Raw genomic sequence first — 72,089 nt, 5'->3', positions numbered from 1 at the left:
TTTTCAATAAGTGGTGCTGGGAAAACTGGACAGCTACATGTAAAAGAATGAAATTAGAATACTCCCTAACACCATACACAAAAATAAACGCAAAATGGATGAAAGACCTAAATGTAAGGCCAGACACTGTCAAACTCTTAGACAAAAACATAGGAAGAACACTCCACGACATAAATCACAACATGATCCTTTTCACCCACCTCTAGAGAAATGGAAATAAAAACAAAAATAAACAAATGGGACCTAATGAAACTTGGATGCTTTCGCACAGCAAAGGAAACCATAGACAAGACAAAAGGACAACCATCAGAACAGGAGAAAATATTTGCAAATGAAGCAACTGAAAGAGGGTTAATCTCCAAAATTTACAAGAAGCTCATGCAGCTCAATATCAAAAAAAACAAAGAACCCAATCCAAAAATGGGCAGAAGACCTAAACAGACATTTCTCCATGGAAGATATACAGATTGTCAACAAACACATGAAAAGCTGCTCAATATCACTAATTGTTAGAGAAATGCACATCAAAACTACAATGAGGTAACACCTCACACTAGTTAGAATGGGCATCATCAGAAAATCTACAAACAACAAATGCTGGAGAGGGTGTGGAGAAAAGGGAACCCTCTTGCACTGTTGGTGGGAATGTAAATTGATACAGTCACTATGGAGAACAGTATGGAGGTTCCTTAAAAAACTAAAAATAGAACTACCATATGACCCAGCAATCCCACTACTGGGCATATACCCTGAGAAAACCATAATTCAAAAAGAGACATGTACCACAATGTTCACTGCAGCTCTATTTACAATAGCCAGGACATGGAAGCAACCTAAGTGTCCATTGACAGATGAATGGATAAAGAAGATCTGGCACATATATACAATGGAATATTACTCAGCCATAAAAAGAAATGAAATTGAGTTATTTGTAGTGAGGTGGATGAACCTAGAGTCTCTCATACAAAGTGAAGTAAGTCAGAAAGAGAAAAATACCGTATGCCAGCACATATAATGGAATGAAAAAAAAGTTAGTTATGAAAAACCTAGGGGAAGGACATGAATAATGACGCAGACATAGAGAATGGAGTTGAGGACACAAGGATGGGGAAGGGTAAGCTGGGACGATGTGAGAGAGTGGCATGGACTTACATTTAAAATAGATAGCTAGTGGGAAGCTGCTGCATAGCACAGGGAGATCAGCTGAGTGCTTTGTGACCACCTAGAGAGGTGGGATAGGGAGGGTGGGAGGGAGATGCAAGAGGGAGGAGATATGGGGATATATGTATATGGATAGCTGATTCACTTTTTTATAAAGCAGATACTAACGCACCATTGTAAAGCAATTATACTCCAATAAAGATGTTTTAAAAAAAGAGAGAAACAAAATTGAGTTATTTGTAGTGAGTTGGATGGACCTAGGGACTGTCATACAGAGTGAAGTAAGTCAGAAAGAGGAGAACAAATATCGTATGCTAACACATATATAACGAACCAAAAAAAAAAAAAAAAAGGTCCTGAAGAATGTAGGGGCAGGACAGGAATAAAGACGCAGATGTAGAGAATGGACTTGAGGACTCGGGGATGGGGACGGCTAAGCTGAGATGAAGTCTGAGAGTTGCATGGACATATATACACTACCAAATGTAAATAGATAGCTAGTGGGAAGAAGCCGCATAGCAGAAGGAGATCAGCTCGGTGCTTTGTGTCCACCTAGAGGTGTGGGATAGGGAGGGTGGGAGGGAGACGGAAGAGGGAGGGGATATGGGGATATATGTATATGTATAGCTGATTCACTTCGTTATACAGCAGAAACTAACAGAACAATGTAAAGCAATTTTACTGCAATAAAGATGTTAAAAGAAAAAAGAAAAAGAATTAAAGAAATCCAGAGAGTTCCTTGTGCAGAACACTTTGAAAGAGACTTATACAGAGACAACTTCACAAATTTGCTCATCTCTTGGATTCTGGCTTTAATGGTCTATATGTGTGGTCTCTGTCCTTAAACTACTGTAAAGTTGTTATGTATTTATTTATTTAGGCTCAGCCAGTGCAAAATATTTCCTCCCCTCATTGCATTTACCTAATCTATCTTGATTTGCTTTAATATTTGTTCTCAGCCACAAATTTACCTTACAGTAGTTTATATTTGCTCAGTGTTCGATATACATTGGATTCTACATTTTTTACTATCCTGGTTTCAATTCCTTGAAAAGTCTCTGTGCATTAATTTTATTTATTGATTTGATTTCATATATATGTCTTATAAAACCAATATTATAAACAGTTTTCTCTTTTTAACAGAGTAGAGGAAAAGGGTGGCTTAAGAAATGAGCTAGTACAAATAATAAATATAATAACAATTCATAATATTATTTTTATTGCTGTGTTACTAGGTGATAGTTGAATTGCTTTGTATAAACTATCCTATTTTTAACCCTCATAATAATAAGTACTAATCTTTTATGTATTTTATTGAGGAATAAAATATTATCTCTTGCCACATATACTGTAAAATTGTTATACCATTTTATATTATACATATAAATATATATTATATTATATATACATACTATATATATTTTTTTCTCTTGTACCCTATTAACAGCACTTCAACCTACGTTAAGCTTAAACTAGAACTAAAAAGGTAAACAAATCTTATCTTCAGTTTTATTTAAGACTGGAAAATTTAATGTATTTCTCTCAGTAAGTGATAGAAAAAAGATAAAAATCAGTAAGGATATGGCAGATTTGAAAACTAATATGGAACAAACCTATGTAATTGATATCTATAGAGAATTCCACCCCATAAAAACACAATACAAATTTTTTCAGGGGCACAGATGATAAGTTCAGCCATAAAATAAATCTGAGTACGTTTGAAATTATTGAAATCATATACATTGTGGTCTTTGATCACAATGGAAAAAATCAGAAACAATAAAGATAGATATTAGGAAAATTTCTACATTCTTCTAAATAATCCATGGGTCAAAGAAGGACTTAAAAGGGAAATATGGAAATATTTTGAATTAAATGAAAATAAAAACAAAACCTATCAGATTTATGAGATTCAGCTGAAATCCTGATTGGAGAGAAATACTTAACTTTAAAAGCTCATATTAGAAAAACCAGAAAGGGTAAAATCAATGAACTAATCTTCCATATTTAGAAGGTAGAAAAAGCAGAGCAGTTAAACCAAGGTAAATTTGTTAAAAAAGAAAGTGTTTAGAAATCAAAGAAATACAAATGGATAAGCAATGAAGAAAGGCAGTGAAATCAAAAGCTTGTCTTTAAAACTGTCAATAAAATTAATGAATCTCTAGTTTGATCAAGAGCAAAGACACAAATTACCAATACAAGGAATGAAAGAGGGACTCTCATTACAGAACCTACAGGCATTTGTATGATATTAAGGGAATATTATGAACAACTTGATGCCAACTGATTTACAACAAATGAAAGGGCCAAATTCTGTGAAAGACACAAACTCACTCAAGAACAAACACATCTTGGTATTCATACATGTATGACAGAAATTATAATTAAAAATTTCCCCATAAAGAAAAGTCCAAGACCAGAAGGTTTTACTGACAAATTCTATCAAACATTTAAGAAAAATATGCACCAATCGTATTTAAACTCCTTCAGAAAATAGAGGAAGAGGGAACATTTTTTTATGAGAACAGTAATGCCCTTATCATACCAGACTAGATATTATAAAAGAAAACTACAGTCCAATATCTTTCATTAACAAAGATGTACATTTCCTTGAATAAATATGAGGAAATCAAATTAAGTCATATAAAAAAAAAGAAGATACATCATGACTAAGCGGAAATTATGTTAGGAATGGATAGTTTGGTTTAACTTTTAAAAATCAATTAATATAATTCTTCATATTAACAAAACATTTGAGGAAAAATCATACAATCATTTCAATAGTACAAAAGATCATTTGACAAAATTCAGTATTTCTTTTTTATTGAATTATAATTGGCATACAATACTAGTTTCAAGTATTCAACACATTGATTTGATATTTTTATGCATTATGAAATGATCACAATAAGTCTAGTTACTATGTCACCATACAAATTTATTATAACATATTTAATAGATTCTCTATGCTGTACATTACATCTCCATGACTATTTTATAACTGGAAGTCTGTACCTCTTAATCCTCTTCCTTTGTTTCTCCTGTCGCCTACCCTCCTCCCCTCTAGTGACCACCAGTTTGTTCTCTGTATCTACAAATCTGTTTCTGTTGTTTGGTTTGTTTTTTTGTTTCATTTTTTATTTGTATTATTTGTATTATTTTTCTTTTTTTTTGTGGTACCTGTGGCCTCTCCCGTTGCGGAGCACAGGCTCCGGACGCGCAGGCTCAGCAGCCACGGCTCACGGGCCCAGCCGCTCCGCGGCATGTGGGATCCTCCCGGACCGGGGCACGAACCCGTGTCCCCTGCATCGGCAGGCGGACTCTGAACCACTGCACCACCAGGGAAGCCCCTGTTTCGTTTTTTAGATTTCACATATAAGTGAATTCATGTAGTATTTGTCTGACTTATTTCACTTAGCATAATAACCTTTGGATCCATCCATGTTGCAGCAAATGGCAAGATATCATTTTTTTATGGATTAGTATTCCATTGTATATATATATATGTGTGTGTGTGTGTGTGTGTTTATGTGTGTGTGTGTATATATATGTATATACAAAAAAAGTTCTATATGAATGCACTTTCCTTATTCCTGCACATTTCTGAGAGAAGAAGACTGTTAACTTGACTATAATAAATTCAACACATCAAATATTTCTACAAAAATGTTTTCTCTGATCATGTCTTTTAACAGATTGAATCATGAGATTATATGGAAATTGAAAATAATTGTCTTCTGGTGGCTGTGGGAGTGAGTTATAAGGAGAACTATATGAAGGAATATTTGGTTTTGTGATAGTAGTTCTTGGAATTTTTGGATAATTTGTTGAAAAATATGATGAACAATTTTAAACGTAATTCCAGGGATGTATGGGTTCTCTGGAATCCATTCATGGATCCAATTTCAGTTAAGAATATTTGCTATAGTTTAATTCTGTGTTCTATTTTTTGTCATGCTATTCAATCATAACAATAATTATGCTTCACTGCTCTTACTGGTATTAGAATTTTAATATTTTTAAAATACAGTTAAAAGCCATGCTGAATTAATATTTATTCAAAAAGTCAATAAGCTAAAACTCATTCAAATTAATAAGCCACTCAATAAGCATAGCTTCATGCAATAGATCCAAGAATCACCAGGAAGATTAAGCAACCTGAATTGTGGGGTGATATCAGGGAAATACCTCATTTTAGTCTTCATAAGGTGTTACACAAAGGCAAGGCTGGGATGATATAAAATCTTGTTTTATTAGGAAATGTATTTATGACAAAAATGTCTCATTGGAACCGAATTATCTGAATTCCGTGGGGATTTTTTTGATACATGGATTTTACTACTGCTATCAAGATGGAGTTTAAATCCATTCATTTTATTGAGAATCTGCCATGCAGTTGATGCTGTGTTTAAACTGTGAATATCAAGATTAGTGAAACAAAATTAAAGTCCCTGCTCTCAAAAAAGTTTCCAGTAACAGGAGCAAAATATACCCTGTGCCGAAGAAGAAATTATGCAGCATTAGTGGAAGATAACTGTGGAGCTTTGGGGATAGATTCAGGAAGGATTCCTTCAGGAAGGAATCCCCAAAGTGTGCTATGGAGAAAGAGTAGATTGTCTTTTCCTTGAAGAAAATTTGGGTAAGGCCATCTGAGACTAAAGTAACACATTTGCTGAAAAACAACTGGTAACTGAGTTCCCACCCATCCTTTTAACTGGAAACTGGCACAAAGAAGTTACTGTAATGTCATTATACAGCTTATTGCCATGAATTAATTAATTTGCATTATACAGCCTCCTATGTAACAAAGAAAGCTTGTTGTTCTTAAAGTACATGATGATTAAGTGTAGGCGTTCTGCTCTGGAAGAGAAGTGTTACAAAAAGCCTGAGATGTATAAATTGTTTCATTGTTCCAGTGGGAGTCATTATGTAAAGAAAAGATTGAATCCTTAATGAAAGGCAGATAAGAGTTACAAATCTTTTTGTTTTCTTTTTTTTCCCCCTTTCTGTAATACCTATTCCCCCTGTAAGGAGAGACCCAAATCAAGTCCTGGTGCTTGCAGATATTCTTGAAGCAATTAGGTAATTGACAATAAATCCATGTGACATTCTTGAAGTAGGCTGGTCTGTTGATAAAGACCATCACTCAAGATGCCAAAGGCAATGTTACCTGAAGATACCTTTGTGAATAGTTTAAAGACAGCAAACACTATATTGCAACAAATAAAACCTTGATGTTTCTAAGCCATGAATCAAGGGCTTTGTGTCCTACAGAGACAGCAATGACCTTCACCTTCTAAATGTTTGGCACAAAAAATAAGTCTAAGTAGCATGACTGATGTGGGTCACACAGGATGCTTATAAAATTAAACTATATTCTCTGCCAAATCCCAAAGAAGCACTTTTTAGTGGATTATCGGATCTAAGAAAATCAATGCTTCTCCATCTTGAGTTGAACATTTAAAATGTTTGCAGACATCCAGAGTTATACTTCATACAGTCTCTTCCTTTTATTAAAGAAGGAGGGGGAAATTAAATTGGGGTCAGCTAACCACTGGAAACATTTATATTTTCACTTAGTGAAATACCTGAAGCTGTGTTTCAAGTGGTTGTTTGAAATAAAAATGAAAGCTGTGACAATGTGGAAATGTCTAAAATTAAAATGAGTAACTATCAAGCATCCTTCTCATTTGTAGAATTGCTTATGCCTTGTTTTAATGAGAAGTGATGAGACAAAATCAAGCACAGGGAAATCTAGGCAGAATCTTAGGAGCGATTATAGTAGTGAGATCTGTTACAAAGTGGATGAGTCTCCACGGGGAGCCTCTCCACCTGGGTTATTTAAATCCAAATTGGACAGAGCACACCAAAGTACATGCCACAGATACAATTCTGTACTTCCACTAGACAAATTAGATAACCTAGTAGTTTTTGGGTTTTGTTTTTAAAATATATGAGTTTTGGTCACCAAAATTTCTTTAGGTTTGTAGGATATGTATAATTCCCAAATATGAATTATATGGAGGTGATAAGAACCTTCTCTTTAGGGTACAATAGAGCTTGAGTTAACTGGCCTATTATTGGCCATATATTATGTTATGTGTTTCCCTAATAAACAGATGAATAAATATATTATAGTGATAGAACTATTATTGCAGTATTTCAGATGAGGATGCCTATTATCAGAGAGTTTAAGGCAGATGCATAGCCTAGTAACCAAATGAAGAAACATGATAATGAAGAAATGAATAAATGAGTGCGAACTGGTATTGGATTAAAGCCTCTCTGACACCAATATCATGCTCTTCCCATTGCAGGATGTTATATCATCAACTATCAGTGTAACTGCATTGTGAGTACAAGAATCCCCCTGCTTTCCAAAAGTCTGAATTAACTGAAAGAATTTTGAAGAGGATTTTGGCTTTAAGGAAAAACAAAAAAGCTGTTATACTAATGCTGGTCTTTCTTAAAAGCAAAGTGGTGTAACGTTAACTTTCAGAAAAGGGTGATACTCTGCTTTACCCCATTTCAGCTTATGAAACTTTTCATAGGAACACTCCACTTTCATAAAGGGGGGGGAACCTCTGTTTTCAAATATTGTGAAACATAAATTGATAAGAAGCAACCCTATGGATGACTACCAAATATCACAAGCTGACCAGTGTACTGTGTTCCATAAGTTCCCAAATCACATTTAACTGGTATCAATTTGTCTGTGATGATAACTGATTACAGGATGTCTTCCTCATGAGATAAGATAATGAGGATAGAAAAGTATGAAAAATTAAAGCATCCACAGATTAATGGAAAATCAATATTGCTGTCATATTTTCTCTCATTCAAATACTTTAGACTAATAAACCATCATTTCTAGCCTTTGTAGAGAAGCCATGGTTGCCTCACTATGAGAGGAGGGAAAAGCAAATGGTAATGTAAGAATTCTTACACATATTTGCAGCCAGGCTTCATGTGTTTGACCTTACACCTCACACATTAGGAACAAAATGAGATATAAGTAGAAAACAGTGATGTTTTTTAAAAAATTAAAAGTGAATTTTCTGACAATAATTTTGATAATGCAGTTAAAATGGCAAGGATCAGAGGACAGGTCCTTCCGACATGAATTAGTAAATCATGAAGTAATTAAATCTAGCAATATCAAAAAAAAAGTTTTACCCTCCTGCTTTAAATAAGTAGAAAACTAAAAAGAAAAACAGAAAACAACTATTTTCAGACATTGGCTAGAAGGCTGCACAGGATTGTTATCCTTTACAAAAGGAAAATAAATAAAGCAAGCCCCAGTATAAGGCTTTCTACCTGGGCAGATTCTGGAACTGCAGTGCAAGGAGAACTCAAACAGAGCCTAGCAGTATGGCCATGTTGAAGAGATAGATCAGATGTCAGGGATACCAAAGGGACTAGAATAAACTGGGCAGAATATTGGTAAGGAGCAAGTTGTACAGAGACGTGTTCCAAAATTCTTTATTGCATTTTCGTGATTATCTGTAGACTGTCAATCTGCACATAGAGATTTCTGGATATTTTTCCTTCAGTGCTTTAAAAATGTTATTCCATTGTCTCCTAACTTGCATAGTTTCTGATGATAACTCTGTTATAGTTTTTCTTCATTCCTATGTATATAATGTGTGTTTCTTTTCAGAGGGGGGAGGGTCTGGCTACCTTTATGACTATTTTTATTTTTAATATTCAGCAGTTTAAATATGATGTGTTGAGATGTTTTTGTGTTTTGTGTTTATTTATCTTGCCTAATGTTCTCTGAGCTTTGTGAATATGTGGTTTACTATCTTTCCTTAATTTGGGGAAATTATTGGACAATATCTTTTCAAATCTTTTGCTCCCTTCTTCTTCTGGGATTTTAAATATGCACATGTTAGACATTTTAGTATTGTTCATCTTTCGTTTTTACTCTATTTTTTAAAAAATTTCCCTTTATTCTCTTTGCTTTTTGGCTTTGATAATTTTTATAACCGAACTTTAATTTACTAATTCTTCTGAGCTGTGCTGGATCTACTAATGAGCCTGTCAATCACATATTTTACCTTGGTTACTATGTCTTTCATCTTAGCATTTCCAGTTGATCCTTTCATGTTTCTATCTCTGCAAGAATTCTGTCTGTGCATCTGTATTATCTTTTTAAACAAGAACGTCCCTCTCTCATTTAATCATAGCTATTTTTAAAATTTCTATCTGATAATTTCAACATACAAGTCACCTCCAAGCTAGGTCCATTGATTTCTTTGTTTCTTGATCACGTTTTTTTCTTGCTTTATTTTGGCTCTGATGAATTCTTGTTGAACCTGGACGTATTGTATATATTAGACACTGAGTTAAATAGTCTGTTTCTGGGATTAAGCATGCCTTGATTTTTGCTAGGACTTTAGTTGCTCTTCATCAGTTTAACCAGATGTTGAGCTGGACTTGGGTTTTGTTGTTACTGTAGTTACCTTCATTAGATCACAGGTTTCCCATTCCTCCAGTGCTATCCTGTGATTAGGGTGGGACTCCTCTGCCAGAAAGTTTTTCTTAATATGTTTCATTCTCACCTTAGGTCTTCCCTTTGTGTCTGAAAAGCAGAGAAGGTCTCTATCCATCTTCTTGCCTCTCTCTCTGCAGTAGACTAATGTTGTTATTCAGTGCTTGGCTTGATAATCTGATGGTGAAGCTAAGGGTAGCCTTCTCTTTTTTTCTGGTTCTATCACAGTCGTCAGTTAGTGATGTGTCCCTGGGTCTTGCGAGTGGAGAATTCCCACTGATCCTATCCCTCCCTCAATGGCAGGAAATTTTTAATGATCTGGGCTCATGATGTTTTTCTTCCTCTCTTCCATTGTTAGGGTTTTGTTGTTTTGGTTTATTTGTTTTTAATTTGCTTTCCCTTTCTACAAAGGATTGCTGCTCTTTTCCCAGTGACCTAAGTCTTTTGTTCTGTAAGAGAAATAGAGGCTATGGACATGAGAAGGGCTTTGCACTTTTCTTGCAGTTGTTGCTATTTGCCTCCTGTAGGCTTGCCAGCACCATCCCACTCTTTCTCACGAATGTCTGGTGAGGTCTGTGGAGAAGAATCAGTGAGTTCAAATTCCCCCAACGTCTGTGGCTTCAATGACTTCCATACCGAAGCTGACCTAGTCTCAGCCTTTAGTAATTTATTACTAAGTTTTGAATTTTAGTTGATTTCTTCTTATGAGCTTCTATCAGGTCCAATATCTACCGTAGTTAAGAAGCGCTTGCATTCAGTGTCTCCTTGAAGGTGACTTTTTACTTATGTTTGGGGTTATTTTGGTGCCTTGGGACCTCAGCTCTGTGATGAAAAGCATTGATTCAGGAAAACATTGATTATTCAGATTATGTGCCATTTTCTATTGAGAGGTTGGAGCAACACTCTCTTCATCTAAACTAAGATGAAGCCGGAACACTTCTAAGACACTAAATTTTACGTACGTGATTACTTAACAATTGGTAAATGAAAAAGATACCTGAAACGAGAACACATTTTTATTTTAAGAAAGAAATGCATTTAAGGGCTTCCCTGGTGGCGCAGTGGTTGAGAGTCCGCCTGCCGATGCAGGGGACACGGGTTCGTGCCCCGGTCCGGGAAGATCCCACTTGCCGCGGAGTGCCTGGGCCCGTGAGCCATGGCCTCTGAGCCTGCACATCTGGAGCCTGTGCTCCGCAATGGGAGAGGCCACAACAGTGAGAGGCCTGCGTACCGCAAAAAGAGAAATGCATTTAAGGCTACATATTACCCTCTACCTAAATGTTATAATATCGTATGATTTTAACATTTAACACTGCCATTATTCTTTAGCTCTAATTAATTCATAATTTTTTGTTGCTTATTTTTAATTATGGGTAGTTAGGAACATATAATTTTTGTGAGTGACATTTTTCACAAAATTTGTATCACACCATTATATTATTTTAAATTTTAACTCTTTCACTTATCAATATAACTCGATTATTTTTCTATACCATTCAATGTTTCTCAAAATCATTTTAATCTCATAACATTTTGTCCTAAATGCCATTTTAAAGAAAAATAACAGGAAAAGTATAATTTTTCTAAAAATCTAAAAATATTTAATCTTTTGAATAAGTGGTTTCATTAACTTTACCTTTCTTTGAAATGACTGCCACTTCACTGCTTATTAAAAAAATATATTTACTTGGTTCTGAATCAAAGGTTGTAAATATGTTTCATTTATAATAGCACTGCAAACTTGAATAGATATTTCTCCAAAGTAGATATATAAATTGCCAATAAGCATATGAAAAGATGCTCAATATTACTAACCGTATTAGGAAAACTTAGGGAAACACGAACCAAAACTAAAATTAGGTATCACTTCACATTCATTAGGATGATTATTATAAAAACAACAAACAACAAAAAAGCACTGAAAACAAGCGTTGGTGATGATACGGAAAAACTGGAACTTTTGTTATTGCTGGTGGGAATGTAGAATGGTAAAGCTTCTGTGGGAAACAGGATGGCAGTTCCTCAAAAACTTAAATATTGAATCACCATATGATCGAGCAATTTTACATTTTTTATTGAAGTACAGTTAACAATATTGTGTTAATTTCTGCTGTACAGCAAAGTGATGCAGTTATATATATATATAGTTATAGTTATACTTTTTTATATTCTTTTCATTACGGTTTATCACAGGATACTGAATATAGTTTCCTGTGCTATACAGTAGGACTTTGTTGTTTATCCATTCTCTATATAATAGTTTGCCCCTGCTAATCGCAAACTTCCAATCTTTCCCTCCTCCACCCTCCTTCCCCCTTGGCAACCACAAGGCTGTTCTCTATGTCTGTCAGTCTGTTTCTGTTCCGTAGATAAGTTCATTTGTGTCATGTTTTAGATTCCACATATAGTGATATCATATGTATTTGTCTTTCTCTGACTTACTTCACTTATTATGATAATCTCTAGGTCCATCCATGTTGCTGGAAATGGCATTATTTCCTTCTTTTTTATAGCTGAGTAGTATTCCATTGTATATATGTACCCCATCTTCTTTATTCATTCATCTGTTGACTGACATTTAGGTTGTTTCCATATCTTGGCTATTGTAAATAGTGCTGCTATGAACATTGGGGTGCATGTATCTTTTTGAATTAATAAATATTGTCCAGATATATGCCCAGGAGTGGGATTGCTGTGATCCAGCAATTTTACTTCTGGGTATATACCCAAACAAAGTGAAAGCAGGAACTCAGATATTTGCCTACCAGTGTCCAGTGTTTGTAGCAGGATGATTCACAAGAACCACAAGGCAGAAACAACTCCAATGTCCATTGATGAATGCATGTATAGATATAAAGTGCTATCTAAATACAGTACAATATTACTCAGATTTAAAAAGGAAATTCTGATACATGCTACATAATGGATGTATAATGATGATATTATTGTAAGTGAGAAAAGCCAGATACAAAAGCATAAATTTCATATGATTCCACTTACATGAGATACATAGAGTAGTCAAATTCAGAGAGACAGAAAGTACACTGGAGATTTGCGGGGACTGGAGGGGGTCTAGAACGGATAATTATTGTTCAGTGGTTATAGAGATTCAGTTTGAAAGATGAAAAATTTCTGGAAATGGATGGTGGTAATGGTTGTACAACAATATGAATGTACTTAATGCAAGTGAACTGTATACTTAAAAATGATTAAAATAGTAAGTTTATATTATGTATACTTTACCACGATAGAAAAGTACTTCTGTTCAGGTTTAATTATGAACAAAACTTTATTTGTTGTTACTAATAAATTATCACTAGAACGTCACATAAAAACTATCATCCACTAAATAAGGAAGCTAACCCACAATAACCAACTGTAATAATACTAACTATAATTTTCTTTGAAATACCAATAGTTCTCGTCTATTACCACAGAGAGAAATAGTGACATTTTATTTTATTTATTCTTGCTTTAAAAAGAGATTTTGATTAGATATGTGAGGAAAAAATGGCCTACTAGCATAAAAGCAAATAATTCTTTCTTAAATTTGACATTCAAAATCATAAAGATGAGAGAAAATGCATTAAGTGGCCAGTTAGGAAAAATTTATGATTCTGAGAACTTATGAAAAATCTTAAATATAATTTGAATGTAGCTTTACTATTATGCAATTCCTTATATTCTTAAATGGCTAGGTTGCATATTAAGTCTAATGTATAAATTGTAGGAGCAAACAGAAGTCTGCTAAACACTTTAAACTGTACACAACATTACCTTAATTAATTGTGTATTACACTCTCATGGATTTTTTTTTTCTTCTTGATAAAACCTGTTTGTTTTTTTTTTTGCGGTATGCGGGCCTCTCACTGTTGTGGCCCCTCCCGTTGCGGAGCACAGGCTCCAGACGCGCAGGCTCAGCGGCCATGGCTCACGGGCCCAGCCGCTCCGCGGCACGTGGAATCCTCCCGGACCGGGGCACGAATCCGTGTCCCCTGCATCGGCAGGCGCACTCTCAACCACTGCACCACCAGGGGAGCCCAAAACCTGTTTTTTCATAGGACTTAGTTTAAGAAGATAGGTGTTTCGTTTCCTTTTCAGAGACTATTCTTGGCCTCATATTCAAGTTCCCCACTTCTGTCACTATTTTTCAATATAGATGATATCCTTGAAGAACTGGTTAATTTTATACTTATATAATTAAATTTTACAACTATTACAATTTATAATTATAATGTTTTATAATAATCACTGAGATTTGAAGGGTGGGAAGCCTAGGCAAATGAGAATAAAATTTAATAATGATGGCTCGACCCTAAAACTAATGTCACAAAAATCCTGTAAATGCTAAATATCTTTATTCTCTCTCTAAAGCTCTGCTTGCCTTTTCTGATTCCATCAGTATATTGGTCCATTTAGCAACAGCATTCATTTCCAGAGCATAGTCAAAGTATGCAGCTAACAGTACCCATCAAGCAAATTCTATGCTTGGAATAGCCCCACAATCTATGTTGGCTTAACTTGTTGGGGTAGGGAGTGGTAGTGATATGGAGAAACTGACAGAAGAAGATAAAGGGGATATATCTATAACTATATATCTGCTCTGTTTCTACATTATTCCATTGTACCTCCAATAATATGGAGTTTCTCTTTTTCAACATCATTTTCTTTATGTGCTTAGGGACAGAGAAACAGTGAGTTGATCAGAAATAATTGGGAGTTCCCATCCAGATGACAGGAAAGCAGGTAAAAATCAGAAATCATCTCATCAATCACACAGCCAGAATTCACTGCTAATTGGAGTCATTATCATTCAACAATCAGTTGACAAGATTAGTGATGCAAGAGAAGCTCTGCAAACCTGTTCACATCACCTCTTTTCCCACCATGAATAGGGATGCTCTCACTCTAGCAACTCAGCCATTCATCTCTTTGTCTCCATTACCCTTTCTCTCTACTTTTGTTACTTATCATACTGAACCATCTGCTTCCAAATCTTTCACTTTGCTTTACATTCAGGGCTCTTGGACAGAATAAATGAATGTTAACTCCATCCAAAACGGATCATCCATACTGAATATGAATGTTTCACAGCATAGTCTACCTATCCTGCAGTAAGTGTGCCTGTTTCTGCAACCATCAGTTCATCCTGGATATTAAGAATAATTATGATAATAAAAGCTTTTTATTGATTTTTTATGTGTCAGAGACTCTTTAAGAATTTTAAATATATTACTCAATTTAATCTGTACCATGATGCTCTCAGGTGGTTGTTGTTAATATCTCCAGGCCTCAGAGGCAGAGGGAATCTAAATAAGTGACCCATGGTTATATGCCTAATAAGTGCCAAACCTGGGATTTTAACCCAGTATTTTGGATCCAGAGTTGTAACTTTGAATGGTGATGACATACTGCTTCTCTAGGACTCTTTTTTCCTCGGTAAATAAGGATTCCTTTTAAGACTCAGTTCTGTATATACTCAGTTCTGTATATGTTACTCTTCATATTATACAAAATATTGTAACTTAGGCACTGTGGACCATCTTCTCTGGCTTTACTCTCAGAAGGGCACTGGGTGTATAATAGACCCAACTCCTTTAGAAAAAAAAATATTTTTCTGCATTGTAAAGTCCTTGATGGTAGTAGCTGTATTTTATATAGTTTTCATGCCAAACCTTCCTAGCACAGTGGCTTGTGCATGGAGATAATTCAAGAAAATACTAGAGGAATGAGGGGGAAGACAACTAGCATTTTAAGTGCCTACTATACCCAGGCACAGTCCTGGGTACCAACTAAACCTAAGAAGATGAGTATGCCATGAGTTCCTTGTTAAGAAATGATAACATCACATTATCTGTATTCTACAATGAGAGAGAGAGAAGGAAAAAGTGGCAAAGATGTAAAGTAACTTAACTAGATCACATCATTTGTAAAACAATGTGTTGAATATATTCTTGGAGCCAGTCACTATTCTGAATACATGGACATTACTTAATCTTTTCAGCTTTATGAGGTAGGTGTCACAAACCATGGGTTGTTATTTACCAACGTTGCCTTCTATGCATAAGATACCATTAGCATTGTAGAAGAGAAGCCAAGAACTATATTTTTCCTGGTCTGGAGGGTCCTGCCTTAGAGTTTACCAATAAGAAGAAAGTGAGAGGCTTGGGAAGCAGAATGGAGGAGAGTCTATTATTCTTAGGAGATAGTGGTGGGCAAAGGCAGCCTCTTTTCAGACCTCTTCATAAGCTCTGGCTTATCAACTCACTGCAGGAACTCCTGTTTCTCTGGATCTGCAGCTACAGCCTTCTTATCTAGATCTTTACTACCCCCGCCTTCTCCCATCTTTATATGTCCTAATCCCTCTATTACATTGTTTTATCTCTACAAACATTGTAGTGGCTTTGTTTTTCCCCCACTGGACCCAATTTTTAACCTTCATCTTATAGACAGGGCAACTGTGTCAAAAGCAGTTTAAAAACTTTCTAATGGGCACCAGTTAGGAAATGGTGAACATGAGACTTAAACTCCCAAAAATTCTGTCCCTAGAACCACTGCCATTACACAGTAAGATTTACTGCCACTCTTTTATATTAGAAAACAGGATTCTAAACCAGCTTCAGCTGACTCAAAGATTCTGATCTTTTTATCACACTATTTTTTCTCCAGGCAAGTAACTATTTAATGGAGTTAAAATGAGCTTAATTTTAGGAAAGGATGTGAAAAGTATCTGTTTAATCAGAAACTTAGTGAAACTTGGGTCAACACAGTGGTAGTACTCTTAATATTTGAATCATGAGATTCTTTGGTCCATTTATAGCTTTCATTTTTTAAAATTTTATTTAGTTGAGCATTCCTATACTTTCTGACCCATTAATTTTACTCCCTCTTTATTAACCCCCCCCAAAAAATACTGGTACATATTTACCATGGGATATATGCAAAAAAAGTAAACAACTCAGGATCCCTAAAATAAAGATTGGATTTATTAACTGTAATATATTCATATATACTATAATGAAAATAAAAATGGATGGATTTTTGCAATATGATATTAAAAGAAAAATGTAAGACCTAAAAGACTTTATTACAAATAAACTTATATAGAGGTAAAAATAATTAAGAAAATAATCTTTAAGTATTCTTATAGAATTATAAAACTACATAAAAAGGAAAGCAAGAAAATGTTGGATATGGAATTCAATATAATGGTCATGATCAGTAGGGGGAGTCAAGAAGATAAGGTAGGGAAGCCACAAACTTAGAAATAGGTTATTTTTGGTAGTAGAGTCACCTTATTATAATAAAAATAATCAACTTTTGAAAACTTCCATTTTCAAAACATATTCACTTGCTTATACTTCTTCTCATTCCCTATGCTATATACTTCCTAGCAAAGAAAATTCATTGGGAGTCTTATGCCTGCCAAAATTCCCTAGAGTCACTGAGTTGAAGAGTTTATATAAAAACCACAGCTGTGAAGTGGAGAGGGCAAGAAAACTCTGTTTCTCCAAAATAACTGTCACCTCTCTTGAAATGTACATAACCAGTCTCTTCTAAAATTTTTGCTTAAAGAGATAAACGTTCCTTCTCCTTGATCACCTAAGCAGATTTAAGTGTATTCTTATTGAAATTTTCTTATAAGTACTTCTTCTTTGGGTAATCATTTAGTTACTGCAGTACTAACTGTAAACAGCGCTAAGCCAGATGACCTTTTAGTTATTAAGACATTCTGTTATATAAGTTCAGCACTGCAAGTAAAGTAAGAAAGAAGACAGAAAAAAATTAGTGGGGGAAATATGGAGATTTCAAAGGCAAGCCTGAGATTAGTCGGGTTTTTTTGTTTTTGTCTTTTTAGTCTTACTTTAACAGCTTATACATGTGTTTTTATTGGTCCATGACTATTAGCCCCTTTAAAGTATAGTAATATCACAGTGATGATTTGCCTGAAGATAACCTTTATTAAAAATGTTAATCAATTAGCAGTATCTTTCCTGTGAAGCATGCATTCTCAATTATAGTTTTTACCCATATTTTGATTTGTTTTCTTCCAAGCCTTAATTCCATTCTAATTATTGCTTCTGTAGCATTCAGTGTATACACAAATTTGCAAAAAGTTAAAGAGTTATGGCAGACTCAGAATCAAGTAGCTAATAAATTCCACATCTGCAGAAACACTCCCATATTATTTAAGGATAGCTGGAGAGAGAAGTACCAGGCACATTTTGCTCTTGCTGCAGCTCAGATTATGTCACAGGCATGGGTGGAATGGAACAGTGAGGTAGGCCATGAGAGTAAGGGGAAGATGAGTGGTTTACAAAAGTGGGAAGCCAAAAGTGAGAAAGAGTTCCATGTAGGTTTTTTTTTAAACATCTTTATTAGAGTATAATTGCTTTACGGTGGTGTTAGTTTCTGCTTTATAACAAAGTGAATCAGTTATACATATACGTAATATCCACATATCTCTTCCCTCTTGCATCTCCCTCCCTCCCTATCCCACCCTCCCTATCCCACTTCCCTCTTGCATCTCCCACCCTCCCTATCCCATCCCTCTAGGTGGTCACAAAGCACCAAGCTGATCTCCCTGTGCTATGCAGCTGCTTCCCACTAGCTAGCTATTTAACGTTTGGTAGTGTATATATGTCCATGCCACTCTCTCACTTTGTCCCAGCTTACCCTTCCCCCTCCCCGTATCCTCAAGTCCATTCTCTAGTAGGTCTGAATCTTTATTCCCATCTTGCCCCTATTCCCATCTTCTGACTTTTTCTTTTTTTAGCTTACATATATATGTGTTAGCATACGGTATTTGTTTTTCTCTTTCTGACTTACTTCACTCTGTATAACAGTCTCTAGGTCCATCCCCCTCACTACAAATAACTCAGTTTCGTTCCTTTCTATGGCTGAGTAATATTCCATTGTATATATGTGCCACATCTTCTTTATCCATTCATCTGTTGCTGGACACTTAGGTTGTTTCCATGTCCTGGCTATTGTAAATAGTGCTGCAATGAACATTGTGGTACATGACTCTTTTTGAATTATGGTTTTCTAAGGGTATATGCCCAGTAGTGGGATTGCTGGGTCGTATGGTAGTTCTAGTTTTAGTTTTTTAAGGAACCTCCATACTGTTCTCCATAGTGGCTGTATCAATTTACATTCCCACCAACAGTGCAAGAGGGTTCCCTTTTCTCTACACCCTCTCCAGCATTTACTGTTTGGAGACTTTTTGATGATGGGCATTCTGACCATTGTGAGATGATATCTCACTGTAGTTTTCATTCGCATTTCTCTAATGATTAATGATGTTGAGCATTCTTTCATGTGTTTGTTGGCAATCTGTATAACTTCTTTGGAGAAATGTCTATTTAGGTCTTCTGCCCATTTTTGGATTGGGTTGTTTATTTTTTTGATATTGAGCTGTATGAGTTCTTTGTATGTTTTGGAGATTAATCCTTTGTCAGTTGCTTCATTTGCAAATATTTTCTCCTATTCTAAGGGTTGTCTTTTCGTCTTGTTTATGGTTTCCTTTGCTGGACAAAAAATTTCACAATTTGTATGGAAACACAAAAGACCCCAAATAGCCAAAGCAATCTTGAGAAAGAAAAACGGAGCTGGAGAATCAGGCTCCCTGACTTCAGACTATACTACAAAGCTACAGTAATCCAGACAGTATGGTACTGGCACAAAAACAGAACTATAGATCAATGGAACAGGATAGAAAGGTCACAGATAAACCCACACACATCTGGTCAACTTATCTTTGATAAAGGAGGCAAGAATATACAGTGGAGGAAGGACAGCCCCTTCAATAAGTGGTGCTGGGAAAACTGGACAGCTACATGTAAAAGAATGAAATTAGAACACTCCCTAACACCATACACAAAAATAAACTCAAAATGCATTAAAGACCTAAATGTAAGGCCAGACACCATCAAACTCTTAGAGGAAAACATAGGCAGAACACTCTATGACATAAATCACAGCAAGATCTTTTTTGACCCACCTCCTAGAGAAATGGAAATAAAACCAAAAATAAACAAATGGGACCTAATGAAACTTAAAAGCTTTTGCACAGCAAGGGAAACCATAAACAGGACGAAAAGACAACCCATGTAGTTTTAATACCAGTTGAAAGAGCAATGTGACCATCAACACAACAGGTAGTGGAACAGTTAACTCAATGCGTAGGGAGAAAGGTCATGAAAGGCTTGATGAGGAATCAAGAGGTGATGTTTAAGTTTGACCTTGAATAGGAATTCACCAGAAAGAGAAAGAAAGGTGTGGGGAATATGAGGCACAAGGAGAAGCATAATCAAAAGCAGTGGATGCACTACAGCCACCTATGGTGCAGTTATCACAAGCATGCTATCTGTAGGTGAGACAGAGATACTCCAGGATGAGCCAAAAAGTCTACCAGGGGCATGAACAGCCTCTTATGTTTTCATTCATGGAGTTGCTCCAAGCTGCCATATTTCTAGTAGCTGCTGAGATATGCACCATTACGTTTTCAATTACTGAGTGCTCTGACTTCCGGGACCAGCCCATGATTACATTCATCCTCATCCTTGCTTCCGTCAATCACTGGGTAGAAGTTCAGGCTACCCAGATCATGCATGGAAATAAGAATCAATTCTCATACATTTGTCTGTATATCCTATAGTCAGGTTCCATTTCTCATGTCTATCTGCTTACCAAAATTTCCATTGTGCTTTTAAAACCTCTAGCTCGTCAGCAGCAAGTGCCTGATGAGTCTTCTCTAAAAATTCCCTTCAGCTTTTGCTCCTACCTGGCTGCTTCCATGTTCTCTCACATGACACATGCCTCAAGGCTTTAATAGAAGATATATTTCCTTCTTGTTTCCCAAGCCGCTTCCAGACTGTCTCATTTTCTTCTTTAAAACACCTAGCTCCTTTGACTTCCATGGTGTCAGACTTTACCTTTCTTTATTACCTGTTGTTGCTGTCACTTGTTACCCTTTCAGGAATGTTCCTTCATTAATTGATAACTTCATTACTTCCAGTTTTACTACTGTTATAATTCCCAAGACATCACTTCTCCAAATTTATGTCTTCTATTTGTTTGCCTTTCTTAGGGCCAATATTTTTTTCATCTGCTCTCAACTCAGCCATCCAGTGGTTTCAAATAATTTTCTCCCAAACTGCCATCTCCTTTCAACTGTCTGACTCCATTTCTCCCACTCCAGCCTTTCTCCAGCTTCATGGAGACCAAAATATATTTCAGTATCCATTTCTCTTCTCAGAACCTTTCATACACCCTATAATCCATTATATGTCATTAAAAATACCCACTTGCCGAGACTTTTATGAACTCCCATTACTCTCTGTCATTCTTAGTGGTAAAACTCTATCCTAGGCTAAATTCAACTATGAACTTATCTATACTTTCACAGGAGCAAATTTTTGTGGGAGAAAAATCATACAACTGTTGTTAAGTGATGAGTTTTGGGACAAAATTTCAATGGAACAAACTTCTGGACAAAAACATCAATTCGGCATACAACACTAAAAGATAGTATTGCTAATGAATTTACTTTTCCACTCTTTGGCATTCTCATTTCACACCCTCCCTCTAATCATACACTGCATTCCCCCTCATTCTCAGCTAATGACTACATACTTCTTAGAGAAAACAGAATCAGTAGATAAGAACTATTTTATCTTAAAATACCAACAACTACAGCCTAAGTGTAAATTCTACCAACACACTTTGTTGTCTCTCTGGTTAAACTGAAGTCCCACTTCCCCACTCATTCCTTAGATTTCTTTTTGTGTCATCTTTTCCAGGACTTTCTTCCTATTATTCTGTCCTCTTTCTCCTGTATCATTGGTTTCTCTCTTATTGGTTTCTCTCTTTCTAACCTGATTAAATCCATTGACATACAGATGTTTATTTAACATGCCTACCTTACAAATACTAACTCCACCCCCCCCAATTTTGTGTTTCCTTGATTTACCATCATGCTGTCCTGTTATTCTTCACAATGAAACACTTCAAATGAGTTCTCCATGCCTTATTGTGTTTTGGGTTTTTTTTGTCTGGTTTTATTTTTAGTAGTTTTTCTGTACCATTTAATTGAAATGGCCCTTATAAGATTAACAGCATCCTGAATCATCCACAAAATATATATTTCATTCCTGCCCTCATCTCACTCACTTCTCAGCGGTATTTGACAAAGTGGACCACATCTTCTAATGGAAACATTCTTCAATTCCAACTAGGCTTCCATGAATTTCTTTCTTTCTCATTGACTTTTCTTCTAAGACTTATTTGCTGGCCACTCCAAGGACCTCTAAATGTCAAACATAATGTCCATTTCTCTGTTCTTTTCCATCTGCATTGTCTCCTTAACAGATCTCATCCAGAACCGTGGCTTTAAAATATTGTGGATAAACTGAATTCTCTCAGTAGGACATGCAGAGTATCTGGGGATCAGATCATGTTGATTCTTCGCCTAACTATTTCATTCAGAGTAAAAGCAAGGTCCTCACACCAACTGGGTCTGGTCCCCACCGCCTCTCTGATCTCTTCTATGACTCTCCCCCTTTCCCACTCTGCTGTAAACACACTGGCTGGCCAAGCTCCTGCCTTAGGGCATTTGCACTGACAGGACCCTCCTTTTTTGCATGGCATACTACTCCCACAGTGTCCACATGCTAATTCCAACTACCTTCAAGTTTGGCTCAAATGTTTCCTTGTTAAAATCACATTGCCTTTGGAACTCCTGTTCCCATTTGCCCAGATCATTTTCTTCCATAAAATTTATCTCTTCCTATTATACTATGTAACATATTTATATTTATTTTTCAAATATATATATTTTAATTTTTTGTCTTCCCTCAGTAGATTATAAGCTCCATGAGCCATGGACTTCCTGTATTTTTGTATGTTTCACTGTTTTATGTAATCAAATGCCTTGTATTTTTGTATGTTTCAGTATTTTGTAATCAAATGCCTATAACACTGCCTGCCTGCATATAATAGAGCCTCAGAGTGTATTAAGTGAATAGATAAAAGTTTTCCTAGCCCAGACTTTTGTCTGTGTACATATCTCAGTTTAACACCATTCTTTAAATATGTAGTAGGATCCTTAAAGTAATATGAGTAGAACAAAATGGTTGGTTCTTCTGACCTGATTTTCCTGCTTTTAAGATAAGTAACTGGTATCACCATATACCCAGTTGTTTAGGAAAACAAAACAAACAAAAAAACCCCGAAACAAAGTATTACGTTTGATGCCACTTTGCTCCAATCATCATATCCAGTTCAGTAGTGAAGACTGCTTTCACCTTCAGCCATGTTTCACCATCTTTACTTTTATAATCTTGGTCTCCATCACCATCACCTTTCATCTGAAGCTTAACAAATAGCTTCCGGTCATGTCTCCCTGTTTGGTCTCTTGCCTTCCACAGAGAAGCCAGGGTAATCTTTTAAAGCCTAAACTGTATCACATTACTACCCTCTTTAAAAAATTGCAATGGTTTCTCAATATATTAAGAAAAAAAATTTTTTTTACCATGACCTACCAGGAGCTATACCACTCAGCCACTATGTCTATATATGACCTCATGTCCCTCAAATCTTTTCTTCATTTTATAATCTCCAGGCACACCAGCCTTCTTTTTGTCCCTGAGCACTTCATCTCTTATTCCTGTAGTTGCTAATGCTTTTGCTTGTGAGGCTTTTCTCCCAAATCTATGTTTACATAGCTCTCTCTCATCATTCATGTCCTGATTCAATATTACCTGCTCAGAGCAGGTATCCTGAATAAAAGTAGTATACATCTTCTTTTAGGTTACCCATTCCCATATGATTCCATTTTAATTTCTTTGTAGCAATTACTAGTACCTGATATTATTTACTATTTATTTGTCTACATTGTGTCTTTCTCCTTCACTAGATTATTAGCTTCTTGGGGGCAGCAATTATGATTATCTTATTTTATCTTCAGCACCTAGGACAGGGCATTCAAAACGTAGGTGCTCACATTGCAACAAAAAGAATAAAATACCTAGGAATAAACGTACCTAAGAAGACAAAAGACCTGTATGCAGAAAACTATAAGACACTGAAGAAAGAAATTAAAGATGATGCAAACAGATGGAGAGATATACCATGTTCTTGGATTGGAAGAATCAACATTGTGAAAATGACTGTACTACCCAAAGCAATCTACAGATTCAATGCAATCCCTATCAAACTACCAATGGCAATTTTCACAGAACTAGAACAAAATATTGCACAGTTTGTATGGAAACACAAAAGACCCCAAATAGCCAAAGCAATCTTGAGGAAGAAAAACGGAGCTGGAGGAATCAGGCTCCCAGACTTCAGACTATACTACAAAGCTACAGTAATCAAGACAGTATGGTACTGGCACAAAAACAGAAATATAGATCAAAGGAACAGGACAGGAAGCCCAGAGAGAAACCCACGCACATATGGTCACCTTATCTATGATAAAGAAGGCAAGAATATACAACAGAGAAAAGACAGCCTCTTCAATAAGTGGTGCTGGGAAAACTGGACAGCTACATGTAAAAGAATGAAATTAGAACACTCCCTAACACCATACACAAATATAAACTCAAAATGCATTAAAGACCTAAATGTAAGGCCAGACACTAGAAAACTCTTAGAGGAAAACATAGGCAGAACACTCTATGACATAAATCACACCAAGATCCTTTTTGACCCACCTCCTAGCGAAATGGAAATAAAAACAAAAATAAACAAATGGGAACTAATGAAACTTAAAACCTTTTGCACAGCAAAGGAAACCATAAAAAAGAAGAAAACACAACCCTCAGAATGGGAGAAAATATTTGCAAACGAAGCAACAGACAAAGGATTAATCTCCAGAATATACAAGCAGCTCAATATCAAAAAAACAAACAACCCACTCCAAAAATGGACAGAAAACCTAAATAGACATGTCTCCAAAGAAGATATACAGATTGCCAACAAACACATGAAAGGATGCTCAACAACACTAATCGTTAGAGAAATGCAAATCAAAACTACCATGAGGTATCACCTCACACCGGTCAGAATGGCCATCATCAAAAAATATACTAACAATAAATGCTGGAGAGGGTGTAGAGAAAAGGGAACCCTCTTGCACTGTTGATGGGGATGTAAACTGATACAGCCACTATGGAGAACAGTATGGAGCTTCCTTAAAAAAGTAAAAACAGAACTACCATATGACCCAGAAATCCCACTACTGGGCATACACCCTGACAGAACCATAATTCAAAAAGAGTCATGTACCACAATGTTCATTGCAGCACTATTTACAATAGCCAGGACACGGAAGAAACCTAAGTGTCCATCAACAGATGAATGGATAAAGAAGATGTGGCACATATATACAATGGAGTATTAGCCATAAAAAGAAACAGTTATTTGTAGTGAAGTGGATGGACTTAGAGACTGTCATACAGAGTGAAGTAAGTCAGAAAGAGAAAAACTAATATCGTATCCTAACACATATATATGGAATCTAAAAAAAAAAAAAAAAAGGTTCTGAAGAACCTATGGGCAGGCCAGGAATAAAGATGCAGACATAGAGAATGGACCTGGGGACACGGGGAGGGGAAAGGGTAAGCTGGGACAAAGTGAGAGAGTGGCATGGACATATATACACTACCAAATGTAAGATAGACAGCTAGTGGGAAGCAGCCACATATAAAGTGTCTGTCTCCCTGGCAACCCTAACCCAGTCTTTGGGTGATAATCCCCCCTTCCATTGGGTAGTGTGAACTTCCCACATTAGTTAGGAAGTTCTGGTGGAGGCTGCCAATAATAACACTGCAGTATCTAGGACATGTTTATTGGTCCATTGATGGGCATGGCACCCAAATCAGACATAAAAATACATCCTGAGTATTTTTCTAACTGGAAATTGAAAAGTAGAGAGCAGTTTTTTTTTTGTGGTACGCGGGCCTCTCACTGTTGTGGCCTCTCCTGTTGCGGAGCACAGGCTCCGGAAGCGCAGGCTCAGCGGCCATGGCTCACGGGCCTAGCTGCTCCATGGCATGTGGGATCTTCCCGGACCGGGACATGAACCCGTGTCCCCTGCATCGGCAGGAGGACTCTCAACCACTGCGCCACCAGGGAAGCCCTAGAGGGCAGTTTTGACATTAGTTTGGACATGCCTTATGAGGCTCCAATCTTATGAAGACAGCTGGTCTAAGCAAATGCCACCTACATTCTGAGAAAAAAGGAGACAAGGGAGATGGAACTGTTGACAGCATGAGTCCCTGATTCTCCCCATCTCTAAGGCCACCTCTACTCCTGCACTTCTGGACTTTTAATTATATGAGCCAATAATTTTTTTGTTTTTTTTTGTTTAAACAAAGATTTTCTTGATCTTGTAACCAAAAACCCTCTCTAGTATAAAGCATCCACCAAACTCCTCACTGAAAACAAAAATTGAGTAGGTTTTCTTGTTCCTCATATATATGTCTCTATAAAATCTCACGCATCCTTGTACTATTATTTTCAGACCTTCAGAAAGTGTGATAAAAGGACTTAATGATAAAGTCAGTGATCTCTGTTTAAATAGCATTAAAGAAATTCACAAGTTTTGAAGAATGGAAAGCAGAAAAGAAACTGAAAGTGCCCTTTATGGCTACTTTAAAGAACACCAAAGTGATGTAATAACACTGTAAGTAAAAATAAGAAAGAAAGTTCATCTTATCTTTAAATATTCTTTAATATTTTTGAATATTGTTGTTCTGCTCCAAGCAAGACAAAATATGTTATTTATCTGATGGATCAGAACACTTTCCTCATAAGAGATGGGATTTTAGTAGAAATGCAGGTGTATTCTCAGTCACTAGTGCCAACTTAATAACATCTCTATTGTTCCAAAACTTAGAAAATTATGCATTGAGGGCTTGTGGTCTCAAGATATTCTAGGCAAGAACTTGTCCTCTTCTCTCTTCTTATAAAGAAAGAATTAACAGGTCTGGGAAATATGCCATCCCTATTGAGTAGTCCTTTTTATCCTCTTTTCCTCTAAAATCTCCAAATTATAAGGTTAATATTAAGATTATTTCAGCCATATTTATCCAGTGATAAGATTGGAGTGGCCATAAGTATTCTCCTAATTTTTCCTTCTCTGTTACTTTTTACCTAAATTCATATCTTCTCTTCTTGTCAACCAAGAGTCATTTGGTAACATCTAGAACAGGTTTATTGATTGGCATCATTATTTTTTTTAATTAATTTTTATACAGCAGGTTCTTATTAGTTATCTATTTTATACATATTAGTGTCTGTCAATGCCAATATCCCAAGTCATCCCACTCCCGCCCCCACACTTTCCCCCCTTGGTGTCCATGTTTGTTCTCTACATCTGTGTCTCTATTTCTGCCTTGCAAACTGGTTCATATGTACCGTTTTTCTAGATTCCACATATATGTGTTTCATTATTTTTTCGCTTTAAAATTATTGGGGAATTTATGCTAATACAATAGAAAATACTACTTTTAGACTCAGGTAATGATTATTAGATATGGGAAAAGTGCATTCAAAACTGAATACAGTAGCCATCAATTTTGAAATTGTCAAAGTGCAAAAGTTTACATATGATTGAACATTAGTAAACTGATAGACTGATCTACCAAGTTGACTCATTATTTTCAAAGGATCTATTTTCTACATTACTGATATGCTTCTTCTACCAGTTACTGAGAGATACAAATTGAAGTCTCTCCTATTTTTAAAATTAGTAATTTATTATTTTTTGAGATGTCATTTATTTGTATAGATTCAAAGGAAAGACTTGAAAATTCAACATAATATTCCGTAATATTTTAAGGGATATTTCCTTAAGTAAAAATATTTAAGGAACACTGCCCCCAAGCCCTTCCAAGTGCCTAAAAACCTTCCTTTAAACTCTATTAATGAAAATTTGACAGAATGAAAGGAAAAAATGACTAAACTTACAGTCATAATGGGAGACTATGACTCATCTCACAATAACTGATAGAAGAAGCAGACCAGTAATGTAGAACACAGATCCTTTGAAAATAAGGTCAACTTGATAATCAAAATATATAGAATCATGTGCAAAAACAATGACACAATGCATATTCTTTCAGGTGCACATATAACATTAACCAAAATTGATCACAGAGCAATAAAGAAAAAAGTCAATAAAGCTGATTTAAAAAGAAAAACATATGATTTAAATTTTAGCTTTCCTGCCTCATAGCCATATACCCTTAAGGATCTTATCTATCCTCTCTAAACCCTGAAAATATTAACAGTATCTACTCATTGGGTTGTTGTGGGTTAACACATACAAAGCACACATGTGGCATGTGTCAAGAAAATAAATGACAGTTATATATTTGGGGACTGCAATATTTCCTGAACGTTGTTGAGAATAAAAAAACTTGCATTAGGTATAATGCAGCCGTTAGATTTTTAAAGAGCTCATTTAAAGAGCTCAGTAGAATTGGTATAAGTAGCAATGGAAGGCAAAACTAGTGGGAAATTAAAGGAAGACATATTTTGACATAAGATAAGCAATAAAAAGACTATGAGCTGCCCCTAACCAGAGTGGGTGGCCTCGTTAAGTGGTGAGTTCACTGCCACTGTAGGTGTTGTCAGAGAACTGTTGCATTTCAGCTGGGTTCTGCAGGACCTGCAGGGCTTGCACATCTGCAGAGGAGGCTGTGGCAAAGAGGACTATTACTGTTGTCCCCCCACATCCAGACAAAATAACTCAACTTTTCTCTTTTCTTCCTACGGTGTTTATAAGTAGGATTCTTTCTGAAGGAAATGTTCTGCTATTAAGATAAATGTTTAAGCATCATTGCTATAGATATTGCTGCACTCATAGGTTAAATGAAATAAATTCTAGGTTACCTCTTAGTTTAAGATGCTGCATAAATGGCCTACTTTTTTTCCCTATAGGCAAGAATGCAACATAGTCACCATAGAGTGAAACTGTAGAGCTGAGAGAATTCACAGATTATGCAGTATTCCTAAATACATCTTCTCGTAAATTCTCACTGCACTGTCAAGTAGAGGTAGTTTCTACTTCTTGCAACTTTGAATTTCACCTTCACAGTGGATCCATAGTGCTACATTTAGCCTTCCATTTTAGCTTTTGGAGACTTTATTCATCACTTAACGGCTTATTGAGGCACAATCCTGTCATCTAAAAGGAAAAGTGAAGAACTCCAGGCTATTTTTTGAAATGCTGCTCCACGTTAATGGAAGGACTTTGAAATGCCACAAGGGAAATTGTTAGATAGAAAAAGAAGGCACCAAATTAAGCTACACTGGACATTTTTTTAAGAGAATGATTTTGAAGTCTTTTCAAATTCTTAGAAAACAAACATTATTTAACCTTTCATTAACTATAGCATATTAATTTTTTCATAGCTAAAGTAAAATACAATTGCAGAAATGTATACACATATACAAATTTTTATAGCTTTGGGAAATAACATCACAATCATAAATATTATGGAATTTGTGGTCATATGTTGTTTCCTGGATGACTTACTAGTTTATAAACCTGAGTCCTTGATAAAGAAAACACCATCCCACCATAGTTTGTCCCTATGTGCAAATATTACCTGCTTTATATTAATTTATTCATTTAGGCATTGTTCTGGGACTAATTAGTGGTAATACAAGCTCAAAGTTTTTTGTCTGAACTACTTGTCAATATGACACTGCACTCATTTTTAGATTTTAAGCTGTATGCATAAAGATTACATACCTATTCAAGCTTAGATGATTTCAATAGCTTTAAAATCATTTTTCTAACAGGTAACATTTCTAACTCTAAATTTAGTTGAAAATGATTTGTTTGACAGGTTCACTATATTAGGCGACTATTTTCCAGGTATTGCAGGGCAGTAAGAATCTATCAAAGTAGACGATTTGGCATGGTACATCTTACTTTGCCTTCACTTTAACAAGATTTTATGGCATTCTGGACCCAGTATGGGCGTGTCCAGCAATTGCTAATGAAGGCAAATATCACGTAATTCCGTAAGACATTTCTCAAGACTCTTAAAGACTTTCTCCATTACCTCCTGATCAAGTTCATTTATTTGGCCAAAATCTTTGGGTTAATTTAAACTAGTTTCTGGTTAAGAGCACCATATAAAAATAGGCAAGGACAGTCAACATCAAACCCTTAGCAAAGAGAAGAGCTCTCTCTTTGCCATTAAGATTCTTCTTTCTTTGTGATTCAGTAATAAGGAACTACATGACAAAGCACTAAAACCCCTTGGCCTTTAGCATTCTGAGAGTAAAAACGTCAAAAGAATATTAAACCCCTTCTGTGGATGATACGTAAGCATATTTTGAATAGAAGATGATGCAGACTAATACCTCTGGTGATTCAATCTCAAGCTTTATTGATTCTTTCAGTAGAATGTAACATTACTGTGTTTTAAATATCACTATAGATGTTATGCTTAGGCAGCTACTTGGCCTGGTTTGGTTTTAACTCTTTCGGATTGTCAAATAATGAACTGGAGACCAGAAGCGCTGGTTAGCCATTCATTGGAAGAAAACAAATAAAACCTCCAAATACTTCACACTCTGAACATGATTAGAAAATGTGTTCTAGGACTTGCAGAATATATTTACTTAAGGAGATAGACAAAGCCAGGGAAGGAGACATGTAAGGCTATATCAATTTTGGGCTTTCAGTTAATTTTACTGTATTTGCATGTTTTATAGATTACTGCATGTTTTATAGATACTGATACTGACTCAAAATTATCTCAATGTTTATCGTGTCTTAAGCCCTGTGATAGATCCTGGTCGGGGGAAAACACACTAGTTAGTTATGTCTTTGTTTTTAAGGATTTTATAGTCTTGTTGGGGAGGAAAAACATGTTAATAGTGTAGGATTACCTGTGTTTGATTTCTTGCATAACCAATACTCCTAACACTAAAATTGCGTTCTATTCTTCTTTACAAGTTCCTTTGAAGTAAAGGAATTTTAAGTGTGGGAAGTACATTTACAAATCAGTCTATTTCTCTAGACAGCATACGTGTCCTAAGGTCCTCATGGCAACCGGGATTTACCAGCCACTGATCTAGAAAGAAGGAGGCTATATAAAATTATCTAGTGAAAGAATTAGCCAGTAATCTAATTTCTTCTAGTTTTCCCCTATAAATCATGTTATGGTTCATTAGGACCTCCACCAGAGGGTGACTTGGAAGGGAGAAAAAACAAAAATGAAACCACTGTTATTTCACAGAACCTTCAGAAAAAATGTAAGTTAGAAAGATCGAAGTAGTTTAAACTAAAAGCCAAAATACAGATTGAGCTTTTAATTCTCCTGGCTATTTCTATCCCTTAATTATTCAGCTTTTACAAATAAGACCATTTTATCACTTTATGAGCATAACACATTTTATTATTCCATATGTGTGCTAGTTCCTGTGACTTCCAAAATAAAGAAACATTAAGTGCGTAGAAATTGATATTTTTGTGTTAGTCTGTGATTATGCTAGCAATTATTGAACCAGATTGATAAAACAGTACTCTGTAAACTGAAATGTGACCTGGGCATTAGAAAAATAATTACAATGAGAGAAATGATTTGGTAACTAAGGTTCTTTGCAAATCAAGCCCTAGTGAACCTCTGGCCCATCTGAATCTCCTCCTTACATGTCACCCACATCTTGGGAGATATAATGGAATTTTCTTTCCTACTGCAGCAAAAGCCCCATCATCCTTAACACTAAAAGCAAAGGAAAGCAACCATCTTACACTTATTATGGATGCCATTAGTGTATGGGAAGCTGGGTGGTTGTTATAATATTTTTCAGCAGAGCTCATTTCTTTGTTCCCATTAAATACTTTATTAACCCCAGTATGGTATGATTCATAGAAAATGAAGACCATTAGGTATCTTTTACAGTATTTTCTGTAGGCTGTTTAAAAATGCACTGGATTACATGAAATGACTTCTGCAATGTCAAACAAAAATATAGAATAAAATCTACTAAGGGGTTTTATGTCAGTAATTGTAAGGAAAAAATATGCATAGATTATACTCTTTCTTCTTCTTTGAACAGGAGCTGGTGGATGAAATTCCTCATTTAAGATAGACATGGTACCTAATGCCTATATAAGATTTTAGATAAGATGGGGCAAAGAAATATTGGGTGGGGTGGGAGAGTGGGGTTTTTCCAAAATAACATGGCGACTTGATGCATTATTCTTACAAACATAACAAATGACCTGAATATTGGGAAATCTCAACTGACGTGTCACAACTCTGTGATACTTTTACCTATGACATCCTGTGCTTACACATTAATAAAGCAATATTTTGGAACAATAATCTTTATTTTCTAGGGAATGTGGCTTAAAAAAGAAGGTTCATGTTTTTTATTTCCTCCTCATTCTGAGAGAACTCAGTATAAAGATATTTTCATGGAGACCAGTCCAATCTTTATTAGCCATGGCCATTGTTGGTAGTAACAGAAATGCATTTGTTCACAAAAGGCTGGTCTCCACCAGCAGAGCTAGGAATTAGAGTGTAGCTTGATTAAATATCTTCTTACTCTGGCTGCAGATATTCTTTATCTACAGTGGTGCATCTTTTAATTGTCAGTTTTCTATATGACAACTTGTTTAAACTATATAATTTTCATAAATTTCCATATTTAATACCCTATGTTTTAAGTGGTTTGTTTAACTTATATAATAATGACACAAAGTAAGTAAACAGGTTTACTTACTATCTTCAGAGTGCAATGTGCAATTATTAACATGTTTTATAATGTCACAATTTTCATAATTAAAATAATTTGTTTTAGTGAGTATCTACCATGTGCGTGGTACAGGTCTTCAATGTACAAAGGATCTCATCCTAACCAAATCCCTCTTTTCAAAAAGAATCAACTGGAAATCTTTTACTTTTAAGATTTACCTAAAATTCATCTTGAAGAAAGTTCTCTTACTTCCAAACTCCTATTGACAAATTTAGAGTTTATAGGGCAGGGAGGATGGAAGCTCATTTGCAGTGAGTCCATGCTTTATGGCACACACTGAGCTACGATATCTTCCTTCAAACACCATGCAAGCTGTGTGCAAATGTTCACAACACACAAAGGAAAATCTGAGATGCGGAGTGGAATGACTTATCCGAAGTCACAGGAGTGAGGACTCAAACCCAGTCCTTTTCACAGTGTTGCATCATCATAACAATTACTGAAGATGCAAGTAATACTCATTATTGGAGTCTCAGTAGGCTATACATTTTTAATTGGAAAGTGATATGATTGGATTTTTAAAACACATGCAGGGCTTCCCTGGTGGCGCAGTGGCTGAGAGTCCGCCTGCCGATGCAGGGGACACGGGTTCGTGCCCCGGTCTGGGAAGATCCAACATGCCGCGGAGCGGCTGGGCCCGTGAGCCATGGCCGCTGAGCCTGCACATCCAGAGCCTGTGCTCCGCAATGGGAGAGGCCACAACAGTGAGAGGCCCGCGTACCGCAAAAAACAAAACAAACAAAAACCAAAGAAACAAAAAAAAACACATGCATATTGGATTCAAATAATCGAGTTTGAATTCAGTCCATTCACTTAGGAGACCTGTGATATTTGACAATTTACTTAATATTTATGAGTCTCAATTTCTCCCATTCAAAAAAGAGGTTAATAAAACTCTATGCCTCAGAGTATTATGATGAGAAATAAGTTATATTAGGCATTAGAATTATTAATAATGCAATGAATACATGCTTATCTCTTTTTCTTCCTAACTGAAATATAAATATTTTAATGGCAGGAATCTGACAAGTAATTTTCCCCAGCACACTTTTTTCAATTGGCAAAATTTATATGTATATTATATGTGTTAATTATATGGTGTATATTAACTACTAATTAATTTGCTATATATTTAATGTATTTTATAATATATATATTTCATATATATTTCTTATATATTTTCTAATATATTTTCTAAATTTCAAAGTCAAATAATTGGCAGTTATAAGTCACTTTTTCTTGCTAACTAACTTCAGAATCCATGTTTTTATCTATAGAGAATCAGAGGAAATATTTTGAGCAGGTTATAAGGTTGGCTTTTGCAGGATAACATTTGAGAATTAACTACTACAGAATTTCTATACATTCAGGTCACAAGGATCACCCATAAATCATTAAAAAAAGCACAAAAATTCCTTTCTATATGGCATTACTAAATCTGGCATGTGCTTGAACATCTTGCCTTCCCCGACTACTCTGACAAATAATACGTTTAGTTTCTAAATCATAAGCAGCTCGATGTCTCCTAACTCGCCACTTGACAATCTGAAGACAGACTCTCAGTCTATGGTAAAATACATTATGTTGGAAGATAAAAAATATATATAAAATTAGTCATCTTTCCTTCCAACATTTATAGCTGTGAAGTTTATCACTATAGCCTGTCTTTAAATCTGAGCTTATTTCCTCATAAACTAGTATTTGCTCCTAGTTTTATCCTGCTGTGAATCATAATGCTGTATTTGTAAACTCCTTGGACTACTGTGAGCTCACTTCAGAATTTTACCTTAGAATATGATGGATAAGGCGGGGAGCAGGCTTTAATTAAGGCAGTCCATATCTTCAGACAGTAAATCAACCAAGTCCTTTTGGCTCCATAATTTTGTATGGAAGATGTATGTAATTTCTGAAATCAACACTTGCTCTAATTTGTGCCATTTTAAAAGAATATACTGGGCTAAATGAGTGGCCTTTCATAAGTCACTTCTTAGTTCAGTTTACTTTTCTGTAAAATAGGTGTATAATAGTTGATAGGACTGCTGTAACAAAGTACCGCAGACTGGGTGGCTTAAACAACAGAAATTTGTTGTCTCACAGTTCTGGAAGCTAGAACAAGATCAGGGCATCAGCAGGGTTGGTTCTTTCTGAGGTCTTTCTCCTTGGCTTGTAGATGGCTGTCTTCCCCTTATGTCTTCACAAGATCTTCCTTTTGTACATGTCTGTGTCCAAATTTACTCTTACAAGGACACCAGTCACCAGTCATATTGGATTAGGGCCCACCCTAATGATGTCATTTTAACTTAATTATGATTGTAAAGATCTTATCTCCAAGTACAGTCATGTTTGAGGTATTAGGTGTTAGGACTTCAATGTATGAATTTTGTGAGAGACACAATTCAGCCCATAACAATGTGTATGCCTCTTATTCCTGTGTCTATAAGATGTCGCAATGATTAAGTGAAATGCTATCTGGTAAAAAACAAAAACAAAAAAACAAACTTGCTATAAAACCACTAAATAAATAACAAAAATTATTAGCAATAATTGTATCTTCTGACATTTTCATTTCAGAAGTTAATTTCTCTTGATAATTTTTATAAGGCCTATATTGAGGTATATTTTCATACCAGAAAATCTACCCTTTTAAACTGTACAACTAAGTATCGTTTGTGTACATTCAAAGGGTTGTTAAATCATCCCCACTACCTAATTTTAATATATTTTCATCACCCTATATAGAAACGCTATGCCCATTAGCAGCCATTCTTCATTTATGTCTATGGTCTATTTTGAGTTAGATTTTATGTATGGTATAACAGAGAGAGTTCATTTTCATTCTTTTATATATGATATCCAGTTGTCACCACACCACTTGTTCAAAAGACCACTTTTTTCCTTTTGAATTGTCTTGACACCATATCACAAACCAAATGACCATACATTTAAAGTTTATTCTTGATTCTCACTTCTATTCCATTGATCTGTATGTCTATTCTTATATTAGTACCAAAACTTCTCGATTACTATAAACTTGTGTTAAATTTTGAAACTGAAAAGGATGAGTTATCCAACTTTGCTCTTTTTCAACATTATTTTGACTATTGTGGATCACTTGCATTTTCATATAAATTTTAGAACTGTCAAATTATATTTTAAAAAGATGTCTGGGTGTACAGCTGAAACTAATATAATATTGTAAGTCAACTATACTTCAAGAAGAAAAAAGGGAATGATTGCACTGGAACTGGATATAAATTTGTAGAGAATTGCCTTCCTTAACAACAGATGAATGGATAAAAAAGATGTGGTACGTATACAAAATGAAATATTATTCAGCCATGAGAAAGGAGGATATTTTGCCATTTGCAACAACATGATGGGCCTTGAGCACATTATGCTAAACAAGGTTAAGTCAGACAGAGAAAGACAAATATTGTGTGATATTACTTATATGTAGAATCTAAAAAAGTCAAGCCTGTAAAAAACAGAGAAAAATGGTGGTTACTAGGGGATGGGTGGGAGGCCAGGGATGGAGCATACTTATCTCAAATATTGTAGTAAATAAGCCATAGAAATCTAAAGCATAGTATGATGAATATAGAAAATAATAATATACTTATTATATAATGTGATAAATATCCCTAGAGTGGCAATCATATTACAATATATGGAACAGGGTATATTGAAGTAACACCCTATACACCTTAAACTTATACAATGATATATGTCAAATTTATTCAATAAAAAAGCTAAAAAATTATTGTCTTTCAATCCATGAACATGTCTTTTCATTTATTTCTTTTATTTCTTTCTACAAGGTTCTGTAATTATTGATAAGTCCTGTACTGTTTTTATTAATTTGTTTCTATATAGTTTATCATTTATGTTATTGTAAGTAGAATCATTGTCTTAAGTTCAATTGGGGGTTGTCCATTGCTAGTGTGTAGACACGAACATACTTTTTTATATTGCACTTTACCCAGAAACTTGTTGCACTCATGTAATAGTTCTAATAGTTTGGCAGTGGGTTCCCTACTATTTTATATATACATAAGATCATGTCATCTATGAGTAGAGATAGTTTTACTTATTTCTTTCCAGTCTGGAAGAAATTTAATTTCATTGACTAGAACTCTAGTACAATGTTGAATAGAAGTGGAGAGAACAGACATCCTTGTCTTGTTCCTTATCTTAGAGGAAAAGCATTCACTTTCACCCTTAAGTATGATAGCTGTGGAATTTTCTTACATGCCATACATCAGGTTGAGGAAGTTTCCTTCTATTGCTAGTCTGCTTATGTGTTCATCATGAATGGGCACTGATTTTGTCAAATGTTTTTTCTGTATATATTGAGATGATCAAGTGGGTTTTGTCCTTTTTTTTACTAATATGGTATATTATAATGCTTGATTTTTCAGATGTTAAACTCATATTATATTTCTGAGACAAATCCTATTTGATCATGGTGTGTAATCCTTTTTATATGTTGCTAGATTGTTTTACTATGTTTTATTCTGTTTTTGAGGACTTTTGCCTCTACATTCATAAAGTATTTATATTGCTCTGTAGTTTCTCTTGACAATTTATAGTTCCAATTTATATAGATCTGTTTTTTCCTCTGATCACTGATAAATCAGAAAAGATTTTATTTATTTATTATCAAGCATTTTTTGATCTAACATTAAACTTCTGCTTGATTTTAATGTTATACTTCTTTATTTCATATTTTTCTTCAATAAATGTTATTTTAACAAATCAACAACACTTGTCATTACTTCCTCTTTTCCCTCATTACCAATAGAGATAAAGTTTGCAAAGTTTGGAGTGCACAGAATACTCTTTTCCATGTATCAGAATTTCTGGATTTTTCCGCTACATCATGCTAATGTAGTATAAATTAGATGATATTGGGCATCTTGTTTTTCTCTTCTTAATGAGTGGCTTTCTTCAAATAGTACAACAATCAAAGTAGTCTTTCTCATATCCATCTCTCTTGCCACCAGTACTGAAATGCTCTCCACTGTCATTGGAATGGTATGGGTTATGTCAAGCTATAGTATATATAAGAAAGGTACTGACGTTTCTTCTCCTTTGGACAGTGAAATAATATGGGACAGATCAAATCCCTCTACTTCCTCAGCCCTCTTGATCTATTAGTTTCAACTAGAGCTTTACTTAGGAATCATCATCTTTACAGTGACAGAAGGAATTATGAAATAAGAGGACTATAAACTTCCAGTCTACATGAACTTCCTTTTACACCACACAAGTGAAGGTGCTTCAAGAGCTGGGCCTTCAAAAGAAGGGTATCTCATTGAGCTGTCCAACTACTGAGCTGGCTCTCTTGTGCTCAAGTTGTATCACACATCCAAATAAACATCTCTCTTTATTTCTGTTATATGATACATCTTACCCTGCCCTCAGGAAATCTCCACCATTCCACGAGAAAAGGTCTTACTTCTTGGTACCTGTGTGATTGCCCAGTCTCAAATAATGCCAGGCGATTAAGCCAAATGAGAATTGATATTTCTAATCTCTTAGACTGTCAGCGGAATATAGATTCTGGTTGAGCCATCTATTCCAACTTTCACTAAAAAGTTATTTTTTTTAATTGAAGTATAGTTGATTTACAATATTATATTAGTTTCAGGTATACAGCATATTAATTCAATATTTTCTATAGATTATACATCATTTAAAGTTATTAAAAAATAATAGCTGTATTTTCCTGTGCTGTACAATATATCCTTGTTGTTTATTTATTTTATACATAGTAGTTTGTGTCTCTTAATCCCATACTCCTATCTTGCCCCTCCCTCTGCGCTATTAATTCTTTGCATCCTTTATTTGGTGATTTATGAAGTAAAAGCAATCCTTTAAAGAAAAGAAAATTACTTTCGGACAACATGCCATACTTAACTAAGTCTCCTATAAGTCTATCCCCTCAAGAATAATGAAACACCGTTATTGTGATGAGGTGTACTGCCTGGGGATGACCAAGAAAGAACTTTTTTGTTACCTAGGTGTTGTGCTCACTTCAATTAATTTCTTTTGATTCAGGAGTTCGTTCTGGTAGAGACTATTTCATTTGTAATTTCAACCTCACTTGGGTCTTTTGGTCGGGCTCTATGGTGTTCTGATTGTCCTTGGAACTGGTGGTGCCCAGCCTGAACAAGTTAAGTCAGTGAGGTAATAACTTACACCTGTACATTTTCCAGTTTATTATGTGCTACCCTGAGCCCTCACAATAATCATGGGAGAGATGTCCAACGAAAACCTTATTTTCCCATTAACTGATGCAGAAACTAAAGCTTGGGGAGGTCATACACGTATGTAGTGGCAAAACCATAATTTAAATCTAGTTTTTTTTTTATTCCAAAGCAAGGTTCTTTCCAGTATACTTCAGATGCTTATCATAATAATATTGGTATTTGTGTGGTGTTAATTTTCCAATGTGCATTTGTTAAAGAAAAAGTTTGTGGTACATAAATGTAAGAAAGCTAAGTTAAAATACAAACAGAGCTCCTAACATAATAATATCCATCATGAAGCTAAAGGAAGGAGATATAAGGTAAGGGTTTCTCCAATTACTTGTACAAGAAACCTTTTTTTTCCTAGATGATCCCATGAATAAGTGTTCCGAGTAATGCCTTTTTGCAGACATTGCCCAAAGATAGTTATTTGAAACTATTAATGGGTTTCTTCCTTTAGTTTCAGTCTTCTTTCCACTTCAGTATCTTGTGTTTTGAAGTAATTTAAGTCTGTATTTAGGGTTCTTCCATTTCTCTTTCCAGTGTCCCTCTCCATTCTCCTGTGCTTAGCACCCCATTTATTAGTTTAGGCCATATTCTTTATTTTATTCTTATCAGATCTTACTCTCCATCTTTCAAAATATTTGTTGATTTTCAGAAATTAACCTTAGGTGTTAAATCTCCTAGCTCTATCTGTATTTTAATAGAGAATTATTTGGAAAGTGAAAATAATTCAGCCTACAAGGAATGAATTCTAATGTGGCATTTCAGGCACCAAATCAAATGGAGAAAGTGCTTTTGAATAGGAAACTCTGTTTATGCCTATGAAACTACAGTTTCAGGAAATTTTAAGGCTACCTGGTGATGAGGTTAAGTCTGTGATTCACTTTAATGCCCATCAGAGCTCAGGGATGTTGGAGATTCTGCATACACTCAGTCGAGAAAAATCAGATCAGGGGTATAATGAGTTAGGGATAAAATCTCAGAGGCCATAAACTACACACTTCTAGACTGGACGATTGAGTGATAGGGAAACTGTGACATCCTAGTATCTAGTCCCGTATGAAAATTATGTCTACTAACTCTCAATTTTATGATTCAATGGAATGAAGGCAGCAAGTTGTCTTTTTGTTTGTTTGCCTATTGCTTTATTTGTTTCTTGGTCATCAATTCTCTGTTCTGATGAATAAAATTAACAATAGCCTCCACCCGCAGTCTAAATTCAATAATTGTTGAAATTTTCTATAGCATATTTTTCTTCCTGAAAATTTTGTACTGTTGAAATGATTGTAATTTTATTCAAGGAGGCATTATGCAGAACCCACATTTTACAAATGCACAAACAACCTTTATTTAGAAAAGGTTCTAACCAGAGAATTAAGAGTACTTTACAGATACCTTTCACCCAAGAATTGCAAGAAGACCCCCCAATCACAACAATCAAAATAAACTTAAAGTATACCTGCCAGTAAGCAAAGTGTTAACTATCTCTTCAGAAAGATAAATCAGTGGCTCAGAAAGTTTGACTAACTTGTACAGGGAAAAGAAATCTCAGAACTTTTTTTCTGATGGGTTGGGAATTTGAACGATGAAACAGATCAGAAAAAATTTAAATGTAGTCTATTGTTCTCTTGATCTGAGATATGACAGTGATGAGAGGTTTAAAAATATAATACCTGGTTATACCACAAGTCTGATGTTGAATTTACTCTAAATCATACCATTGTTCAAATGTTATGTCTTGAAGGACCTTCTGCTTTAGTCCATAATGGTGTTTGTGATTCTGTACCAGTCTTATTTAACATGTGACCACACTCATTTCCCTAGCTGTTTCTTCAAAAATAGAATCTGATATCCCATTAAGTCTCTATGTGGTATCCCTAATTCACTTCCAATTTTCAGCTGAAGTCATTTCTTCACATTTTCCCTCATTCCTCTTGTTGTTTTTCAGAGTTTAAATTTATAGTAACCTCATGGGGCCATATATCCCACCTTGATCCAGTCAGGTAGTTCTCATTGACTTCAGTGAAATTCCACAAGAGGATTGAGGGCAACGTTAGCCCTAAGAAAAACTCCTAAGTGGACTATGCACATCCATCTGGTTTAGAGAGCATCATTAGAGACTGTGATAGAGACGTTAGTAAAGATGGACAGGAGAGAGCATCGGAGGGATTTTCTTCCCTCAGATGTGACTAAAACAAGAACTGAACCAAACTGCCTATTTCTTGCTTAAGGAACTTCAGCAGCAGAATGGGAAAGATTTGAAAGAATTTCTCAGCTGCAAAATTTTACTCTAGGGACTATGTCTTTGAGTAGGTTCTGGCTACTTAAATTGAAAATGAAATTAAGCATTTTCAGAGATTTTTCAATTCCTCCCCTGGCAGCATTCCCCAAATTCCCCACACTAGCAAATGAGGTTCTTGGTATAATATGGCCAGAAAAGGACCTGCCCCTCTACTCCCTCAAATAGTAGTGGGTGGCTGTTTATTATATTTCATTCAAGGCTGCCATATACACTTTCTCTACTGTGATATAATTTGCAGGGTTTTTTTTAATACCTTAAAATTGGACTCATAGAACAATGACTCAGCAGAAAGTTCTAACAATTTCAGATAGAGTATAAGTGATAACATGAATCAACAAGGGACTTCTGAGAAGTTTGGGATTGGTTACAAACAATATATTATTTTACAGTCACATATTAATGTGCCCTAGCTTCCATCTAATTATGTCCCAAGACAAGGGTCTTATTTAAGAATTCTTCCAGATTCTTTCATCATTCTCTAATAATCTCCAATTGCTTAAGAGCTAAAGAGTTGACTGCTGAGGTATTTAGTATAAATCTACATAAAATAAATTTTTAAGAGATGTAAATAGTTTCTTATGTTCTCTTCTCAGTAAGATAAAAATTAGCAAGCAAATAATTTTCATCTACAAGATATAAATTTCTTGTGGGCAAGCATGTTTTGCCCAATTGTTTTCCATTATACCTAGAATAAAATCCAAATTCCTTCCCATGTTGTAAAGGAATTGTCTTACATAAAATGGTTCCTGGCAACCTCGTCTACTTTTCTCTTTCCTCAGTCAGTGGCAGTTATGCTGACTTGCTTGCTGTTCCTCACATATGCCAAGCAAGCTCCTGACTTGGGTCATATGGCTCCATTCACTTTATTTTGGATCTTACTCAATCAAATATTATTTTACCAGAGGCGTCTTCTCTAACCATGTGATCTAAAGATTATTCTTACCAACCTTTTACCCTGCCAGATATTTTAAAGTAAAGTGTTAAGTGCTGAGAAGATATATGTCATTCCTGTAAGCTCTCTGCCTAGACCATGATTGGCACGTACTAGGTGCTTAATAAATAATTGTAGAATGAATACACCAATGACTTGGCATAGCCATCATTCTACTATTTCACAATCCAGATTTGTTAATGGTTTTCTTATGATTGGACTTAGGTTAAAGATTTGGGGGCAGTTACTATATCAGTGACACTGTGTATATTTTCTGTTACTTTATACCAGAAGACATATTAGATCGGTTTTCCCAATAATTATAAAGATGAGGACTGCCAAAACTCTCGTAAGAAAAGTTCTTTTGTCTTTGTTAACAAGTACATAGTTAATGGAGTTATATAATGAGACTGTGAGTATTTTGTCCCTCAGTAGTTCTTCACCCAAAAAGTTCAATATCCTTTGACGACCCTTGCCTTAATCGATGATATTCATGATTGCAAAAGACTGTTTTATTTAATTCTACAAGTACTCCTTCTAGATGCATTAGCTAACATTTTTCTGTAAAGAAGAGCTCCTTCTCTCCATGTTGCTTTCTTCTTTTTTCCTTTTTTATTTTTTTGAGTACTGCTGTGGACTTACAGATTCTTTTATATTCTGTGTATTGTAATCCGTTATAAGAATTTTTTTCGATGCTCTTTTTATCCAAATTTGACCAGTGAAAATTTCTCCTCTTGACTTGTCCAATCAACTTCTTTCCTTTTTATTTATTTTTTTCCCCCACTTCCTTTCTAGCATTAAAGATGTTACAGGCTCAACTTGTGCTTTCTTTGGCCCTGTCCTAGACTCGGAGCACTGGTTTCTTTAAGTAGAGAATGGTATTCGGAAACCAAGATCTGAAAACTAGTTGTGCTTATTTTACTGAAGTCTTATGCTTCTAGGCAATTTAGCTGAATAGAACTAGGAATTATATAAAATTATAAGATTATATGGAAATCTCCCATTCAAAGCAGCACTACAGAGTTCTCTCCTCCTCTTCCCCATTCCTTCCACACTCATATATATTCACAGTGAAAATCCTGGCTCTGAACAGTCAGTGTGTTTACTCATTTGCTCAATTCCAAAATTTATGCAAGAATACAGAATTACTATTGACAACAAACCTACTAAGGGAAATTCAAATTTATTTATTTATTTTTTTCCTTAGAATATGTCCAACTAAATTTGTGTAATTTGTGCACTGTACTCAAAAATTATATATATTTCCTGTGGGATTATATGTTATAATAAAGCAATGTTCCTTCATTTTTTTTGTATTCATATCTAGGGTTTGCATTTTCATTTTTTAATTTTAGTTTTTATATATAAACCCTGGTTTACACACCAACACTTTATAATATGGACAGGTTTACTTGTTTACTCAGAGAAGTCTTACTCCCAATCCCCTCTCCCTCTACCATTACCAACTCCTCACACCCCAGTGTTAAAAATTATTAAAGAAGACGACTGAGGTGCTACAAACTTAACACGTCCTGAAACGGTCTCCACTTAGAGAACAAAATGGGCAGAAGGCAAGAAGCTTTTATAGGATAAAAAAAGAAGAACAAGGCAGAGAAAAATATAAGATATGTGGTTGGCTGGGGCCACCTATTCAACCTTATCTGAGATGAAAAGACGCACACTTGCCTTGGGTGGGGCATTGGCTGACTGAATATACTGTGTTTCTGGTCAAGTGGGGGCATTTATTTGCATGGATATCAAAGTTATCTAAGTTTTGGTTTACTGATGTGGCACCCTGGGGAAGGGTCGGCACAATCTTGGGCAGAAAGTTATTTTGGTAAACTAATACTAGAAAAATAAATATAATAAAATTTGAAATAGCTGTTAAACCAGTGTTCTAATAAAAGACCTATCCAGTGCAGGCAGATAAGTATTTATTCAGTGTGTGCCTATGACCACTGCCGCAGGTTCATTGTCGTAAGCAGTGGTTAAATAATGGTAGGCTGTCAACAGCTAGGATTTCATTATTAATGATCTTGTCTTTTCTGTTATAATTTGATAGAACAACTAAGAAGTGTAGATGAAACTGTCCAAGGAGATGGATGTCAGAAATATGTTGAGCCCTAGTTTCTGAGACCTTCAGGAAGTGTGAAAGCACCACTGCTTAACAGGTTGTTAGTCTACCCTGGAATTCAGTGCTGCATCATAACATACTCAGTTAGTGTCCCAGCATACAGGCTTCTTGATGTGGGCCTCACCTGTTTACTCTTTATCATTTAAATGCAGTGGATAATGAATTTCTTTAGCAGTGTGTATTTTGGTACACGTGTCTGCTTGGTCATTTTCGACAAAGGCCTTAGGAAAGTTGTGTGCTTCTGGTGGATACTTTTTTTTCTCATTTTCAAATTTATCTTCAAATCCTGATTCTAAAAATAGCTCATGATTATTACCATCTATTTTTAAGTATGGCCAAAGATACAGGGATTTACATACCATAATACCAAGGATGTGAATTCCTATGTAGTAGGAGAAAATACTCATTGGTAGATGATTTAAAAAATTTTGTCTGGTAAAGGAAAAAGTTTTTCTGAAATCTGCCTCTGAGTTCATTTATCCTCTTTCTAATATAGCTCTAAAAAACAAACTTTAAATAATACATGATATACAATTTGCTTCTCATGTTGTTGGAAAGGCTTGGAAGTACATGGTGATGGTTTTTAGAATGAGAACAACCTTTTTAATTACTACCAAGTTGTAGAAAAGGAAGTAGTTGAAAGAAAGGGAAAGAAATTTGTCAACAAAAGATCACTCTCATATTTTTTCATGGAGTATGAAATGTTACATTAAGGTGAGAAATTTTGTAATAAATAACAAAACGCCATACACATTTATCCTTTCAGTCAAGAATACAATTTCTACCATTTACACTGGAGATAAACATTCCATAATACCAAACTGTATATGTACAAGATTGTTTATTGCAATAATTTTGTAATAAAATGTTTGGGAAATAACCTCAATGCTCAACTATAAGAGATGGGTTAAATAAAATATAAATGCATGCAATAGAGTAATAAGCAGCTTAAAGATTGAGGAATATCTCTGTGAACAGAACTTATATGGATTTATTTTAAGAAAGGAGGGCAGAATGCAAAAGTTAGGTTTAATAATGAGAGGAAATCAGACTATATTTAAGAGCCTGACTTTTTTTTCAAAAATAAACTTAGGAGGTAAAACAGAAACTATTAAAAATGATTAGCTGGTGCTTTCTAGGTGCTTTCTAGGCCCAAGACCCAAGATGGAGCCAGTCCTGCACAGAGTGCCATGTCAGCAAATCGAAACTTGGATAACTTTCATGCCATTTAAATGCTCTGCTTGACCACAAATGCAGTACATTTGGTGAGCCAGTCCCCAAACATCAAGCCGACTCTGGGCTGTTTCACCCCAAACAAGGTTGGCTCTACGGCCCCAGCCAATCATTTATTTTTCTGTTCTTGTCCTTTATTCTTTATCCTATAAAAGCTTCCGGCCTTCTGCCCCATTTTACAGTTCTCCAAATGAGACTGACCACTTCATGAAATGTCTTATTTTTTTAATTGAAGTATAGTTGATTTACAATCTTATATTAGTTTTAGGTGTGCAGCATAGTGATTCAGTATTTTTACAGAAAATACTGAATCTGATATAAAAAGTTGTAGAAGGTTTGTGGAAAAGGAATCCTGAGAAATGAGTTTTATGTGTGGTCAAACTGACTAAGATCAGAATGGATTTAAGTTTTGTTTTGTTTTTTAATGAGTTTTAGAATCAGAAATACATTGGTACAAAATTAGAATTTGGTTTTCTTTTTGTTAAAAGGACAAAGTTTTATTAGATTACTGTCTCCTCTTAATAAGAAATTATAAGCAAAGGTTTTTCTTTGCCTTTCAAGGTAGATTACCTCAAAAACAAAGACTTTGTATCTCACCAAAATAATTTACTCTGCTTCATGTTGTCTTTATCAAGCCTTTGAGTACTTATGAAAACCTAGTTTTCTCAATATTCTCAAAGAGCTAAGTTTGTTTACAACCATGTAACTTTCTGCATTTGCCTTTGAAGTCTTTGTCACTTTGAGTTAAATGGATATTTTTGACAAACTTCCCCAAAATCAAATTCTAAATGAAGTCTTTTTGATCCCAAAGTAAATTTGGGATTTTTGAGAGGGCTCTTGGAACATCTCAAAAGATTTGTTTTCTCTCCTTTTAAAAAGAAAATTGTTAAATTGATTAGGCTTTTTTTTTTTGCTTTTTTTTTGCGGTACGCGGGCCTCTCACTGCTGTGGCCTCTCCCGTTGCGGAGCACAGGCTCCGGACGCGCAGGCTCAGCAGCCATGGCTCACGGGCCCAGCTGCTCTGTGGCATGTGGGATCTTCCCAGACCGGGGCACGAACCCGTGTCCCCTGCATCGGCAGGCAGACTCTCAACCATTGCGCCACTAGGGAAGCCCTGATTAGGCTTATTTGATATGCTAATTACATGGCAAGTGTTGTCAAATAAGTGATGCTAAACATTCTTTAGGTTATATTTGTATGGGTATATATTATTAATATAAGTGTTCCAGAAATTGTGTAAAATTCCTAAAAATCTGACATGTCCTGATATAATATTATCAAATTACATTTATTATTGTAAAATGTTATATGTCACAGAAACAACCATTTTTCCTTGTCAATTCTATTATAATGAACTCTCCTCAGACCTTTAACCATAGGCATTTTTAAGTCTTCCACCATTTACAGACAGTTATTGTTTTACTCTGATACTTTTGCAGAAGTGAGATTCATGAAAAGGGCCCTACCAAGTACCCTTGACCACTGACACGCTGCCAAATTATCAAAAATCTTGCATGCATTTTTCACAGCTGAAGGTTTCTCATATCTGGTTCTGTGTAAATGCAGACCTCAAAACCAAACTGACTAGGGAAAGAAGTAGCCAACATCAAGGTAGATTGCTTCCTCCCATGACACTGGATCAAGAAATTTTTCCATTTCTCCTTGTCTCTCTGACCATCTTTTTCCTAATTCTTACCCCATGAAGGTCTTTACAATTCTTTTGTCCTCCTTTTTCCTTGTCCCGGTCACATATCTCAGGCAATTGCAAAGGAGGATAATTCATCCTCCTTTGGATTTGCTACTATGCTGGTGTTCCTGTATTTCTTTTTGCCTGTCACAAAATTCTCCCTGATTTCCAATGTCTCAGTTTCTCTGGAACAAGCTCATTGGATAAACACTTCTAGGGAAGTGGAGACACAGTTACACAAAATATATAAACAGACCAACTGGCTTAAAGAAGTATCCTCCTCTTCAGGATCATTTCTTGACTTATTTGATTCTAGCTGGTTTGGGTCATGGAGACCATGGCTCAGGAGTGCTCTCCAAACCAAGGGCATTGTTTTGCTGCTATTAATTATTATCGTCTCCCTGATACGCTGCATTCTTTCTAAAGATTTTAAATGCATGTGAACAGCTGTTCACTATTGGATAGATGGTCTCTCTCTTACTGGAATGACAAAAGAAAACAGAAGAATGTAACTAGCTCCAATAATATGAATCTGACATTGTCTCTTGAGATGCTACACTCAGACCTGAAGAGGCAGTGGTAACTGAGAGTCACACTAACACTGACATCTTGAATGGTCAAGAGGATGATCAAAAGAGGGGGGATGGTTAAAAATTTTCTAGGCTCAAAATGGAACTACTCCTGCCTGGGGTGCCACATCGGCAAACTGAAACTTAGACAATTTTTGTGTCCCTGTAAATGTTTCAGTTTACACAGTATATCCAGACAGCCAATCCTCAAATGCCATGCCAGCTCTGGGCCTTCTCACCCCAAACAAGGTTGACTATACGGCCCCAGCCAATCAGATATGTTCCATTTTTCTCTTCGTAGCTCTTTATTCTTTACCTATAAAAGCTTTCCTGCCTTCGGCCACATTTTGCAGTTCTTAGAATGGAGACTGTTTTGTGAAGTGTTAAAGTTTGTTTGTAGTGCCTAAATTGTCTTCTTTAATCATTCTTTAACAATGTTAATCCACTTTACAATTCACATTCAAATACTAATTGACAGTGCATATTCTTAGGAAACACTATCATTCATGTTGGTTTAAATTCACAACTAACCAGGTAGTGCAAATTCAGATTACATGTTCAATTACTTTAGTATGTTGTTTGTCTTCAGTACCTGTCATCAACCAAATGTTTCTCTGTTTTATATGTGTAATGAATTTTTGTGGCAATTATGTTGTCACGAATCACCGTGATATTGACCTTACCAAATATGCTTTGCCTGTATCACATCACTTGAATTATTAAATTGTAACTTTCGAGTAATATGAAGGTAAACACCTTGAGACCAATTTACATTTTTCTCTCAATAAGTATACAATGTAAATATGAGGAATAGGACAGAATTTGCCATTTTAAGTAAATCCCAGAGTCATTATTGTGGGCACAACAGTAAGTGAAAGCAACAAAGTGTAAGATACATTTCCCTCCCTTCTTTTAAAGGTTCTCTCATTTTGGATAGCAAAAGGACCTTTTTTTTTTTTTTTTTTTTTTAATGAAAATCTTTAATAAAAGAAACTAAAGATAATTTCTGTTACACTCTCCTTCTAAACATATTGACTTCAGTCATATTTTATCTCATATTTTACCTATCAATTCATGCCTTGGAAATAAAGTTTCAAAAATATTCTATTTCAATGTAAAATTTCACTGTATATTTTCTGATGGCTTTACCATACCTTTGCCAACAGCTCCCTCTATGTTCCATAGCACAGATACTTATTGTTCATGCTCTGAAAAACTGTGGAAGTATGTTCTATGACAAACACCTCCTTAGAAAAGAACCTAAGTTATTTGATATTATGCAATAGAACACTTGGAACATAGGTTTTTATTTGCCTCTATTGTCAAAAAAACATGTCTTACTGTTTAAGCTAGACTTTTATTAATATTTTTTAGGAATGATTCATTAAACTCCTATTTTAATGACGCTGTATGCATACAATTATCTTAATGAGAAAACATTGGGATCATGTAAGCTGATACAATGCAATAACATATTAGTCTAGTTTTTTTATTACTTAAAGTCATGTATATTCTCTGTTCATATTTATGTTTTACTACTAGGATAAAATTAATCTGGCTCAGACTTCTGAAATGAAATATGGTGAGAAGTGGAACATTTTTGTTAATAAACAAAGAATATGTATCAGTAAGTGGAAAAAGCTGACAGTTCAACCCCGGTGGCCACTTCTGATCTAACTAAGAAATTATAAAATGCTTGCCTTTTCATTGGGGAAAACAATTCAGATGGTGATATATGAAATAAAATTTCACAATTATTTTTCTTTACGTTCATGGGTAGCAACTTCAAAGCAACAGAATACCAAAGTCCTTTTCCTGTAGTGTCATTAACCACTGATCTAGTCCCTCTTGAGCTAAGATGTGGCTTCAGAATCCTTCCCAACGTAATACTCCTAACAGTCACAGAGGTTGATGTAAGATAAATGATACTTTTCATCTCTGTTAATATTTCCTATTAGATAATTTAAAAATTTTGCTTAAGCAACTAGGCTAAATTTTTGATATACTAGTTTGAGAATTCAAAGTACAATTATCATACTAGTTTTATAAAAGAGTTTTATATTAGGGGCATGTTTCTAAAACTACAGTTTAAAGTTAATTTGAAGCTATTTCATTCCCTTATATCAGAGATTGTGATCTCTGATAAGAGAATTGTTCTAAAGTTACTTGGTTATGCCAAAATGTAAATACAGAAAGGCATTGCACCTAAGTGGGATAAAAATTACAGAAATGTGTTCATTTTAAAACAAGCGTGTACCCACGTAGAAAACACATTGATACACCTTGTTTTCTTATTTAATATATTTTTCACAGCAACCTAAATGAAGAGGTATTACTGTTTCCATTTTTACAAATGGTAAAATGAGACTCAGAAAATACAAGTAATTTACTTAAGTCACACAGCTAATTTATGGCAAAGCTGAAATGCTCCCTAGATTTGCTTGACTTCCAAGATGGTGTTCTTAACCTTCCCATGATATTTTCTCCTTTTCTTTTTAAGTTGGCCTATAAACATATACCAGTTTTAATGGGTGAGAACACACCATATAATTATATGTAAAACGTATGACATATAGGCATAATTTAATAATTATACAAAGTAATATAAATTACTTTATAAATGACTTTAAGTAAAAATGTACTAGAGGAAAAGATTTACATCAGGTGCATCCGTCAAAAGCTTGATGTCTCTAAGATAAAAACGAGCCTTACAAGTGAAAAAGCCACATTCAAATAGCCCAGCAGTAAAACCAGGAAATATGAGCAGAGAACACACAGAAGAAGAAATATAAAGAGCTTATCAACAGATCAATCCCACCAGAAGTCCAAGAACAACAAATAAATCTAAAAATAAGATGCTCTATACTGCCTACCTACTGAAAAAACATTTTTATACGTTGATAAAAACTTGTCTTTATCAGAGTATAGTGGAAAGTGGAGTCTTATATACTGATAATAGAATCATATATTATGTAAACCTTTTGGAAGGACTGTGCATACATTTTAATTCAATTCTACATTTACCTAATTTATCCATTAATGTACAAAAAATGTGTATGAAGATACACATTGCAAATTTATATGTAAGAACTAGCAAAAGCTGTTCAAATTTGGAAAATGTTTAAAGAAGGTACTGATCATCATGTCATGGAATAGAATAGTGGGGTAGAATGTACTAATACTGAAGGATGTCCATAATATACTGTTGAAACAGATATTATGAGCTAATGAAGTACGTATAATATTCTTTTTCAACTATTAATTACAATGGTTATTCATAGGCAGTAAGAATTGGAAAGAATAAAGGGAATGATAGGACATTTATTTACAATGGATTCTGCTTCTGTATTTTTATATTTTCAAATATGTATATTTTTATTTTTTAAAAATCAATAACTTTTAAAAATAATTTTTTTGTTGGAGAATTGTTCTCTTCACATGAGTAAGCAGTTAACACAAATAATGCTAAAAAATTCAAAAGAAAATAGCAAAGTTGTGTGCAGTTTTAATCAGAATCTAAGTTACAGCTACTTGCATGCAAAATTACAACAGAATAGAAAAGAAGAAAATCTTTTTAGAAGAAAAACATGCCAGTGTGAATCTGAGAGCATCGCTTCTCCAAAATACAAAATCAAATGGCAACATTATATAATTAAGGAAAATAAATTTAATATAGAGCAAATTAAGTGCCTTTCCAGGAGTTGAAATGCAGTGTCATCTGTCTATCTATCTGTTTATCTATCTATCCATCTATCCATCCATCACAGGAGAATGTATATCTCAAATGTTGTAGGGAAATCCAGAAAATTAAGCAGTATTTGAGCCATCACCAAAAAAATAAAATAGCAACTTAGCTGCACAAACAATTAGGGGATACCCAAATGCTAAATTTCTTATCCTCTTTTCTTACTGCGGTGTCTCGTTCATTTCTTTTACACATTACGTTCTGCCAGAATAAATCTATACTTTCTTAAGTCCCAAGATTTGCTCAAGAGCCTCCTCTACCTAGAAAAGACCCTTATCCCCACCTCAATAATTCTCTTAGTAGTCATCTTTCTCACGTTTAGGCTACTTAACAATTCTCAGGGTCTTACCATAACAAATGCTTATTTTTTTAAGATTTAATTTTTTTAGAACAGTTTTAGGATCACATTTTAAGTGTTGTACATTCTATGGGTTTGGACAAATGTATAAAATGACATGTATCCATCATTACAGTATCATGTGTAGTATTTTCACTGCCCTGAAAAATTTTCTGTTCTCTGCCTATTTCTCTCTTTTCTTCCTTCAACCCCTGGCAACCACTGATCTTTTACTATGTCCATCATTTTGTCTTTTCCAAAATGTTATATTGTTGGAATCATAGAGTGTGTAGCCTTTTCTGATTGGCTTCTTTCACTTAGTAATGTGCATTTATAGCTCCTTTATATCTTTTCATGGCTTGATATTTCATTTGCTTTTAGTTCTCTTTTCAAACAGGCTTTCTCTGATCGGAAGAAGCATATTACACTACTTCATTTTTCTTTATAGGACCTATCACTACCTGACATTATAAAATCTGTTTATATAATTATATGGTTGGTGTTTACCATACTATACTGCCTCAGTAAAGGCAGGAAATTTTTCTCTTTGTCATTTGACTAAATTCTCAGCACATAGATGTTTATACATTAAGAGGGCAATCTTTAAGAAAAAAAATACAAAAATTATGAATACAAATAATTTATGAAATGAATATTCATTTAAAATGATAAAATAAATAACAAAAAATTGTGTTTTTAATTATTTTGGTCAGCTTTATTGAGGTATAGTTTCTGGACTATAAAATTCACTAATTTTAAGTGTACCATTTTATGAGTTTTGACAGGTGTATAGAGTCTCACAACATCCACCACAATCACAATATCACCCCCAAAACTGTTCTTATACTCTTTTATAGTCAATCACCCACTCCTCTATTGATCACTATAGTTTTGCTTTTCAAGAACTGCATATGAATGGCTCATACAGGATGTGGTCTACCTTGTCTGGCTCCTTTATTCAGTTTTTTTGTGATGAATCCATATTGTTACTTGTATCCATTGTTCCCTCCTTTTCATTGATAGTATTTCCTTATGTGCATACACTACAGTTGTTGTTGTTGTTTTGCCATTCATCAGCAGGTGGGCATTTGGAAACCTTCCAGTTTGGGCTGTTACAAAGTGGCACTGAACATTCATGTATGAGTGTTTGATGGACATATATTTTCATCCTTGGAGTAACACTGCTGTGGCATATGGTAAATGCATGTTTAACTTCACAGTAAACTTCCAAACTGTGTTCCAAAGTGCATTCACACCAGGAGTTTGTATTGCAGTTACTCTACATTCTCACCAACACTTGTTAGTTTAAGTCTAAAACTTTTGCCATTCCAGTAAGTGTGTTGAGATACCTCGCTGTGACTTTAATTTTCTAATGACTAATGATGCTAAGCATGTTCTCTGTGACATTCTCCTTGCATTTATCCTTTTTGCTGAAGTGTCCATTCATACTTCTTGACCCTGGTGGTATACAGAAATACAATTGAGATAGAAGAGTTCTAGAGAGAAGTTGTCTTATCAATACGTGCCTTGCAAATAATTTCTCCCTCTTTATATAAGGTGTATTTGTTTGTTTATTTATATACAATTACTCATTTTTTCTAGCATGATTCATTGAAAGATTACTCTCCTTCCTTATTGAATTGCCTTGCTACTTTTGTTGAAATCAAATATATGTGTGGGTCTGTTTCTGGATTTTATGTTCTGTCCCATTGATCTATACATCTATCTTTATGATCATATCACACTGTCATGTTTATTGCCACTTTATAGTAAATCTTGAAGTTGAGTAATTTAAATCTGCCAACTTCATTCCTTTAATTTTTTTTCTATTATAAGTCCTTTGAATTTCAATACACCTTGAGAACCTGGTTGTCAATTTCTTCAAAAGAACAACAACAAAAAAGCCTGCTGGCATTTTGATTGGGATGGCTTTGATATATGGATTTGATACTTTAGTATTGCATCTCCCACAAATTCATCTTTATGTTTTTAATAGTTACGAGTGTTATTGTAAATGGCATTTTAAAATTTCAATTTCTGATAGTTCATTACAAGTATGTAAAGCATTTTTGCAAATTGTCTATGTATTCTGCTAGTTTACTAGACTCAGTTTTTTTTTCCAGAAGATTTTTTTTGTAGATTCCTTAGTATTTTCTGCCTAAGTTATCACTTAAATATAGCTTTACTCTTTGTATTAGTTTCCTAGAACTGCTGTAATAACATCCCACAAACCAGGAGGCTTAAAAAATGTAAATTTATTACCCTACCTTAGTTCTAGAGGCTAGAAGCACCAAATAAAAGTTTCAACAGGGTTTGTTCCTTCTGAAGGCTTTGAGGGAGAATCTGTTCCAGGCTTATCTCCAGCTTTTGGTGACCTCAGGCATTCCTTGGCTTGTAGATGCATTACTCCAATCCTACGTCTTTATGAGGTGTAATTCCTGCATGTGAGTCTTCATATGGCCATTTTCTTATAAGGACATCAGTCATATTGGAATAGTGGCCCACGCAACTCCAGCATGATCTCATCTTTACTGATTAAGTCTGCAATGACCTTATTTTCAAATAAGGTCATGTTATATTTTCAAATAAGGTCATGTACCACATGTTGTGGTACAGAGTATTGGGACTTCAACATATCCTTTTAGGTGATGCTATTCAGTTCATAACACTTCTTTCCATTCTGTATGCTTTTCATTTTTTTTTTTCTCCTTGGCTTATAATACTTAATGTGACTTCCAGTACAACACTAAATAGAAGTGGTGAGAGTAGCTATCTAAATCATGTCTATACCCAGTTTTATAACTGAATCACTTTGCTGTACACATGAAACAAACACAGCGTTGTAAATCAACTGTATTCCAATAAAAATTAAAAGAAAAAGAAAATTATATACAATTCAAAAAAAAGAGAAAAGTAATTGCTATTAAGTACTCTGCTAGATTTGGGGGATACAAATATTAAAATCATAACCCCTGAATAATAAAGAACTCATATTATTGTTAGAAACTAGCAAGTAAACAGGCAATATACAGTGAGAGATATTAAGTAGATGTTTTCATAGGACTACACAGGCAAGAAAAGTAACAGACTAGAATGAACAGCATGTTCAAAGACACTGGAATGAGACAGAAAAGATTTATTTTAAACTCTTGTTCTTATCTACCCATTCTCTCCATTCTATATGGGATGTGTTCTCTGTAACATGTTTCCAAACTGTGCCCTGCCTCTCATTCATTCTCATTAGTAGAAAATCAGCTCCATTCTACATTCTCCATGAGGAATTTTCTGCTGTTTTCCTTCTCTGAGCTCTGTATGTCTCATCTGTGTCTTGGGGTTTAATATGTACTTAATACTGGCTATCTCTACATGGATTTTCTCTTCACTGTTAAACTCTAAAGGTTTTAACTCTAAAAGGGATCATACATTTTATTATTTCCACGGGATTCAGTACCTCACTGGTCATGTTGTCTGCAGTTTGTAGATGGGTGAATGGACAAATGGATGGATGCAGGCAAAGAACCACTGGTTTAGTCCTACAACTAGTCCTAAGTGTCACTGATGTATATTGTATAAAGGACAAAAACATGTTATAATAATGTGATTGTCATCAGAACGATGAAATAAATCAGATTCTCATAAGTGTATGAGTATTTTTCAGCACACATTCTCTTCCTTTATTATAAAACTCGAACAATTGTTGAAAGGGTTGCTATACTCAGTTTTAGGAAATACATCACTGCAGGGCCAGTTCATGCACAAATTCTAACATATTTTCTGAAGAAGTCTTATTGTCCTAAAAGCATTCTGGGCCTCTAATATACCCATGCAGCATTCTCTCTCAGAATCTTTACATCACAATATCTTTTATTCTTTCATTGTGAGACAATTTGTAACATCCCTAATTTGGTGTTGTGTTCCTTAATCTATGTTCTCAGTATTTTCACATTATAATTTTCTATCTCTTTCCTCCTTATTATATTAGTTGACCTTCTTACAGTGGTGAATTAGAATCATTATGCATGTGAGATTCAAAGCAATTACTGCTTTGAGTGTTAATAAGTATTTATTCTGATTTTATTAGGAATAATGTTATGATGATACTGAATTATAGAAATGTGTGAATTGGTTGTGGGCCTCACAAAACAAAGCCTTTGAAACTATTGCCAAAAGCAAAAGTAAACATAACTAGCTTCTTTAAAAATTCCTTGCTAAAATAAACATACAGAGGTTGTTAAATAAAAGTACTAAAGCCATTTTCACCTACAGTGATAGAGGTAGAGGATAAAGAAATGTGATATCCAGTCTACCATTTCTGGGTGAAAACTGTTTTAAGAGCCCCTAAACACACTTATTGTGCCGGCTATTCTTTAAAAAATGTTCCACAGCCCTAGCTTAGAATAACTATGATTCTTTTTTTTTCCCCCAGAGAGACTAGATAAATGGCTATAACAGACAGAAGCAGTTTGTCCCATGACCTAAGACCATGTTCAGATACACGGGTTACTAAAAAGTCATACTTATATCCAGGTACAGGACTCTAAGTCTTGTATGTGAATAACAATTGGTCTCAAAAATCAATAAAATTCAAGGCTAGTAACAGAGGTGATGGAGCTTGGGTACAGCAACATGATGACTGGCCTTAGAGCAAGTGAGTTGTTGTGTGTGAGAATTTTTCTTCAAATGAAGTGTTTGATTACGTAGTCTAGTTAGATCCCAGTTGCAAACAGGATGCCAAGATATTAGTCAGTAAGCTTGCACATTGCCAATTTCTGAGGATTCTGTGATAAGAGAAACTTATAATGCTTTTCCAATCACTGAGATAGATATTAGTTTTTAAAGTGTGAGCTAAAAAATGAAAATTTGAGGGATTTCTGTTTTGCCGTCTGCTGTTGACTACTGTGAGGTCTTTATTAAAGCATTTTAACCTCATTGAATGTTGGTTTCTTAATATGTATGATGAAAATGATAATACTGAACAATTCCTGAGGGCCTGACAATTAACTAGCATTTATAAAATGCTTTAAAGAGAGGAGCCATGTGAGAGGAAATTATTTAATGTAAACTGATAGAGGACTTATGAGCATACCATCTGAATGAGAACTCTGTATCCACTGAACTAGCTGGGTGTGATAAAAGAGACAGCTGGAATTTGAAAACAAAAGTTTGAAAGTCTGGCAATTAATCCAGAATTCTCAGGACATACAGATAGCTAATTATTATGACTTTGCTCTTTAGAGCACATTGTAAAACACTGTAAGTTTTATTTTAATCATTCTTTTCAGTGGTTTGGCTTCCACCCACAGAAGAAAGAGCAAAATAAAGGATCATCCAATCAATTGTTTGCAATAACCACCATATTCTTCAAAGTGGTTAAAATATATATATATATATAAAATATATACGTAAAAAAAATATATATATATAAGAATGTTAGAAGAAAAAGGGAAACAATGATCTGAAAGATAAATAAGAAATGTGTAAAAAAGAGGAGATAAATGACTTCCTGTTTAAGATGAAAACCAAAGGTGATGTACAGAGGGTGATGGAGCTGACAGCCATGCTTAGTAACTAACACACAAACAAAAATGCGACTCATGTTGAGTCAGTAGATTCGTCCAAACAGGCTGAAGAGAATCATTCTGCGTGCACCCTGTCACTCTCCCACTTTGCCATGAGCAGATAATTGCCTGCTTCTTTGCCGTTAGGGAGAAGGAGGGCAGCAGCACAACCTAAAATTAAGGAGCAACCCCAGAGCAGTACCATCCAGAACTGGATGAAGTGGGGAGTTCACAGCAATGAGCACAGATGGGTCGACTGCCCTGAGAGTCCCCTCTTGCATTCTTCCTCAGTTCTGACTTGCGGGCTGGGTACAATGAATGGGGCCAACAGCCAGATGAAAGAGTTATGTCTTGGGAAGAGGCACAAGAGCCATTCCTCGGTTGAAGAAAGTGGCCCAGCCACTAAGTGGGTGAGTAGAAATTGATTGATTGATGACAACATGAAAGTCTGCCTTGAGGCATCCCCACTTCTACCACTTGCATCCTCTAAACTCGAGGGTGGAAACTCATCACAAGGGAAGCTCATGGTCCTAAAGGAACAAAAGTTCATGAAGATAGTTTACAATGTAAGTGTAGGATCTGTGTACTATGAAACAAAGATCACAGTGGAATTGCCCTAGCCAATGTAACTGGAATAAACGGAAAAAACAAACAAATGAGAATCTAAAAGAGCATAATAAATATTCTCAGAAAGAGACATTAAAAACATTAAGCAGTACCAGATTGAAATAAATTAAAGTAAAATGGGTATAAAGAGCATAAATGTAAAATATGTACATATATATGAAATAAATATACAATGATGGGTTTTATAACAGAGTGAAAGTATTCACAGAATAAGAAACAACTATATAATTGTGCAAATTCTTAAAAAACACATCAGAAAGATATAAAAATATGGAAAGAAGAGAAGACAAGTTAAATAATACAATAAATTAAAGTAAAAATAATGTTTTATCCAGGGGGCTCAAAGTAGTGAAGAGAGTAAATGGAAGACAGGAAATATTTGAAAACTATTATACTAAAGACATAAGTAACATCAGCTTTAAAAGGTTGAGAGAGCCAAAAAAGAATTGCTAAAAACGACACATTGTAGTGAAATGTAAGCATACAAATCAAAGAGAAAACCACTAAAATATTCTAAAGAGAAAGAAACAAAGGAACAAAAATTACATCGGCATCAGTTTTCTTGTGATCATGCCATCTGAATAGAAAATCTGTTTATCTACTGAAGTAAATCAAAAGTCAATAAAAAATCAATGGAGGGCTTCCCTGGTGGCACAGTGGCTGAGAGTCCGCCTGCTGATGCAGGGGACACAGGTTTGTGCCCCGGTCCGGGAAGATCCCACATGCCGCGGAGCGGCTGGGCCCATGAGCCATGGCTACTGAACCTGTGTGTCCAGAGCCTGTGCTTCGCAACGGGAGAGGCCACAATAGTGAGAGGCCCGCGTAACGCAAAAAAAAAAAAAAAAAAAAAGTCAGTGGAACTACAGCATCAAAATTTTGAAGAAAAAGAAATTGTAATCTGTAACTTTATATTCAATTAAAGTATATTTTCTTGTAGACAACTTGTAGTTGGGTTTTTTATTCCACTCTGATAATACGTGTCTTCTGTTATATTTAGACACTCATTTAAAATGATTATAGATATATTTGGCTTTTGTATCTATCATCTTTGTAACTGTTTTCATTCATTACATTTGTTTCATGTTACCTTTTTCTGTCCATTTCTGCTTTCTCTGGTTTTAACTGAGCATTTTATATGGTTCCATTTAATCTCCTCTCTTTGTATATCAATTATCCTTTTAAAAAATGTTAGTTTGCCCTAGAGCTTCCAATCTGAATTTTTACCTAACCTAAATTCACTTTAAAATATTGTAACACCATAATGTTTCACAAATAGAGCTTTAAACAGAGTATCCCAGTTACTTCCATCCATTACGACACTGCTGTTCTTTATTTCACTTATGCATATGCTATATTCACAACAGTATATTGTTACTATGACTTGAAACAGCTTTAGATCAATTAAAAATTAGAAACAAAAGTTTTTATCTTCATTTATTTCTTCTCTTTTCCAATAGTATTATATTCTTCATGTAAATCTGAGTTTCTGACATATTATTTTCATTATGCCTAAAGAATCCATTCCTTGCAAGGATGATCTGATGGTCATAAATTACTTCACTTTTTGTTTGCTGTAGAATGTCTCTATTTCTCCTTCATTTTTGAAGGACAATTTTACTGGATACAGAAGTACACGTGGTGTTGTTTTTTCCTTGCAATACTGTAAGTATTTTATCTCACTTTCTTCTTGTCTGCATGGTTTTTGATGAGAAGTCAATGTAATTCTTATCCTTGTTCCTCTATAGATAAGAATTTTACCCCTTGTGGCTTCTATCAAGATACACTCTTTGTCTTTAGCTTTATGTCCATTGAATATGGTATGCCAAGTGGAGACTGCTTTGTTTTTTTTGTTTTTAAATTCTGCTTTGTGCATGGTGTTCTCTGAGCTCCCTGTATCTGTAATTTTGGAAAGCTGTCAATGATTAACACTTCAAAATTTCTTCTGCTCTGTTCTCTATTTCTTCTCCTTTTGTTATGTCCATTTTGTACATATTACACCTTTTGAAATTGTTCCATAGTTCTTGGATGCTACAGTTTTGTTGTTGTTGTTGCTTTTGGTTTAATTTTTTTTTTCATTTTTTTCCCTTTGTATTTCAGTTTGGGAAGTTTCTATTGATATGTGTTATCTCTTTAGTCATGTACCATCTACTGATGGATGCATCCAGCAAAGATGTCCTTCATTTCAGCTACAGTACTTTTGATTTCTAGCTATCTTAGTTCAGGCTACTATAACAGATTATCATAGACTGGGTGGCTTAAACAACAAACATTTACTTCTCACAGTTCTGGAGTCTGGGAGTCTGAGATCAGGATGACAGCATGATAGGGTTCTTGGTGAGGCCCCTCTTGCAGACAGCTGTCTTCTTGTTGTATCCTCATATGGCCGAGAGAGCAGAGAGAGGACTAGTTTTCTTTCTTATAAGGACACTAAGCCCATCATGGGGGCTCCACTTTCATGACCTAAGTACCTCCCAAAGTCACCACCTCCAAATATCATCACATTAGGGCTTCAACATAAGAATGTTGTGGAAACAGCAAGTACTTACTGTATAGCACAGGGAACTATATTCAATATCCTGTAATAAACCATAATGCAAAAGAATATGTATATATGTGTGTGTGTGTGTGACTGAATCACTTTACTGTACATCAGAAACTAACACATTGTAAATCAACTACAATAAAATAAATAAAATCAAGTTTTTAACACAAAAAAATCAAAAAATGAAATTAAATAAAATTAAAGAAAAAATTGTGTGGGGACTCAAACGTTCAGCCCATAGCACTAGTGCTTCGTTTGAGTCTTACAGTTTCTGAATTTCTACTTGCATTGCCTATTTGTTCTTGCATGTTGTCTACATTCTCCATTAGCCCTTAATATGTTAATTATAGTTACGTAAAGTTCCCTACCTGATAATTCCAAATATGTGTGTCATATCAGAGTTTGGTTCTGATGCTTCTTTTGTCACTTCAAATCATGAGGGAGTTTTTATTTTTTTCTTGCCTTTAGCATATCCTATAAAATTTCTTGTTGAAGCCAGACAGGAGGTGTCAATGTACTGGGAACTGAGGTAAATAGGTCTTTAGTGTGAGGTTTTATGCTACTTTCTGGGCGTTAGGCTGTGTTTAATGTTGGCTGTAGCTATAGGTACCACAGACTTCCGTTTCCTCTACTGTCCTATTTTTTCTTTCCTCTTGACTTTGATATATCATACTAAGAATAAAGAAAGAAATCACTAGATTATCTCAATAGATCCATGGAAGTAATGTCTTAATATTCATAATATTTTTATATTAATACACTCAGAAGACTGGAAGTAGAAAAAAACTTGATGCAGAACTTGATATAGTCTATATAACAAAACTCTAACATAGACCCATCTCCGCTGTACATCCACCAGTAACAGGTCTAATTGTTGTCCTCAATTTGCTCATCTTATTCTGGTGTCTTCATGTGGAAAGTTAGATCATTAATTTACCCATCACAGATATTAAAGAGAAGACATTTTGAAAGCATTGTTTATAGTAAGTAACGTCAAAAGGATGGATGCTATCACCTTTACTTTTTTCATAGAATTGGTGCTACTACCATGTTAAAATAAAGGCAGGGAGACCTTCAGGATGGCAGAGGAGTAAGACATGGTGATCACCTTCCTCCCTACAAACACATCAAAAATACATCTACAAGTGGACCAACTCCTGCAGAACACCTCCTGAACACTGGCAGAAGACCTCAAACTTCCCGAAAGGCAAGAAGATCCCCACATACCTGGGTAGGGCAAAAGAAAAAAGAAAACACAGAGACAAAAGAATAGGGACCGAACCTGCACCACTAGGAGGAAGCTGTGAAGGAGGAAAAGTTTCCACATACTAGGAAGCCCCTTCACTGGCAGAGATGGCGGGTGGGCATGGGGGAAGCTTTGGAGCCATGGAGGAGAGCACAGCAACAGGGGTGCAGAGGGCAAACTGGAGAGATTAATGCACAGAGGATCGGTGCCAACCAGCACTCACCAGCCCGAGAGGCTTGTCTGCTCACCCGCTGGGGCGAGTGGGGGCTGGGAGCTGAGGCTTGGGGAAGTCAGATCCCAGGGAGAGGACTGGGATTGGCTGTGTGAACACAGCCTGAAGGGGGCCAGTGCACCACAGTTAGCAGGGAGGGAGTCTGGAAAAAAGTCAGGACCTGCCAAAGAGACAAGGGACCATTGCTTTCTGGTGCGCGAGGAGAGGGGATTCCTTTCCCTTGTACCCACAGTAGGCAGAGTACCACCTAAGCGAGCTCCAGAGAAGGGTGCAAGCGGAGCTATCAGCACAGACACCAGAGACAGGCATGAAACGCTAAGGCTGCTGCCGCTGCCACCAAGAATCCTGTGTGCAAGCACAGGTCACTATCCACACCTCCCCTCCTGGGAGCCTGTGCAGCCTGCCATTGCCAGGGTCCCATGATCCAGTGACAACTTCCCCGGGAGAACACACAGCACACCTCAGGCTGTTGCAATGTCATGCCAGCCTCTGCCGCCATAGGCATGCCCCACATTCCAATTATAACTACTGTACCCCTCCCTCTCCCCGGCCTGAATGAGCAAGAGACCCCTAATCAGCCACTGCTTTAACCCAGTCCTGTCTGGGTGGGAACAGATGCCTGAGGTTGACCTACATGCAAGGTGGGGCCAAAACCAAAGCTGAACCCGAGGATCTGTGTGAACAAAGAAGAGAAAGGGAAATTTCTCTGTGCAGCCTCAGGAGCAGTGGATTAAATTCCCACACGCAACGTGATGTACCCTGCATCTGTGGAGTACCTGAATACACAATGAATCGTCCCAAAATTGAGGTGGTGGACTTTAGGAGGAACTGCAGACTTGGGGTTTGCTGTCTGCAACTGATTTCTTACTGATATTTATGTTTATCTTAGTTTAGTTTTTAGTGCTTGTTATCATTGGAGGATTTGTTTATTGGTTTGGTTGTTCTTTTCTTTGTTAAAAATGGATTTTTTTTATGTTAATAATTTTAAAAAATGTTTTTATTTATCATTTAAAAAATTTTTATTTATTTATATATTTTTTTCTCCCTTTTCTTCTGAGCCGTGTGGCTGACAGGGTCTTGGTGCTACAGCCTGGTGTCAGGCCTGAGCCTCTGAGGTGGGGAGAGCCAAATTCAGGACATTGGACCACCAGAGACCACCCAGCCCCACAGAATATCAACTGGTGAGAGCTCTCCCAGAGATCTCTGTCTCAACGCTAAGACCCAGCTCCACCCAATGGCCAGCAAGCTCCAGTGCTGGACAACCCATGCCAAACAAATAGTAAGACAGGAACACCATGCCACCCATTAGCAGAGAGGCTGCCTAAAATACTAAGGTCACAAACACCCCAAAATACACCACTGGATGCAGCTCTGCCCACCACAAAGAAAAGGTCCAGCTGCACCCGCCAGAACATAGGCACCAGTTCCCTCCACCAGAAAGCCTACACAAGCCACTGAACCAACCTCACCCACTGGGGGCAGACACCAAAAACAATGGAAACTATGAATCTGCAGCCTGCAAAGAGGAGACCCCAAACACAGTAAGTTAAACAAAATGAGAAGGCAGAGAAATATGCAGCAGATGAAGGAGCAAGGTAAAAACCCACCAGACCAAACAAATGAAGAGGAGATAGGCAGTCTACCTGAAAAAGAATTCAGAGGAACGATAGTAAAGATGATCCAAAATCTTGGAAACAGAATGGAGAAAATACAAGAAACGTTTAACAAGGACCGAGAAGAAATAAAGAGCAAAAAACAATGAAGAACAACAAAATAAGTGAAATTAAAAATTCTCTAGATGGAATCAATAGCAGAATAACTGACGCAGAAGAATGGATAAGTGACCTGGAAGATAAAATAGTGGAAATAACTACTGCCAGAGCAGAATAAAGAAAAAAGAATGAAAAGAATTGAGGACAACCTCAGAGACTTCTGAGACTACATTAAACACACTAACACTGGAATTATAGGGGTCCCAGAAAAAGAAGAGAAAAAGAAAGGGTCTGAGAAAATATCTGAAGAGATTATAGTTGAAAACTTCCCTAACATGGGAAAGGAAACAGTCAAGTCCAGGAAGCACAGAGAGTCCCATACAGGATAAATCCCAGAAGAAACACGGCAAGACACATATTAATCAAACTATCAAAAATTAAATACAAAGAAAAATACTAAAAGGAGCAAGGGAAAAGCAACAAATAACATACAACGGAACCCCCAGAAAGTTAACAGCTGATCTTTCAGCAGAAACTCTGCAGGCCAGAAGGGACTGGCAGGACATATTTAAAGTGATGAAAGGGAAAACCTACAACCAAGATTACACTACCCAGAAAGGATCTCATTCAGATTCAATGCAGAAATTAAAACCTCTACAGACAAGCAAAATTTAAGAGAATTCAGCTCCACCACACCAGCTTTACAACAAATGGTAAAGGAACTTCTCTACATAGGAAACAGAAGGAAAAGACCTACAAAAAAAACCCCAAAACCATTAAGAAAATGGTAATAGGAACATACATATCGATAATTACCTTAAATGTAAATGGATTAAATGCTCCAACCAAAGTTGTAGACTGGCTGAATAGATATAAAAGCAAGACCTGTATATATGCTGTCCACAAGAGACTCAATTCAGACCTAGGGACACATACAGACTGAAAATGAGGGGATGGAAAAAGATATTCCATGTAAATGGAAATTAAAAGAAAGGTGGAGTAGCAATTCTCATATCAGACAAAACAGACTTTAAAATAAAGACTATTACAAGAGACAAAGAAGGACACAACATAATGATCAAAAGATCAATCCAAGAAGAAGACATAACAATTGTAAATATTTATGCACGTAACATAGGAGCACCTTAATACATAAGGCAAATGCTAACAGCCATAAAAGGGGAAATGGACAGTAACACAATAATAGTAGGGGATTTTAAGACCCCACTTTCACCAACGGACAGATCATCCAAAATGAAAATAAATAAGGAATACAAGCTTTAAATGACACCTTAAACAGGAATGACTTAATTGATACTTATAGGACATTCCAAAACAAAACAACAGAATACACTTTCTTCTCAAGTGCTCATGGAACATTGTCCAGGATAGATTATATCCTGGGTCACAAATCAAGCCTTGGTAAACTTAAGAAAATTGAAATGGTATCAAGTATCTTTCCTGACCACAATGCTATGGGACTAAATATCAATTACAGGAAAAAAACTGTAAAAAATACAAACACATGGAGGCTATACAATATGCTACTAAATAACCAAGAGATCACTGAAAATCTTAAAGAGAAAATCAAAAAATACCTAGAAAAAAATGACAATGAAAACACGACGACCCAAAACCTATGGGATGCAAATAAAGCAGTTCTAAGAGGGAAGTTTATAGCAATACAATCCTACCTCAAAACAAGAACAATCTGAAATAAACAACCAAACCTTACACCTAAAGCAACTAGAGATAGAAGAACAAAAAACCCCCAGAGTTAGCAGAAGGAAAGAAATCATAAAGATCAGATCAGAAATAAATGAAATAGAAACAAAGAAAACAATAGCAAAGATCAATAAAACTAAAAGATGGTCTTTGAGGAGATTAAAAAAAACTTGATAAACCAGTAGCCAGAATGATGAAGACAAAAAGGGAGAAGATGCAAATCAACAGAATTAGAAATAAAAAAGGAGAAGTAACAACTGACACTGCAGAAATACAAAGGATCATGAAAGATTACTACAAGCAACTATATGCCAATAAAATGGACAACCTGGAAGAAATGGACAAATTCGTAGAAAAGCACAACTTTCCAAGACTGAACCAGGAAGACAGTATATATAAACAGACCATTCACAAGCACTGAAATTGAAAGTGTGATTAACAATCTTCCAACAACCAAAAGCCCAGGAAAAGATGGCTTCACAGGCGAATTCTATCAAACTTTTAGAGAAGAGCTAACACCTAACCTTCTCAAACTCTTCCAAAATAGAGCAGAGGGAGGACCGCTCCCAAATTCATTCTATGATGCCATTATCACGCTGATACCAAAACCAGACAAAGATATCACGAAAAAAGAAAACTACAGACCAATACCACTGGTGAACATAGATGCAAAAATCCTCAACAGAATACTAGCAAACAGAATCCAACAGCACATCAAAAGGATCACACACCATGATCAAGTGGGGTTTATCCCAGGAATGCAAGGATTCTTCAGTATACGCGTATCAATCAATGTGGTACATCATATTAATAAATTGAAGGAGAAAAACCATATGATCATCTCAATAGATGCAGAAAAAGCTTTTGACAAAATTCAAAACCCATTTATGAAAAAACTCTCCAGAAATTAGGCATAGAGGGTACTTTCCTGAACATAATAAAGGCCATATATGACAAACCCACAGCCAACATCATCCTCAATGGTGAAAAACTGAAACGATTTCCAGCAAGATCATGAACATGACAAGGTTGCCCACTCTCACCACAGTTATTCAACATAGTTTTGGAAGTTTTAGCAACAGCAATCAGAGAAGAAAAAGAAATAAAAGGAATCCACATTGGAAGAGAAGTAGTAAAACCATCAGTGTTTGCAGATGACATGATACTATACATAGAGAATCCTAAAGATGCTACCAGAAAACTAGTAGAGATAATCAATGAATTTGGTAAAGTAGCAGGAAACAAAAATTAATGCACAGAAATCTCTTGCAATCTTATACACTAATGATGAAAAATATGAAAGAGAAATTAAGGAAACACTCCCATTTACCATTGCAACAAAAAGAATAAACCTAACTAAAGAGACAGAAGACCTGTATGCAGAAAATTATAAGACACTGATGGAAGAAATTAAAGATGATACAAACAGATGGAGAGATATACCATGATCTTGGATCGGAAGAACCAACACTGTGAAAATGACTATACTACCCAAAGCAATCTACAGATTCAAGGCAATCCCTGTCAAACTACCAATGGCATTTTTCACAGAAGTAGAACAAAAAATTTTACAATTTGAATGGAAACACTAAAGACCCAGAATAGCCAAAGCAATCTTGAGAAAGAAAAATGGAGCTGGAGGAATCAGGCTCCCTGGCTTCACACTATACTACAAAGCTACAGTAATCAAGACAGTATGGTACTGGCACAAAAACAGAAATATACATCAATGGAACAGGATAGAAAGCCCAGAGATAAACGCACGCACATATGGTCACCTTATCTTTGATAAAGGAGGCAAGAATATACAATGGAGAAAAGACAGCCTCTTCAATAAGTGGTGCTGGGGAAACTGGACAGCTACATGTAAAAGAAAGAAATTAGAACACTCCCTAACACCATACAGAAAAATAAACTAAAAATGGATTAAAGACCTAAATGTAAGGCCAGACACTATAAAACGCTTAGAGGAAAACAAAGGCAGGACACTCTATGACATAAATTGCAGCAAGACCGTCTTTGACCCACCTCCTAGAGAAATGGAAATAAAAACAAAAATAAATAAATGGGACCTAATGAAACTTGAAAGCCTTTGCACGGCTTAGAAAACCATAGACAAGACAAAAAGAAAACCCTCAAAATGGGAGAAAATATTTGCAAAGAAAGCAACTGACAAAGGATTCATCTCCAAAATTTACAAGAAGCTCATGCAACTCAATATCCAAAAAAAAAACAAACAACCCAATCCAAAAACGGGCAGAAGACCTAAATAGACATTTCTCCAAAGAAGATATACAGATTGCCAACAAACACATGAAAGGGTGCTCAACATCACTAATCATTAGAGAAATGCAAATCAAAACTACAGTGAAGTATCACCTCACACCAGTCAGAATGGCCATCATCAAAAAATATACAAACAGTAAATGTTTTAGAGGGTGTGGAGAAAAGGGAACCCTCTTGCACTGTTGGTGGGAATGTAAATTGATACAGACTCTATGGAGAACAGTATGGAGGTTCTTTAAAAAACTAAAAACACAACTACCATATGACCCAGTAATCACACTACTGGGCACATAGCCTGAGAAAACCATAATTCAAAATGAGTCATGTACCACAATGTTCACTGCAGCACTATTTACCATAGCCAGGACATGGAAGCAACCTAACTGTCCATCGATGGATGAATGGATAAAGAAGATGTGGCACATATATACAATGCACTGTTAGTCAGTCATAAAAAGAAACGAAATTGAGTTATTTGTAGTGAGGTGGATGAATCTAGAGACTGTCTTACAGAGTGAAGTCAGAAAGAGAAAAACAAATACCGTATGCTAACACATATATATGGAATCTTAAAAAAAAAAATGGTTCTTATGAACCTAGAGGCAGGAGAGGAATAATGATGCAGACATAGAGAATGGACTTGAGGACTCGGGGAGGGGGAAAGGTAGGGTGGGATGAAGTGAGAGAGTGGCATTGACATATATACACTACCAACTGTAAAACAGATAGCTAGTGGGAAGCAGCCACATAGCATAGGGAGATCAGCTGGGTGCTTTGGGACCACCTAGAGGGGTGCGATAGGGAGGGTGGGAGGGAGATGCAAGAGGGAGGGGATATATGTATACATACACCTGATTTACTTGTTATACAGTAGAAACTAACACAACATTGTAAAGCAACTATACTCCAATAAAGATGTGAAAAAATAAAAATTAAAACAATAAAGGCAAAAACGTGTCAAGGAAGAGACCAAACTGTCATTATATGAGATAAAACAAAAACAAAAAACTCAGGCAATAGAATGTTGCTGTGTGGTTTCTCAAACCTAAGGGTCTTAGTGTGTCTTCTTTTTCCCACTTTCAGAGTCCTTTTGTGATTGTTGAATTATTTCCAGGGCATTCAGTTGTATTTGGGAGTAGCAGGGAAAGTGACTCTGTGTTATCCAGTCTGCAACCAGACTGTACTGGTAGTTATTTCCTTTCATCATATTCTGACTATTATCTTGCTTTCTTCTCTTTCCCATTGCTGTTTTTGAGAAAAAGCTTTTAGCATAACTGTTATTGTGAAAGTAATGTGTATTTTTCTCCAGGTACTTTTATGATTTTCTATTTGTCTTTCAGTTTTCACAGTTTAACTGAGATTTTCTAGGTGATTTTTAAAAATTCATCCCGTTTTGGATTTTCTAGATTCTATGAGTCTTTGAGGGCTTTCTGTTCTGGAAAATTCTCAGGCATTTTCTTCCCAAATAGTATATAAATCTCATTGTCTCTCTTCTACCACGATTTCTATTAAACCACGATTTCTATTAAACATGCGTTAGAGCTCCTCATTCTATGTGGGATGTCTCTTAATCCTATTTTAGTATTTTTAATCTTTTTTTTCCCTCTTTGTTTTATGATACGTATAAAGTCTTCTGTTTCCCACTTCAGGAAGTGTGAAGTTCAAGTGTATAGTATTGGGAGGTTCTCTTGTGTTAAAAATTATCTCAATTTTAATAATTATACTTTACAAACCTGACACTAAAATAAATTGTATATATATGTATATTATATATTTTTATCATATTTATATATATGATATATATTTTTAGCATATTTATCAAATGTGAGACACTGTTGTGAATGTTATAATAAAACATAAAATATATCCCAATTTCATCAATTTATAGTGAAAAAAAATTTCGTGTCTTAGAGTCAAGGAACAAAAGTAATCCTGAGGGAAGTAAATCCCCTTCCATTCATAGTTTTTTCATCTCTGATAATGTCTTCTACGGGAAAATATAAATAAGACATTTATATTAATCATTCAAAATGGTGAAATAATAAATTTGGGTCTTCTTGTCTCTTTTCCTCCGTGTCTCTGCCTCATTTCCAGGCAGTGTATATTTTAAGCACCTTCCTAACAGAGGTTTCTCCTCCTATCCAAATATTGATCTGTTTCCACCCATCACTATAATACAGCAATGCCATAGCTTCTATGGTATTTTTTCATATCTTAATCCTTGCAACTAATCCAAAATGAATGCCTTCATAAAGAAATTTCTGGCAACAGGAATGTGTGACAGCAGCCAGTTAGGGAATGAGAAGGCCTGGTGAAAGGAAAGGAAATCATCTTTCGAAGGAGACATCATCACAGTTTCTTCATAGGGGCCAGACTATTACAGCAGAGACAAATATTATTGTTTTATAAATACTATTATGATTATTGATTATTTGGCCTATTTAAGAATGAGTGAGATTTTATTTTATTTTTTTTAAGTTTACAACACTCATTCCCCCCACTATTCTGTTATGCTATCCAAAAAAACATCATTACCTAAACTCTTGGGAAAACTATTTCATAATAAGACAGCAAAAATAAATGCCTTACATGTTATTATATATATATACAATAATTTATAAAGTAGAATATTTTAAAGAGCTCTCATATCAGCAATAGGGCACTCTTACAATGAAAAAACCTTCAATTATGCTGTAAAGGTCTAGTAATCCAAGAAAATGTCACTTCAAAATAAACTTCTAACAGTTAATTATCAGTGATATTTAACTTGTACAAAAATTAAATATCACCATATAATCCTGTGATCATTTTATTGCTTTTGTAGACATTTCAATATTTTAAGGGTTTTCAAGTAACAATGAAAAAGCCTTGCCCTGAGCCCAGTTCTTAGCTTTGTATGAAAAACCACATGACATTCTTGTGCTTTGTTTTACAAATAGACCTTTAAAAAACATGAGAAAAACAGTGCATTATCACCAAGAAATAAACATCTAATTATATAGTGTAAGTTTTTAAAGTCCCAAGAATTAGCTTTATTAAATATGAAATATAATACCAACGGAAGAAAAGAGTATTTACCAGTTTTCTATTAAAGCTTAGCCATGATAATAAGATTGTAAGAACTGATAACTTCTATTTCAGAAGTGAAATTCTTTGAATAACTTAAATTTTTTTAGCAGTTCCATGTTTTTCAGATGAAGTGATAAATACTATACATTCTTACCCTTGTATATGTAATATAAAGATTATATAAAATATAATATATAGTATAAAAATGAAAATATAAAAACTTTTATTGAGAAGAGTAAAAGAGAAGGACTTTTTATTGATTTGAATACTTAATAGTAATTTGATTAGTAGCCAAACTTAAATAAGCTAGTAAAGGGCGTTTTTTTTTTTTTTGCAGTACGAGGGCCTCTCACTGCCGTGACTCCTCCCGCCACGGAGCACAGGCTCCGGACGCGCAGGCCCAGCGGCTACGGCCCACGGGCCCAGCTGCTCCGTGGCATGTGGGATCCTCCTGGACCGGGACATGAACCCGCATCCCCTGCATTGGCAGGCGGACTCCCAACCACTGTGCCACCAGGGAAGCCCAAGGGCTATTTTTTTATATGCATTCCTGCTGGTGGAATAATGTCACCAGAATTTACATTTTCAAAACTCTCATCCTTATCAACTTCTCATAAAAACAATGATTTCTGATTGTGTACACTCACAGAGAAATGAAGTAGTCAACATTGTCCAAAGACACAAAATATTTTTAGTAGAAAATGTTGTGGATTTAGATTTTATAAAATCTAGATGTCCCTCACTGAAACATCTCCCACTTTGCTTTCTGATGCCAGAGGGCATATTACTAGATACATGTCCTGGGCTATGCAGCTTTAAACAAACACTCATGAACCACCAAAGATGAAGGGGTATAAGTTATGTATGTATACCCAGTTGTGTTGTTATTATTTTAAAAAGGAGTTTCTCCAACAGTATGTAGATTACATAAACCTATATGTCTGTGCTCAAAAAGTCCCTTTTAATTTAATGATATCAACCTTTGATAAGTAATATTGTATAGAGTAGCTCTGTAGTAAAATCCATACATTCAAGCCCCAGCCCTAATTACAGATGAATGACAGTTGTAATAAACTGCTTTTGGTTCAGTAGTACTGAGAAAATATTTTTTATGAGAATATATCAGTGTTTGTGTGTACTTAAAGTTGGCAGTTCTGTGTTTATTAAGAACATATAGAAAATATAAGTTGATCTCTAAAACACTTAAGATGGGTAAAAAGGGTGCTGGTTAAAAAAATTCCAAAGTTAAAATTAAGTTTAAACCTATAGGTGTATAGGGGAAATTTTTCTGTAGTTCGAGGTAATAATCATCTATCAAAGTGCCCAGAATTTGGAGAGGTAGGAAAAATCATTCAGTAAAACAACTGAGAAATGTAGGACTACTACAATCACAGCTGAGGATTCCATGGCTGAAATGTTCTCAGTCACTCACCCCTATTAATGAGCTACAA

This window comes from Leucopleurus acutus (genome assembly GCF_964270905.1).
Source record: "Leucopleurus acutus genome assembly, chromosome: 1".
Taxonomy (NCBI): domain Eukaryota; kingdom Metazoa; phylum Chordata; class Mammalia; order Artiodactyla; family Delphinidae; genus Leucopleurus; species Leucopleurus acutus.
Note: the sequence above shows the minus strand (reverse complement) of the source record.